The sequence below is a fragment of the Vigna umbellata genome, chromosome 9 (genome assembly GCF_029865625.1).
Source record: "Vigna umbellata cultivar VRB3 chromosome 9, Vumbellata_1.0, whole genome shotgun sequence".
In the NCBI taxonomy this organism is placed as follows: Eukaryota; Viridiplantae; Streptophyta; class Magnoliopsida; order Fabales; family Fabaceae; genus Vigna; species Vigna umbellata.
Genome location: NC_142173.1, coordinates 6,181,295 through 6,253,383, shown reverse-complemented (window position 1 = coordinate 6,253,383; position 72,089 = coordinate 6,181,295). Strand labels below are relative to the sequence as shown.

At 35.1% G+C, this 72,089-nt stretch overlaps 7 protein-coding genes across 14 annotated transcripts in view; 4 read left to right on the top strand and 3 right to left on the bottom strand.

Annotated features, from left to right (window-relative positions):
• The window catches only part of LOC124832389 (protein FAR1-RELATED SEQUENCE 3-like), a 9,171-nt gene extending 5,349 nt beyond the window's left edge, over window positions 1-3,822 (bottom strand). For 2 of the 6 annotated variants that reach the window (XR_015782235.1, XM_047306585.2), the window contains exons 1-3: window positions 3,650-3,822; window positions 112-2,439; window positions 1-22 (exon numbers count right to left, since the gene is read on the bottom strand). The exon at window positions 1-22 is cut by the window's left edge and continues 68 nt beyond it. Coding sequence is in view for 4 of the 6 variants with exons in the window: in XM_047306585.2 (XP_047162541.2) it covers window positions 1-22; window positions 112-2,325 (2,236 nt within the window). In the remaining 2 variants the exon portion in view is untranslated. The remainder of the gene's footprint in view (window positions 23-111; window positions 2,440-3,649) is intronic. The other 4 variants (XR_015782236.1, XM_047306589.2, XM_047306587.2 and 1 more) reach the window with 3 other exon arrangements.
• A 1,966-nt stretch (window positions 3,823-5,788) lies between these two features.
• LOC124832387 (uncharacterized) lies at window positions 5,789-6,718 on the top strand. The gene has a single exon (XM_047306584.2). The coding sequence runs from the start codon at window positions 5,789-5,791 to the stop codon at window positions 6,716-6,718; it is 930 nt and encodes a 309-aa protein (XP_047162540.2).
• A 150-nt stretch (window positions 6,719-6,868) lies between these two features.
• On the top strand, window positions 6,869-7,498 carry LOC148192429 (uncharacterized). Its single transcript, XM_088099195.1, has one exon. The coding sequence runs from the start codon at window positions 6,869-6,871 to the stop codon at window positions 7,496-7,498; it is 630 nt and encodes a 209-aa protein (XP_087955321.1).
• An 18,113-nt stretch (window positions 7,499-25,611) lies between these two features.
• LOC148192428 (uncharacterized) lies at window positions 25,612-28,095 on the top strand. Of its 3 annotated transcripts, none has more exons than XM_088098118.1 (2): window positions 25,612-25,750; window positions 26,376-28,095. In XM_088098118.1, the coding sequence occupies exon 2, from the start codon at window positions 26,593-26,595 to the stop codon at window positions 27,775-27,777; it is 1,185 nt and encodes a 394-aa protein (XP_087954244.1). In that variant the 5' UTR covers window positions 25,612-25,750; window positions 26,376-26,592; the 3' UTR covers window positions 27,778-28,095. The 3 variants fall into 3 exon arrangements, with proteins under 3 accessions (XP_087954244.1, XP_087954243.1, XP_087954245.1); XM_088098117.1 differs by having other exon boundaries at window positions 26,355-28,095; XM_088098119.1 differs by having other exon boundaries at window positions 26,323-28,095.
• Window positions 28,096-31,447: 3,352 nt separating this feature from the next.
• Window positions 31,448-36,646, bottom strand: LOC148192427 (uncharacterized). Its single transcript, XM_088099745.1, has 7 exons — window positions 36,059-36,646; window positions 35,881-35,963; window positions 35,681-35,689; window positions 35,366-35,454; window positions 34,777-34,901; window positions 34,534-34,610; window positions 31,448-32,403 (listed from the first exon to the last, which is right to left on the bottom strand). Exons 1-7 carry the CDS (start codon window positions 36,223-36,225, stop codon window positions 31,763-31,765), a joined length of 1,191 nt encoding a protein of 396 aa, XP_087955871.1. The 5' UTR covers window positions 36,226-36,646; the 3' UTR covers window positions 31,448-31,762.
• Window positions 36,647-55,542: 18,896 nt separating this feature from the next.
• Window positions 55,543-58,614, bottom strand: LOC148192426 (uncharacterized). Its single transcript, XM_088099194.1, has 3 exons — window positions 58,197-58,614; window positions 58,033-58,112; window positions 55,543-55,737 (listed from the first exon to the last, which is right to left on the bottom strand). Exons 1-3 carry the CDS (start codon window positions 58,612-58,614, stop codon window positions 55,543-55,545), a joined length of 693 nt encoding a protein of 230 aa, XP_087955320.1.
• Window positions 58,615-62,249: 3,635 nt separating this feature from the next.
• On the top strand, window positions 62,250-62,603 carry LOC148192425 (uncharacterized). Its single transcript, XM_088099192.1, has one exon. The coding sequence runs from the start codon at window positions 62,250-62,252 to the stop codon at window positions 62,601-62,603; it is 354 nt and encodes a 117-aa protein (XP_087955318.1).
• Window positions 62,604-72,089: the final 9,486 nt, after the last annotated feature.

Below are 72,089 nucleotides of genomic sequence, written 5' to 3'. Positions count from 1 at the left end.
ACTTGAAACACATGAGGACAACCTGCATAGATAAGTAACAGTCAAGTAAAGAAGTAATCAGCTTAAGTAGATGAAACGACTAATAAATACAAGGGTGATTCCAATCAATACAGAGTTATCTGGAGGGCCACCATCCTGGTGAATAGAAACAGGAGCCATAGTAGGATGATTCAGATCAGTAACAGGAAGCCCAAGGCCACTATGATTCAAGTGATTTGACACTGAATCTTGCCAAGGCCACAGTGATGGGATGACATCCGAAATTGATGACGGGCTCTTCTTGCTATTGTCTTCTGGACAGCATCCATTACCCTGAGTGTTTCTAGGTTTGACTTTTGCAATATTTTTCTTCATAATACCTACCCTTTTAGCACCCTCTCTCAAAGCATTCATTGCTACATTATAAGTCTCAACGGAAATTGCCCCTTCTTCAGCAAGCTTAATGGCTTCTTGACATAAACTATTAAAACGTATAGTGAGATTTTCAATGTTAAGTGGACCTGTTGTTTTTTCATCAGTTCCAAAACCAGATTTTGCATTCCTTGTCCATCGCTTTAAAATGTAGTGTGATGGAAGGGTAAGGACATTTGTTACAGTGAAAACAGTCAATACATGTCGACAAAGAATGCCAGAGTATTCAAACATCTGACAGCTGCAGTTTGCCTTCATTTCAGACATATTTAATGTGACCATGTATGCCTTGTGATCATGTTCATATTTTGCAACCCTGTATTTACTGATAACACCATCATTGTCAACATTACTTGCAGTATATGCAAAAGTTTCCACCAGTTCCTCCTGAAACTTTGCAAAAATCTTGTTAGTGTACATATTTGCTGCCTGTTGTTCCATTGGTGATGGAGTCCTCAGTACAGGCGTGTTACAAATAGTCTCATAATCTGCTTCTATTTCTTTTTCCAATGAATGTTCAAGTGATATTTCATACTGCCTAAAGAATAAAGGTATGGTTGTCTGTTGATTTACATAGCCATCAAAAAAGGAGTTTACCCCGTGGTTTGAAGTAATAGCAGCAAAGAAAGTATCACGAAAGTAAACAGGGGCCCATTGTTTACGAGCATTATATACTGCCTGAAGCCAATCATTTTTCTGGAGATCATATTTATCCAGAAGAGACTTCCATGTTGATTCAAAATCCTCAGTAGTCTCAGAAAAATTGATACAGCCATATAGATCTCCATAGAGTGAAGGATGAGCAAGGTAAATATGAGCCAATCTTTCTTGACCTTCTCTTAAAATGTGCCACTTACAAATACAGTGGCGAGTTTCCGGGAACACGTGAGAAACTGCTGCTTGTATGGCTCTATCTTGGTCTGTGGTTATGGAAACAGGTGGTCGATCATTCATAGCAGATAGCCACGTCTTGAATAGCCATGTAAAGGAAGACTCCGATTCGTCTAGAAGTAATGAACAACCAAATAAAACCATTTGGCCGTGGTGATTGAATCCGGTAAATGGAGCAAATGGGATTTGGTATTGATTTGGTCTATACATCGTGTCAAAGATTACAGCATCACCAAAGTAATTATAAGCTGTTCTTGACCTTGCATCCGCCCAGAATGCATTGGTCATACGGTTTTCATCATCTAGTTGTATTGCATAATAGAAGCCAGGGTTTTCACCCTGCATCTTCTTAAAATAATTCAGAAGATTTTGAGCATCTCTTCCAAGGGTCCTCTTTTGAGAAGATCTTGCATAGGTAAGTGAGCCAATGTTTCTCATTGGATGACATTGTTCTGCTGGAAAAGAGTTTCTAACAGAACTAATGGGCTCTGAATGATTTCCATTCAAGGAAGCACAAGACTCATTACGGGCATCAAATGTCACTATAACATTCCTAGCAGCACCTACAGAATGTCTACTGGGTTGACGGTTCTGCACCTTTCTAGAGGAAGCAAGGGAATGGTTATGGTCCTCAACAAATTTTGTCACTATCCAGTTTGCATCTTTTCTCTCTACCCTAAGCATTGCATTGCAACTTACTATGTTCTTCCTTTTAAATACCTCTCTGGAACAAGCAAAGTCCCAAGTTATAATTGGACCATCAGGCTTAGCACGGCTGAATTGACCAACATGTGTGCTAAATCCTACATCTCTTGCATATGCATCATAAAATGATTTTGCAAAATCTTCAGATTCAAACAGCATGCCCACAAGTGGCTTCCTATAAGCATCACCATCTTGGTTATTTACTTCTCTTTCAGCCAAGTTTACTTTCATATTTTGTTCCTCATCTTTTTCAGTTTCAACATTTCCAGAAGCAGGTCTATCACTGTTTTCCCCTTCATCTACTGCCTCAACGTTCATGATAGCTTAGCAAATGATACAAAGGATTCATTGGTTTTCCTTGAAAGGACTGGAAAACATGACTTGTGCTAATCCTTTAGAAGCAATGATGGAAATTTCCGCCATTATCTCTACCTACATAATGCATTGAATAAAAACACCAGTCAGCAAGAGTTCATAGAATATATACAAATTATGCACTTAGGAAGTAATTTTCAAATTATATAACCCAGAAGGTTTAAGGAATGTCCAAAAGTTTAAAAAGTTCATATGAACAATACTGACAACCAATTAGAGATATTAAAGATCCTACTGCATAATAATGCTAGTTTATTCTAACCCAGAAAGCAAGGTTTTAGACAGATTGGGTGATTTAATTTAAAAATAAAATTGTGAGTTTCGGTCTAAGAACCATAACATCCCAATTTTGATTAACTTTGGAGAAAAATTATATCTGTGTTCAGAAAACCCTTAATTGAAACTAGGGAATTATTTTTCAAGGAGAATCAAATTGAAATTGGTATAAAATGAAACTAAATTTAATTTTCATGTGAAAAGATAAAAGCACTTAAAATAAGTCACATTTTAATGTTAGAGGTTTCTACAAATGTAAACTTATTCTATATAAAGAACAGGCATCAAGTTGAGATGTTGAATATTAAAGAATACAATAATATAAAAGTTTAGCAAACGAAAGTTTTAAACCAAATTTAAAAAAATCACAACATAAAGCCAGAAAAAAAGTTCCTGTAGGATTATTGAAGCTTAAATTAACAACTGCGAGATCCTTTGGAAATTTTCCATGACAGTAATTTTATTAAACCATGAGGGACTATCTGCTACAGTGTTGAAATTGGGCTAGAAAATAAGCTGCACTACCTTTGCCTGGTCTAAAGAAATATAAATCACATAAAATAAAAACCTAAATTTGCAAGGAAATACTTAATCCTATGATTAGAGATAGTTTTTAGAACACCTATCCATTATTGTTCCAAAAAAAAATGCACCAAACTCTTCAATCCAATAACCTTTTTTCCTCACCTCAGACGACCATTGAATCACATTAAAATTAAAAATGTGCAAAGTAAATACTCCCACATATGATAAGAATAATTTACCTGACCACCTACTCAATTTTGCTTCAAATTTTTTACATAAACCATTTAATTCAATAACATGTTTTCTCTCTTTCTTCAGAAAAAAAAAACTACACATTGAGAATACATCATCTCCAACAAATACAATAACTTCCACTACCATAAAAATAGATAAATAAATTCATTTAAAAATCCAAACTTGTTCGCATTATATGCTGTAAATGAACAAGAAAGCAGAATTCACTCACCTGAGGACCAAAAGAAGAAACTGGTTTGAGCCGGAGATTGTGAATGAAATGAAAACGCAGCGTTTTATGTCCACAAACCCTTGTCGTTGGATATTAGCGATTTTGAGGAGAGGAAGAAGAGCTTGAGTCACACCGTGGAAGAGTGGGAGTGTCCAAAAACAAGAAACAAAAATTTGTAATTCCAAATCTCATTGTACTTTCACACATCATACTCAAAATTTCCCATTTTTTTTAAATTTTAAATCATACTAGATATTATTATTTATATAAATAAAGTGAATGAAGTCTTTAACTCACCAACATTTATCTGTATTTATTTATATAAATATAGATATTATAGAATAGGAAATTCTGAAAGAACATTCAGTAAAATAAGAAAAAAAATTATTTTATAAAAAATAAGTAAATTATTTTTATAAGTTAAAAATAGTTTGTATTATTAGTAATTATATTCTGAAATCACTTTTACAAATTAACTTATAACTACATTTGAACAAAATTTAATTATTCTAATATAAGATTCATAACAATATTCCTTAAAACATAGATTACTTCAATATATGATTGAATTTAGTCTCCGTCATTAAAAACATATTTAAAATGCTAATAACATGTATAAATTGATATATATGGAGTGAAAATAATATTTGGAATATTTTATATTTTGAGGTAGAAACTGTACATTTTAAATTAAAAGAATAAGAACATTTATAAGAAAGTAGATTTAATTGATATTTTGATTCCTATATTTATATAATTATTCAATATGATTTCTTAATTGTTTTTTCTTAATTGTTTTTTCTTAATTAAGTCTTTATTTTATTCAAAAGATTCTAAATAGTTTCTTATGTTGAATGAGTATTAACATTATTTGGAAGATGATTATATATTAGTCTAAATAGTAACATTTCAAATTTTAATACTATTAATATTTTATAGGCATCAATCATATATTTATTAAACTAGAAAAGAATAGTAAAAAAATTGCATAAGACTGTTACAGTTTTCCAAATATAACATAATAGTAAAATATATATAAGAGAAAGAAGTTTAACAAATTCTCATACTTAAGAACTAAAGTACAAGAATATATATATATATATATATATATATATATATATATATATATATATATATTGTATGGTAAGACATCTGTATCGATCGACTGACAACTTGAACGATCGTCAAGGATAAAATAACGAGCTGTCATGTGACTGTTCCCGAACGATCGTTCACCCGATATAAAGAATGATCGTTATATCCTTTTCACCGATCATCTTGTAGCGGTCGTCCGTTAAACCCAGTCAAAGGTAAAAGTCAACAAATGTTCGGTCAATTTTAGTCAAAATGGATCTTTTAATCCTAACAAATTAAAAGATAAACGGTTAGAAATAGGTGGCCAAGATATCGCGAATCACGGAACCAACTAACCCAATATCAAGTACGACCAAGTGGTTGTATTTTCCAAGTAGTTAAGTCTTCCAACCAACCGGATTTTCAGGTAAACGGATTTATCTTACTGCTAGGTTAAATATGAAAAATCAGAAGGAAAAAACGGTACGTTTTTCTGAATTAGAAGAGAGGAGAAAAATATTATTTCTTCTATTATTGAACTGAAAGAGTTCTACGATTCCCCTTTTCTGACTTTAGCATCGGAGTGCCTTCGCAGGTACCCACCCCATTCTCCCTAGAGCGTGCTGAGTAGGAAGAGGACGTGAAGATAACGACATTCTAGGAGGAAAGGACGTGACTCTTTGGATTCGCATCTCGGCCTCAACTATTGTACTGAAACATTTTGGCGCCCACCGTGGGGCCGAGATTTGATATCCCAAAGAAGACCACAACAGCTATGGAAGACAACAACACCCGAGATTTGATCAAGCAGCTGCAAGCACAGATCGAAGCACAAGCGCAAACCATACAAGAACAACAGGAAATTCAACGCAAACAAACAGAGGAGCTTGCGGCGCTGAGGGCGCCGCATCCCCCACCAGAAATATCGACCTCCAACAGCCAGGACGATAATTAAGGCAGCCATCATGGAGGACCCTCCGAACCAGTCGGAGGGGGAGGAAGGGACCCACCTCTCTACGGCTCACTAATCTGCTTCCATTTACGGAAGCCATCATGCAAGCCCATATGCCGGAAAAGCCCCCTCCGACGTTAGAAAGATACGACGGTTCAGCAGACCCCGACAATCATCTCCGCAACTTCATCGATGCCATGGCGTTCTACACGGATAACGATCCCGTCATATGCCGAGCTTTTTCGTTATCCCTGAAAGATGAGGCCCTTGAGTGGTACCACACTCTACCTCAAAATTCGGTGGATTGCTTCGCTACCGTAGAAGCTCTATTTCGAAAACAGTATGCTACCAACCGGAGGCCCGAGATGACTCCTGCTGAGCTCGTAAACACCAAGCAGGAGAAAGATGAGACCCTGAAGGCCTTCATGCAAAGGTACAACGAGGAGGTCCGACGTGTGAAGGATGTAAACCACACGTTTATAATCAGCAATCTACCCTCCTGTTTACGGCCAAGGTATTTCGCCGAACTACTGTACTCAGATCCTCCCAAGTCTATGGAGGAACTCCAGGCAACGATCGCAAAATTCATCTGCATCGAGGACCTCAGGAACTCAAGGAAAAAGCAACAACATGAAAGTCCGAACAATAGTATTAAGAAGGACATGAAATGGTCGTCTAACGACTATAAAACTGATCGACCCCCTCGAAAAGAGTCGGGGTGGAAGCCCAAGTACGAACGTTATACATCCCTCAACATACCTAGGGCGAAGGTGCTCGAAGAGGCACTGCACGCAAAACTCCTCACCGTTCGGCAGAAGGCTACTCCCAAGAACGCTGATGGCAGTAAAGCGTGTCGACTTCATCTTAACCATGGTCATGATACCGAAGATTGTACCATGGTGAAAGATGAGTTAGAAAGACTCATTCGCGCGGAGTATCTCCAAAAGTACATCAAGGAGAGAACATCTACCAGATCCGCAACTCCTAACCGGAAGGAAACCTCTCGGCGAAGTCCTGAACGATTACCACCCCGGGACGACTGACGAAGACGACGATCCCGGAGCCAACCCCGACACTCGGTGAGGGAGAGGTCGGTCCAAGGGCGAATCGACATCATCTCCGACAGCTTCGCAGGGGGAGGAGCATCAGCCTCCGCCCGGAAGCGACATTTGAGAAATTTAAAGACGGTTCACATGGTAGATCGCCAACCTCGATCCATGCCCAGCATCACTTTTACCGATGCAGATTTCCATGCTCCCGACCCTGACCACGATGATTCAATGGTCATCACGGCCAAAATAGCCCGTTACGATGTCAGTAAAGTGATCGTCGATCAAGGCAGCTCGGTTAATATCTTATACTTGACTACCTTCCAGAAAATGGATTTATCCGAAGACCTGATAGCCCCTTTCAACGAGCAAATTGTAGGCTTCGCAGGCGAAAGAGTTGACACTCGGGGATACCTCGACTTACGAACTCGACTCGGAATAGACAGGGAGGCGCGAGACATCAGAGTCAGGTTCCTACTAGTAGAGGCGAATACCTCGTATAACGCCTTACTAGGACGACCTTGCTTGAACGCTTTCGGTGCCATCGTCTCCACCCCCCATTTGGCCATGAAATTCCCGACAGAAAGAGGTACCATCTGTACCGTGAGGGCTGATCAGCGAACGACTCGACAGTGTTACGTCGCCGGCTTAAAGGTCACCCCTTTCATGCCACCTAGGAGAGCCAAAGGGTGCGAAACAACAGTGATCGACTTGGATCCGAGAACCAATGTAGACGAACGTCTCCATCCACAAGGAGACGTCAAAACATTCTAGTTGGAAGCAGATGCGTCAAAAACCACGACCATCGAGGGTAGCTTGGCTCTGCATGATGAGGAGGATCTGACGAAAATACTAAAGACCAACGCCGACTTGTTTGCATGGGTGGCCACAAACATGCCGGGAATCCATCCAGGGGTGATGGCGCATAAACTGTCAATCTTCAAAGAAGCACGTCCGGTTGCACAGAAGAAACGCCGATTCGGGGAAGAAAAACGACAGGCTATCCAAGTAGAAGTCAACAATTTGATGAACACCCAGTTTATCAGAGAAGTAACTTACACCACGTGGTTATCAAATGTGGTCATGGTCAAGAAGTCGAATGGTCAATGGCGAATGTGTGTTGACTTCACCGACCTCAACAAAGCATGCCCTAAAGATTCATATCCCCTTCCCAACATCGATCGGTTGGTAGATGGGGCTTCAGGACATACTGTACTCAGTTTTCTTGATGCATACTCGGGGTACAACCAAATCCCCATGTACGCGCCCAATCAGAATAAAACAGCCTTCATTACCGAATGTGTAAATTACTGTTATGAAGTAATGCCGTTCGGTCTGAAGAATGCGGGCGCCACTTATCAACGCCTGATGGATAAAGTCTTCCACCATCAAATCGGCAGATGCATGGATGTCTATGTAGACGACATGGTCATCCGCAGTCAATCGGTGGAACAACATCTCAAGGATTTGGCAGAAGTTTTTCTCCAAATACGACGGTACAACATGCGACTTAATCCCTCTAAATGCACATTCAGAATCCCCGCCGGCAAGTTCTTGGGCTTCATGCTAATATGTCGGGGCATCGAGGCCAACCCAGACAAATGTAAAGCTGTGCTGGAAATGCAAAGTCCGAAAACCCTAAAAGAGATACAACGTCTGGTTGGTCGAATGACAGCATTATCACGCTTCATTCCGAAGTTAGCCGAACACATCCGGCCTATCCTGAAAAACATGAGAAAAGTTACCACCCAACACTGGGACGATGAATGTGAACAAGCCTTCAGTGCTGTGAAACACATTCTCACCAGCCCTCCAATCTTGGCACGACCGGTCGCAGGATCTGATTTGCAGCAGTACATCGCAACATCCCATCATGCTGTAAGTGCCGCTTTAGTACAGGAGACCCCCGCCCTTAAGCTGATATATTTTGTCAGTAGAATACTACAAGGGGCGGAGGAACGATACTCCCAGATCGAGAAGGTAGCTTTGGCCTTGCTCACAGCTTCACGACTACTTGGGCCGTATTTCCAAAGTCATCAGGTGGTCGTCCGCATTAATCACCATGTCGCCAAGATCCTTAGGAAACCCGACTTGGCAGGGAGGATGGTATCATGGTCGGTAGAACTATCTGAGTTCGGACTCCGTTTTGAACCTCGGGGATCCATCAAAGGTCAACACCTGGCAGACTTCGCGGCCGAGCTAACTCCAATATCTGACGACTTAGAGCCAAAATGGCTCCTTAATGTGGACGGATCCTCGGACAAAAGAGGGGGGGGGGGAGAGCTGGTATTGTGCTGGAAGGATCAAATGGCTTAGTCGTCGAACAAGCCATCACATTTCGGTTTCAAACCAGCAACAGTCAAGCAGAGTATGAAGCTTTGATTGCTGGTTCAACCTTGGCCAAGGAGTTAACGGTCGTTCGGTTAGAATGCAGGATGGATTCACAGTTGGTGGTCAGCCATATGAACGGAACCTACCAGGTAAAAGACAATCAATTATTACGCTACTTTCACAAAGCGAGCGCCCTCCTCAAAGATTTTGTCGATGTCAGCATCATTCATGTACCTAGGGAGCAAAACGCAAGGGCGGATCTCCTGTCTAAATTAACTCACTCAAAGGAGAGGGCACAATTATCTTCAATCATTAAGATGACACTCAACCACCCAGTCGTGGAAACTTTAGCGACCGATGTCTCAACACAGGAAGCTGATTGGAGACAGAACATACAGGACTTGATGACGAAGTAGGAGCATGGAGAAAAGGTCACCTCAAGCGACTCAAAGCGCATCGCGCGCTTTCTATACATAGGCGACGACCTATACCGGCATGGCCACAGTACACCCCTCTTAAAATGTATATCAGCGGAAGAGGCAAACTACGTCCTACGTGAGCTTCACACTGGGATCTGTGGCTTTCACTCGGGCAAACGTACGCTCAGAGCGTGCGTACTACGCGCAGGATATTACTGGCCAACGATCGACCAAGATTGCGAGGCCTTTGTCAAGAAATGTCTCTCATGCCAGGCACATGGTCATGACTTTCGCGTCCCTCTTGAAGAATTGCATGGCATCATCTCCCCATGGCCGTTCGCCCAATGGGGAATCGACATCGTCGGACTGCTGCCAATCGCTAAGGCTCAAAACAAATTCCTCCTGGTGGTAGTGGACTGCTTCACTAAGTGGTTAGAAGCCGAACCACTGTGTATAATCAACGCCCAGCGAGTACAGAAATTCATCTGGCAGTTAATATGCCGGTTCGGTCTGCCACAGAAGATCATCACTGACAACGGCCGACAGTTCATCGAGAAAAAATTAGAAGATTTCCTCAGAAGCTTGGGGATCAAACATGTGACCAGCTCGGTAGAGCATCCACAAACTAATGGACAAACAGAGGCCGTAAACAAAGCTCTACTTACAAAATTGGAAAAACGACTAGGCGAAGCTAAAGGCTTATGGGTGGAGGAACTACCCGAAGTCCTATGGGCGTACAGGTGCACCCCACACGGATCCACCGGGGATACTCCATTCAATTTGACGTACGACACTGACGCCATGCTCCCGGTCGATGTCGGGGAACCTTCGCTAAGACGCAACATCACTAACATGGCCCTCAATGATGAACAACTATAGATGAATCTCGACATATTGCCCGAGCGGCGAGAGGTCGCCACCGTTCATGTGGCCGCACAAAAAAGAATGCTCTTTCGCCGTTATAACACTAAAGTCAAGCCTAGAGCCTTCAAAAATGGCGACCTGGTGCGGAGGAAACGGGGAGAAGTGCAAAAAAACCGAGCACATGGAAAACTAGCAACCAATTGGGAAGGACCGTTCCGCATTACTAAGGACCTGATGAATGAGGCATATCGCCTTGAACTCCTCAATGTCCAAACCATCCTCAACACTTGGAACGCCATTCACCTTAATTATTATTTCAGTTGAAGTTTATTATTTTTCATGTTCATGACACATTATTTTTCTTTCTTCGTTTACAATAAAGCTTTACTTTCCTATTCTTCACTTATTTCATTCTCACATGTCGCGCGCTAGGGTCAAATGTACCAAAACCATTTGACATTATAAAGGTTCATCCCAACCACTGCACATACACTCCCTCTAGCGGATGTTCACCTTAGGACATCCACACCATGGTATATCGGGAGGGATACACTCCCTTGGTAGATGTTCTCTCCCGAACACCCAGCACATGTAATCTAAACGCTCACAGACCTAACCAACATCTACCTCACATCAATATGAAGACACTATGCCGTTTACACAATAAAGAACACGATAGCAAATATCTATTACAAAGGTAATTAGTGTCTACAAAACAGAAATTTCAAGCAAAGCAAATAAGAGTTCAAGGCCACATCAAAATTCTACAACCTAATCTATTACAATATCTGGAGATCCATGGGCCTCTCCAGCAGCTTCACCTGTAGGCTCCTCAATGGCAGCCACTCCATCATCACCATCTGCTTCCGCCTCCAAGAAAGCATCTTCCGGAATCTCAGCTAGGTGCAACATTTGACCCTCATATACATCCTTCCTCGGGTCAAATGCCACTCCCTCAGTAGACACTTCCAAGAGATGCTCGACTTGTCTCAGAGCTTTCTTGAAACCCCTAGTGTGTTCCACGACTATGTCTCCGTGCATTTCCTCTATTACTTCTCGCTCCTCGGCGGCCGCAGCAAGTAGGTCGTCCCTCTCTTTGGTCACCTCGTCCTTTTCTTGCATCAATGCAGCCATAGTCTTCTTTGACTGCTCTAACTTGGACGCCATCTGGTCCTTCGCTATTTGGAGCTCATCCCTTTCTTTCTTTTAAGGCAAGGCCGGCCGACCGAGTAGTATTCAATAATACTTGTGCTTCGCACATCAACTATTCCGATTGTCTCTGCCTCTGCTCACAGTTAGCATGGACGTCGGCCAGCTCCTTCAGTTGAGTTCGCACCTTCTCTAGCTCAACCCTCAGTACTCCCCTGTCAGAAGCGTATGCCATGTGCCAGGCAGCCATAGTTGTTCGACTCGTCCATTCCAACATGGCATCAGCCATTTGTTGTTTCGTCATGTTTTCCACCATCTTCTTCTCAGAATTGTCCAAATTAAACTCAATTTTGTGACTAAGGGTGAAGGATGAATCCCACTCGACGCCGGGAGCAGGACGACTCGTCCCTCCTTCAGTTTCCTTCATTCTCTTGGGCACGACACCTGCGGAGTCGACAGCCTTGCCTCTCCATTTTCTTACCAACGGCCGCTCCTCAACGATCGCCACTTCGTCAGAAGAGGCCGACCGCACATTAGGGGGAGGTGGCAGAGTTGGGGTAATTCCGGAGGAGGGGCTTGGATGTCCGACATCCTCCTTACCAATGTCGATAGTCCTGAACCAATTACGAACTGGACCCTTTCTCCCCATTATCTCTACAAGTACAAATGCATCCAACATTGTCAGCAACAGTCAGGAAACACACAAAAACAACAATAAGAGAAACATACCAAATACCCTCGATTCGAAATCATCATGTTCGAGACAATTAATGAGTTGACGAGAAGAAAAGGGGCGAGGCAATGCCGTCAACACACTCAGAGCTTCCAATTCTTCATTAGTCATTTTATCCTCAGACCACGAGGTGAATCTTAGCGGATTTTGCGTCCAGTACAGCGGAAATTTCGACCTCCCATCTTCATTAAAGAAAAACGTCTGCCCCGAGTCGAGAATTGACACTTTAAAGAACTTCTCTTTAAAGCCCATGTACGACTGCGAGTATAGCTCTAAGAGGGCGTCACCCGGCTCAGAAATTAAGGACACCCAACCCTTCCTAGCGACAGGTCAACATCTAAAAAAACACAAAAATAGCGGCACAGTAGGCCTAATAGCCAAAGCCTGAGAAATAACAGCGAACGCCTGGATATACCCCCAGCTATTAGGATGCAATTGGGTTGGCGCAACGTTTAGGGTTCTCAGAACTTCCATTTGAAAACTATTGAAAGGCAACCTAATATACAGATCGTAAAACGGCACAAAATAGCAATAGAAAAAATCGTTGGTGATGTTCTCTCTTCCATGAAAAACTATTTCATTCTCACGGCAAGCCACCAACTTGACGTAAGATCTGTAACCTAGGGTTCTCAAGACACAAATATTCTCTACTCAATCTGTTAGTACTACTCTACTTCTAAATAAGCTACGAAAATCACTTACTTCACGCGAAGCCCAATCGTAGCTGATACCAGAAATAGAGGGAGTAGCACAGTCCTCCGGACCTTCAGTCAACACATTTCCATACAGAAAAGCACTTTCGCCGTTAAGAACAGTAGAGATTTCATGGCGTTCCGCCGGCGAAGAAGCTTCCGGTGTATCGACACATGCATTCTGCCCCTTTTCTTCCATTATCAATGATGAATACACTATAGCCGGAGAAAGGGTTGAGGTTTACCTGGTGGGTTCGTGAAGAAGAAGAAGCAAATTGTAGCGAGGCAAGAAAACCGTCAATGGAGTGGAAATGATGCTTTGGTAGTACTGCAAAATGTTACGCCTCTTCACCTTTCTTTTCCTGTTATTAAACGCACAACTGAAGACAGAACGTCGCGCACCGTAGGATCAGCTTAATCCAACGGCTCTATCAGCGTGCCGTTACGTATACCTCCAAAGGCGGGAAACCCTAAAGCTTTTTGATGAAATAGTGCGTAGCAATTACCCTACCCCCTAACTACACCATCAGCGTCCTACAGTAAACTCGCATGCTTAAACCACGTTCGTTTACTCGGACTCGGGGGGCATTATGTATGGTAAGACATCTGGATCGATCGACTGACAACTTGAACGATCGCCAAGGATAAAATCACGAGCTGTCATGTGACTGTTCCCGAACGATCGTTCACCCGATAGAAAGAATGATCGTTATATCCTATTCACCGATCGTCTTGTAGCGGTCGTCCGTTAAACCCAGTCAAAGGTAAAAGTCAACAAATGTTCGGTCAATTTTAGTCAAAATGGATCTTTTAATCCTGACAAATTAAAAGATAAACGGTTAGAAATAGGTGGCCATGATATCGCGAGTCACGGGACCAACTAATCCAATATTAAGTACGACCAAGCGGTTGATAAATATGATCATTGCAAATAGAATAATAAGCAAACACAAAACACAAAGAAAATGATAACTAACTTTATCAAAGAATACACATATAACTATTTACAAATAGCAAATTATAATTATTCTTCAAGAACTAACAATTCATAAACATCTAACTATCTACTCTAAACTTCACAATTCAGATATATGTATTGATATCGAACTATAAGGGTCTCGCACCTGGTGGTGGCGAAACAACTCGCCCACATATACTACCACACACCAATCCGTCAAACATCAATGGTCAATACATGATCATCAAGCTAAGTAGGTCATGTTACTCTTCACAATATAACCATCATTCTTTACTTGAGATTGGAAGTTATTAAGAGTGTCTGAATAACCCTTAATATAAAGCGCCTATATCAATACATACACTATACATAATCATCTCAAGGACTTCTCCTTGAAATCCTTATAACATCATATACAGTTCAAAATCACAATTCCATCAAATGCCATTTGAAATCTTATCTATATGTATCATCCATCAAACATAAACAAAATTTCCAATATAGACAAGGGTGAAATTTCATATAACATATTTTAAACAAATATAAGTTAAAGATTAGATAAAACAATCACAATGTTGTTAAGACAGGGGTCGCTTAACGAGCAAGATCCATCGCCTAACAAATTATTGGGAAAAACAAGATCTAGACCTGGAGGAAGTAGTGGCACTAAGCGCCTTAAACCACACTTCAATGCCCAAAAGTCAGAGAACTCATTGACTTCGTGACGCTCAGCACCCAAAGTGGTGTTTAGCATCTTGGAGCCTTGTGGTTCTCAGGTTTAACAACGCTCAACGCTATACCAGAAGACAAAAAAACTTAGAAACTTGATCTAGATGCACTCAAGACCTATCCAAATCACCAAATTGGTATTCTTAGCACAATAACTTATTTGAAAATATGTTTATAACTCAGATTGAATACAAATTTGCTCAATTGTTCAGAAATTTACTCCAAAACCGCTTTTCCCAAAACCACTTGTAACTACATGTCTCTAAACTTTTCCACCAGCTTAAGTTCTTTGACCATCATATAAGACACACGCACTTCCTTACTGCTTAAAGTATCTACAACCACATTAGCTTTCCTCAGATGGTATATAAGTCAATTTAAAAAATTTAACCATCGTCTCTGCCTCATGTTTAAGACCTTTTGATCAAACAAGTATCTCAAACTTTTATTATCACTAAAGACCTGAAACTAAGCACCATACAAGTAGTGTCTCCATATCTCAAGGCGAACACCACAACTACCAACTCCATATCATGAGTGGAGTAATTCTTCCTATGAATCTTTAATTGCCTTGAAACGTATGCCACTACTTTCTTTTCTTGCATAAGCATACAACCCAAACCCTGATATAATGCATCACAAAAGACCTCAAAAGATCTACTTGTGTTAGGAATTACCAACATAGCATCAATCAACCTTTTCTTTAACTCCTGGAAACTTTCCTCACATCTATATGTCCATGCAAAAGACTGATCTTTACGAGTTAACTATATCAAAGGCGCTACTAACTTAAAAAATTGTTCAATGAACCTTATATAATAGCCAACCAAACCAACGACACTCCTTATTTTGGTCACAAACTTTGGACGCTCCCCAGCCAACACTGCATCCACTTTTGCAGGATCTAAGATATACCATGAGTTGATATAACATGGCCTAAGAATTACACTTCTTTCATCCAGAATTCACACTTAGACAACTTAACATACAATTGTTTCTCCCTCAAAATGCCAAGCACTTCCATTAGATGTTCCTCATGCTCTTCATAAGATTTGAAGTAGATAAAAATGTCGTCGATGAAGACCACCACAAACTTACCTAGAAATGGCTTGAAAATCCTGTTCATATACAAGGTAGGAGCGTTAGTCACACAAATGACATAACCACATACTCATAATGCCCGTATATTGGAATCTAAAGGCGGTTTTCTATACATCTTTAAATTTGTCTAATATCCGATGATACCCTGATCTCAAGTCGATCTTAGAAAATGCCACTACTCCATGCAACTAATCTATTAGATAATCTATTTGCGACAAAGGATATTTATTCTAGATGGTCAACTTATTGAATTGCCTATAGCCTACACATGACTTTGAACTACCGTCATTTTTCTTCACCAGCAAAACTAGTGCTCCCCAATGCGACACACTAGGACTAATAGAGTGTTTCTCCAATAATTCCTCTATCTACTTCTTTAACTCAGCTAGATTAGCTAGAGCCATACGATAAGGAACTATGGATATTGTTCCTACTCTAGGTACCAAATCAATTGAAAATTCCACCTCTCTCTTAGGAGGCAAACCAGACACTTTATCAAGAAAAACATCTGCAAATTTCTTCACATAATGAATCTTTGTATTCTTTTCATCTTCCTCCACCACCAAATGAGAGATTAGAAATCATAAAGACCCTTCCTTAACCTTCTTAACAATCTATGCGAAGACATCAACTCAACATCTCCTAGGCTTGAAAAAAACAACTTCTTCTAGTTGCAATCAATAAGAATATGATTAACAAATAACGAATCCATCCATAAGATTACATATAACCCTTGTAGGGCTAGACATATCAGATTAACTTTGAAGATACGACCCTCTATCATCACCGAACATGTAGCACATATTGTAGATGTCTTCACCAAACCCGAAGCTGGGGTAGATACCAACAAATCATACCTCAAGTCCACCACATGCAAACCCAAATCTTTAACACAAGATTCTGACACAAATGAGTTTGTCACTCAAGAATCAAACAACACGCATAAACTTCTACTAGACATAACATAACTTCCAATAATCAAATTACACGAATCTATCACCTTTGTACCCGTCATAACATAAACTCGACCTAAAGCTTGAGGTTTTTCACCCCTCTTTTGCTGTTGATCAACCTGTTGAGATTAAACTCCAACTACTTGGCTAGAACTATAGTTTCTAACAACATGTTCATCCTTTCCACAATTGTAACACCTAATGGCTACTCTCTGCCCTTCTCAATTAAGGGCATACATTCCTAGTAAGTGGTCCACCACACTAGAAACACTACACTATACCACTCTGATTCTGCTATTGAGAAAAGCCACCCCTAAACCCATGAGAGGGAGGCATGGAGTAAGGCTTTTTCCTATCCACATAACCTGGTTTGGTCCTAGATGGTCTTCTAACTCTCTACAATTGTCGTTGTTGTTTTTCCACCTCATTCTTCATTTTCTCCAATAATTTTGATCTCTCTACCTTGATACAAATTAATTTAATATCTCCCCTCAGACCATTCTCAAATTTTCTACATTGTCACTCCTCGTCCATCTTTAGGGTATGAAACCTAATCAGATATATAAACCTTTATGCATACTTAGCCACAAACATCCTTCCCTGAACCAACTGCAAAAACTCTACCTCTTCAGCAACCTTAACACTATAACGAAAGTATTCTGCATATAACTTCTTCTTAAATATCTCCCACATGATAGTCTTTCCACCGTTCTCCAACAACATCTTCATACTAGCCCACCAATGGTTGACTTCCCTAGTAAGCACGTATTCAAAATAAGCCAACTTGTTGTCAGCTGAGCATCTCTTTGCATAAAAACTTCCTTCTATATCCCTCATCCACTGATCTGCCTCATTGGGATTGGTCTTACCATTAAACTTAGTTGGGCAATGTTGTAGAAAACTTTTCAAACTCCATGATCGAGGTCGTTCCTGAATCAAATTAATATGCAATTAAGTGCAGTATAATACTAGGAGAATGACCCATATGTCGTCTCTCAAGGACCAAATATGGTTCAAATAATAGGTCAAACACATGGTGGGGGGGATTGAAGGTGGTTTTCTGCAAAGAAATGCACTAATTAACACATAAATTAAACCCTAATTAAGGATAGTTTGGTCATTATCTCAGTTACAACACTTCTAATCCTCAATTAATAATCAATTAATCATTGCTCTTACCCCATTCCAACATCAATCAATCAACTAAGCGAAGATTAATTGGGTTTTTCTAAAATCGAATTAAGCAAACGAATTCCACAAATTTAATCAATCTTGCACTGAATAGATTAATTAACTATGCGATAATTAACCCAAATTAGAACACTAAGTGTGTTCTAATCTCCACTGCACAACAGATTCAATGAAATGCAAGGTCAATGCAGCAAATTTACATTTAATACGTAGAAATGTCAAGGAAACGCTGCATCATCGCTATTGACCAAACCAAACCGATTAAACTTCAATTAACATGAATTCGATTAGCAAAACGCAAACACAACAGTGTTGGAATGAAATGTTACCCAGAAACGAAAACCCAATGCACAAAAATGCAACCCAATCTAGAAATGGAAGCACAAAACAAAATGATATTGCAATTGGAAATAAAAAACGCAAACAGGAACCTAAAAATTTATGGTAACAAACTCAAAACGAAATTGCATTGCGAGAATGAGAATGAAATTAAATGGACAGAATCTAAATTGCAAGCATAAGAGAAGAAAACAGAATTGTAAAATCAAAATTATATTCTGGAATTGAAATTGCATCAAAATGTAAATCAAAACCTAAAACCCCAAAATGGGGGAGTTCTCCCTTGCTGTCCAAAAGTGCAGAAAATGTAATTGAGAGAGTGAGGGATGTTTTTCCCCCTTTAGGTCTTAAAATCCTAGTCCAAGGTCAACCCACAAATTGGGCTTTTAGTATTTTGACCCAAAACGATCCAATGGTCCAAATATGTCCAAAAATACACTAAAATCGAATTTACAATTGAATTAAATCCAAACCGCCTATGAGGAGAGTGATTGTTGACGTTCTTGCCCTCTTGAAGTCCCAAAATAATATTCCAAACAATTCACTGCAATTAATAATGAAATAATTAGCCTCAGATAATTCAAATTAACTTAAATAAGAATTACTTGTCAAATAAGCCTAAATATCAAAACTGAGGAAATATTGGACAATTAAGCACAATTTCCTAATCAAATGTAGTGCAATAAGCTAAGTGAATAGTAGAAAATATTGATTTGTCACTCTATTCTTGAGTTTGAGCAGGTGGAACGTGAGATGATCCAACCACTACCCTTGTTTCACCTAACTGATGCATAGCCGTCATGTACTACACTGTGATGTCTCCAATGATACCCTACCAGCCTCCAACTGTTGCAAAGCCACGGTATTTTGTTGAACTAGAGAAGTATTCTATTGTTGCATTGTTGCCATAAATGATTCCATCACTCTAACCAAATTAGGCACATCTTAATTCATGGGAGGAGGAGGTAGCCTAGGTTCCATAACTTTGTTCACATCGAGAAAGAAATCATCAGTCTACTCATAAGATAATCTCACTACTACTGACTGTTAATACTCCGGCAAGTGTACCGAATCGTATCAAGTAATAATAAATGGTAAGACCAAGTATCGTTTCCCAAGAGACTCACGACCTAGACATTCATGTGGGTTCTTGATTAATTAAGATATGTAAACAAGATCATGGTGTTTATAATGCAAAAAATAAATATGAATGCAAGTGTTGATCAATTGACTTGAAGAATGCACAGGTGATTGATGTATAAAATATGGAATGATTATGTTGTTGGGGTTTCCGATTTATCCTATCCACTCTCATGTATTTATGAATTCATCTTCTTCATTAATTTTAATGTCACTTTCTAATTTACCTTCAACCCGATGTCTCGGTGAAGAAAGTCTACTCTAAATTACTAGATCAAATGTCTTGTATCCCCAACATTTAATTATGCATTACATTCGCACAAAAGCTTAAAGGCAACCAACCCTCCTATCCTTATGTCTAGGTAATATTGCTTTTGGGAGAATTTCCCCAGTTCTAGATTTCCCCATATGTTTCCATATCGACAACATCAGTAATCGTGCAATTGAATGAGTTAAACAAAGCATGCATAGAGCGTAGAGGAAAAACCCTAACAATTAATGAAGTAAAGCATTTATAATATAAATCAATTCAATACATGAGAGTTTCAAAGGATTACATTGTTTCCCCAACAATAATGGAGGTTTAGTTCACCATAGACATGGTGAAACTAGATGAAAATATGGAAAAGAATGAAAGATAAAACCCTAAAAGTTGAAGATCGGAGCTTTCGCATCAAAAATCCACCTCCGGGAGATGAAATGAGTGTTTCTGTGTCTCTTTCTGTCAAAAGATACAGTCTCTAGGTTGTCTAAAACCTTAAATAATTCATAAAAATAACATAAAACAGGTCCAAGCCCACGTCATCGGCGCTCAGCGCCCTAAAAGGGCGCCCAGCAGTGGTTGCGGCACTAAACTAACGCTTAGTGGTGGTGCTTAGGCGTGAGACAGTGGTGATGACACTAAACTGACGCTCAGCGGTGGCGCTCAGCGCCCCAAAATGACGCTCATCGCTATCTGCGATTCTTCTATGTGCTACTTTTCCAGCCTTTCCTGACTCCAAATCCTTGCTACTTCAACTTCTTCATCCAATTCATCTTAATTCCTGTCAAATCAAGGAAAACCAAGCATAAAACCAATAATACCACCTTCAACTCTCTTATTCTCACAACTTAAGCAGAAGCATGATTTCAAGCTAGTTTCTAAGTCATAAAGGGTGTTTTTAATATCAAAATTTAGTATAAAAATAACTGTATTTCAACCGTTATCACTAACACACCGAGTACACACAACAAAAGCTAAGCAAATATATACCCACAGATCTTCTATGGAACTACTACTCTCATACAAAAATTTTAACATTCCATTTAATAGAATAAATCTACTAAACAAAACATTATACAATCTGATAAAACATAATAGAAAGATAGGGAAAACATATAAAATATTGTTATAGTTATCCAAAATTATAACTATATCAATAAACCATATGTACAAAAAACTCCTGCTTACTAACTAACTAATGAACAAAACATATATATAGATATAGATAGATATATAGATAGATATATAGATAGATATAAATATATATATATATATATATATATATCTATATATATATATATATATATATATATATATAGATATATATATATATACACACATATATATATATACACACATATATATACACACACATATACACACACACTCACACACACACACACACACACACACATATATATATATATATATATGTATGTATGTATATGTGTGTAATAACATCCCGCATGTCACTCAACTGCATCATCCGACTCCATCAAGTGGTCACCTATGTTATCATCTACTCACACCAAATGTGAATCACTTCCAAAGGTTTAAATAAAACACATATAGGAAAGAAACACAACAAACAGGGTAAACTAGTATATAAAGAAATTAACATTTCATAACTTAATATATCAAATCTTGCATCAACACTTTACAACATTTTATAAAAAATTTAATCATACAACAAATGACCTCTAGACTCAATTATCCGAATAAGATGCTTTGACATAGATTTCAATGAAGATTTGCACCCATGGTAGTATTTGCACTCTGTAGAGTTATAAATAAGGGTAACTCGACCTACTACACATGAGGTTAATCTTCCACTCCTAAGATCCAAAGGGCTAAGGTAAAGATCTTATGCCATTCTCTCTATCACCTCATACATTTCTACATGAGTTGAATGCTTGGTAAAATATCAGGATACCTCCTTTTTGAACTTTCATTATCAATCATTCACTACAATTTACTTGAATATATAATCTTTCCTTGAGATTCTTCTCACAACACATATCTTTCATTCTTACAACATATTTATACCATTCCAAAATCATTACTAGCTATCAAAATATATGCACAGTAAACCAATTCATACAATACATCCTTTAGAAAACTTTTAAAATGAAACAACAAGCTAGGAGAATGCCATCCCAAAGTCAGGTTTTGGCACCCAACAACTAGTCACCATGGAAAAGTGGCGCTCAACACCAAATTCCATCGTTCAATGCTCACTAGTTAGAGAACTCTCTAACTTCCTAGCGCTTAGCATCCAAAGTGGCGCTCAACGTCCTCAAACTCAGTAGCTGCTAAACTGAATTTTGGTCGCACAAAATCAGAACAAACTAAGTTTCCCCACTAATGAAGTATAGGGACAACCTAGGTATTAATCCTTGGACTTGGTACAATTAATTTTAAAGTGTAAAGTTTATTCTTTCTTTTATTTTCTATTTACTAACTAAAAGACAAGGTGGGGAAATTAAAAATAATGAAATGAAAAATAAAAGACAAAATCTGTTTAAGGAAAGAATATGAAATAAAAGGAAAATAAAAGAAAGTAGAAATCTAAACTTCCTAAGATAGAAACAACAACATGTCCTAAGCTAATATGAAAATCTAAATGCAACTAAAATGATCCTAAAATAATGAACATTGTTATACAACATATTAATAGAACCTAAAAACTATAAATGCAAAATCTAAATGATGCAACTAAACCTACAAATGAACAGTATGCATATGCTACACTACAATATGAATCTGAAATACATTGAACTATGCTAAACTCTTAAGAAATCAGAAATAAAATCAATCAGAATAAAGCAGTACCAAAAATTATATCTAACCTAGTTCAACTATCATCAGAAAGCAAATGAGAACAAAATTTAGAATTGAAACAAAGCAAAAACAATACCTAAATCCTAACTAATCAAAAGCAAAATAACACTCAAAAACAGAATTGATTTCATAGGTGAAATGCACATTGGAGTGAATAAAAGAGTGCTTAGAGTTCTTAGGAAGACATCTTATGAAGTTGAATCCCAATACAGGGTATTCTAGGTCATATTTCAGAACATAATTTGACTCTTTCCATTAATTTGTCCAACCAATGTTCATTTGCCTATTCATCAATCTAAAATTCACAAACAAAATTTAAATGTGCAAATGATTGAGGATAAAGTTTCAATTACACTCAGAAAGACATTCTGACTAAAGTAAGTCCATCACAGGGTCTTATAGTTCATATTTCAGAACTTACAGTGGTAATTTCTACTCATTCTCAATCAATGCAAATCTAAAATCTGATAAAAGAAACACAAATTTGAATCAATCTTTATGCATTGGACTCATCTCTGACTCGAGAAGACATCTCGATAAATAATGAAGAGTTCTAGAGTCATTTAATTCCAAAAAGAAATTACATAATGCAGAGTTCTAGAGTCCAAATCAATTTCCAAAGCAAAAACACTTACAAAATTCATGAAAAGAATAAGAACAAAATTGAAAAAAACAAAAAAGTAGAAATCGAACAAGAATATGAAAGTAACATCAACGATTTATTCAAAATAAAAAACTAACACTACAAGCATACCAGGAACCACATAGGAAGCTCACTTATGTCACTCTCGTGAATTCCTCCGTGAAATCCAGTAACAAAATCCCTACTCTACAAAAGCGAGTAAAACCCTAATCTAAAGAATGGAGAAGTGTAGCGAAAAGTTGTATGTGTATCTTTACATGGTGAAAGCCATTTATATAAGGTCGAATAAAGAATGAAAGAAAAAGAAAAGAAAAGGGGAACCTAGACGACTCATCAATCTTCTCTTCGATGCTTCCTCTTCTCAATCGGACGACCCTCTTCATCTTTCTTTCCAAGCCCTCCAATCAACTTCAATCTCTTTTTCACCGGTCAGGTCCAGTCAGGGTCAGTTAGGGTCGTGAGCTTTGCTCTTCTTCCTCTCTTCTCTCACGAACCCTAGAGGAGGGTTGTTTTCTGCCAAATGACTTGCTTGAGTGTTTTACAATTGAGAATGAGGGTACAAAGGCAGTTGCTGCCAAGACTCCAATACATTGTGTTTCACTTAAGATGTGGCCCAATTATAATAGCAGCAGCGGCCAAACCCAAAGCTTCCAAATGAGATGCACAGTCATGACCCTTTCAAAAAGAAAAACAACAGCCCAAAAAAATTCAATCAGCAATCAAAGAAAAACTTTTCAGAAATTAAGGAAAATAAAAGCCTATCTAAACAAAAATAAAGAAAAAAATTCTTATAAAAAAAATACTAATTTTCTATTTATGAACAAACACTAAAAAAAATACTCCTAAAAACCTAATTTTAACTACAATTATGCAAAACTAAAGAATTTAAAGAAAAACCTAAAACTAATCTAATTCTACAAAATTAAAGAAAAAAATACACTATCCTAGACTCCTAAGCACAGAAAAATATGCAAAATTGGAGAGTTATCATTAGCTCTCTTATTTTATAGCGCTTAACGCCTTCTAGAGCTGCTCAACGTTATACCAGATGACAACAACCCCTAAACTTGATTTAGATGCACTATAAACACATTCAAAAGACCAAATTGGTATCTTTAGCATTGTATTTGATTAGTAGACATGTTGATAACTTAGTTTGGATACAAATTTGATCAATTAAATATGAATTCAATGCATTTAGACCAAATCAAGCATCCAAACACTCATGTGACAGTTATTGCTCTATAAAAACCATATTTGTTCTGCAAAATAAAAGGCCAACTAAGTCCTAAAAGGCCCAAAAACAGTTTCTAAAGCTGTTGAATTTCCCCAAAACAATTACTGTAGAATTTGACCTGTCAAAACCCCATTTTTTGCCAAAAAAAACTCATCATTCTTTTAACTTATTCCCAATCAAAGTTCTAGAACAATTCATTAATTGAGAATAACCAATCTACATTCTCAAATTCATTAAGAAACAACTTTCACATCAACAAACCAACTACACATGAGCATTCATAAGTTTTCAGTTCTATATACCACTTTTACAAGCAACTCAACATACCAAATTTCATAATTCAATTAAATTTTACTAATCAACCACCATCTCATCATACAAACATTAAATATAACATGTTTATCAATCAAAATCAAATAAACTAGTTTTCTTTACCTGGTTTATGCTAGATGGTTCTAAGAACTCTATAATTCCTCCTGTGACTACAAGAACTCTATTTGCTCCTACAATTCATAATAATTTGATCAAAACATACCCTTAGTACCATCGATCAACATAGAGTCTTAGAGAAGACTCAGACCCTAAAAGAGTGGAGAAAACACCTACTTGCAAAGTCACCTAATTTCAAGGAAAAAAACATAAATCAACTTACTATTTAGTTGAAATCAATCGGCTATAAACGAAGATCTCGCCTCAAGGATCCTTCAGGCAGTCTCTGATATTCAGATAGATGAGTAGGGAGTTAAAATTTCTATAAATAAGATAGAGAAATAGAATTTCTATAAGAAAGACTATGAGTTTTAAAGAAAGGAGTTTTAGAGAATAAGTGTGTGTTTTTTTTCTCCAATTTATTATAGGAAAGTTGTATTTTGTTTTTAAACTAATTTATAAAATATGTAATCTTTAGTAAATGATATGGAAAATGTTTTGCATATAAAAAAAGAAGTTTCATTTGATATAATCTTCACAATGAAGATATTTCATATGAAATTTTATAACATAGAGAGAGAAAATATTTTATAATTTAATTTAAAAATAAAATAAATTTTTTATAATAGTTTAAAAGAATATATTTAACTATTTTATTGCTAATTGATGCATAGTAATTTTAATAATGGAGAAGTTAACTGAATCTTTGTAAATAAATAAATGAATTATATAATTAAAACTATTGTGAAACTTTTTATTACCCGTGAAAAAAAAACCGATTCAAATAAATAAATAATATGATTAAAAACATTTAATTTACAGTTTACAAAAGTAATGTTTAAAAGGGGTTTCCAAATAAGAAAAATCAAAAGGGTTCATCTTGTTGGTCCATTCGTGCCGTAAGTGGAGAAAAAGAGCGTCTCCGTGACTTACACAGCTCAGAACTTCAGTATCGTTATCCGTCACAATTCAACATTCTTGCCCAAAACCAACTTCAGATTTTTCTTTTCGCTGGGTACTATTTCTTTACGCTTTCTTTGTCGTTTTTAACGTTATCTGATTTAAGTTTGGACTCTTTCGTTGAATGAGGAGTTTTTGTGTGCACCATCTGTTTGATCATTTGCCCAAGGGAGTTAGACGCTGGAATATGTGCTTTTGGTTTATGTTTTACATGGACCTTATTGTTTGGGCTTTGACTAGGCTGGCGGGGTTCCAATTTTATGAGCTGAGTTGTCGATAGCAGCTTTGGAATTGGTGGAGGGTTTGTTTAGTTTGTTTTTGGAGGGTTTAAAAGGAGCGGTTGTAGTCAGAAGCTGGGTAGTGTCTATTCACTTTATGGTGGATAAAACTTAGATACAGTTCCTTAAGTACTTTTGGTTTTTGTTTTCCATTTGAAATTGTTTTATCTCAGTAATCTGTGTTCACTTTTTGTGCAATCCTTTATTGCATGAATTTACAAGATGAAACTACAATTTTGACAGGAAAACATCACCCAAAAGACCTAAACAACTGCTTATAATTTTTTTCATTTTACGTTTTGATGGTGGTTTGTTGGTAATGTGTTTTCGTGCTTATATTGCTGTTTAGAGAATGAATGGAGTTGGATTTTAATGCTGTAGAGGTTGCTGGATGAATTGCAGAAGGAGAGCACTGAAGATACTGAGTGTGTTTGTTGCCACTGCATCTTGCCTGTGTTGGATTCCTGTTTACATCAACGGGTTATTGTTGCTGTCGTTGTGATTCCTAGTAACTCACCGTATCAAAGGATATGGAACTGCTTTCATCCAGTGCATCTTTGGTTTTGTGATATTTGTGTACTTTTCTCAAAATTTGATTATTATTTTCCCTCAAACAATAATGGAAGCAACAAAGGTTCTTTCACACTCCAAAATTGCCCCCTTTGGTTTCTCTATTGTGAGCAACAAAGTGTCTCTGAGACCTTTCAGCAAACATTTTCGTGTCGATGTACTTGCTAACCGACCCAAGAGCATTAGTTTTCAATTGAATTGTACCCATGGAAACCCTTTTTCCTCTGTGCCTAAATCAGCAAGAAAAAGGGCTGATTTGTTACCTCCTCTCAGTTGCTCGATTTCTAGCAATGCCAGCACTGAATCTGAAAATCCAGTCCTAGAGTTATTCGGAAGTCTATCATTTGATTCAATAAAAGCTACTCTTCTGCACTTGACTCCAATTAAAGTTGTGAAGTGGTCTGGGTTATTGTGCATCATAATTGCAGCCACAAAATGGACAATGAATATGCTTTTCAGTCCCTTCTTTTGGATGTATTTTAGCTGGACTTGGTTGTTCTGGCCATGGTGGGTGGCCATAGCGCTTGCAGTTTATGGGTTATATTGTTTTCGGAGACATCTGCTTGGTGAGGCAAACATATTTGAGCAACTGGCAATTGTTACATCTGTTTTTACATGGCTCACTCTTGTTCCTCCTGGTCACTTCAATGGCTACCTTGAAGGCTGGCCTTTTGTTTTCTTTTTTGTGTATCATTATTTCTTTTTCTTCAATGTTAGCATTAGAAAGCGGTTATATGGAGATTTTTATGCTCGGCCTCATGACCCAAAATGGGACATTAATGTGTCAACCATGTCTCGCCTACTGTTCAGTGCAGGGGTCATGGTTGGCCATTGGCTTGCAGCATTTGAAGGGCCGGAGCTTCACCTCATTCCCGGTGGGTGGAGCAATCTTGGAATCTGGGCTTTAATCATCACAACCTTACTAATGCAATATAATGCAACGTTGTATCTTGCCAAGTATTCAGAAAATGTGGTGGAGCCAAGTGCCGTGGTGCAATTTGGACCTTATCGTTGGGTTCGTCATCCGATATATTCATCAACAATGCTTTTGTTTGTAACATACTGCATTGCGCTACGAGCACCTCTTAGTCTTCTATTTATTGTAGCAGTATGCTTGTTGTATTATAAGCAGAAGGCAGAGATGGAAGAGGCTTTGATGGTTGAGACTTTTGGCCAGAGTTACACAGACTATGCAAGCAAAGTAAAGTTCAAGCTTATACCCTTTATTTATTAGTTGATCTCCCGAAGTTTAGTCAGTCATCAAAATCTGATTATAGTGGCAGGTTTAGGCAAAAGAGTGTCAATTCTCAAAATCCAAGTGTATTTTGTCTCCTCTTTTCTTTTTTATCTTGGTGTTTTTAACTTGCCTTAGGTTTCCATTGATGTTCTGTTCAGCACGTTGCAAACTTTGGCTGTATATTTGTCTATCTTGAGCTATTTGCCTTGATTGGTGCTAAACTATACATTGCCTATTTTTAGAAGCTAAGGTTTCGACCATACAGCTCCTTTCTGCCTCCGGTTTTTACTTGAAATGAAAGGATTTTCTCGTGGATTTTGCTGTTGTACGCAGACTTAACAATCAATCATGTTTTCCTGTTATAATATGAGCAGTGATGAAAGTCTCATTTAAATATTTGAATACTTGGCATGCAGATATGGGGGGTTTCCAGTACAGGTGTTAGCACATTACCTTCCTCTAACCTGTGTTAGTTAATTTTGTTGAGTTTTTGTTTTAAAGATTAGTTATGATGTAATTTGAGAATGATTTCAGGTTATATGGAGTTATCTTAGTCTATAGCCTAATCTCTTGTATTCTTTAAAAAATTAAACATTTTTTCTGACAATTCTGTATTTCTCGACTTAATAACTTTTTATATATTATCATATTCTATCTATATTGCTAATACTTACTTAAAACTATATATACACACACACACATTATAAAGTAGCAATTTTAGTTCTATACTTTTTTAATTTTATGATTTATAATTTCAACCATTACTTTTTAATTAATGCTATAATTCTTTACCTTTACAGTCAATACACACACACAAGTCAACCGCTTACAGGACCTAAATACATGCGTTTTAATTGGTAAATGAACTGCACTCGGGAGTGCGAAGAATGAAATCATGGTTTGCACCTACCATTGCAAATGGTGTATACATAATTAAATTTACCTTTAGTCCTATATTTATCAACTTAGATTTTCTGTGACCCTTTATCTTAAAAAAATGTTCAATTTAGTATTTTATATTTATAGCAAGTTATAGTGGTTCTTTCTATTAGAATGTTAAATTTATCATTAAAAAGTAATACCAAAGGATGTGATGGAGGAAGAAGGAGGTGAGGGGGAAGAAAAATGAAGACAAATTTTTATTTTTAATTGTAGTTGTAATATTTCATACAACTATTAAAAGAGACATTACCTACAAAGGAATGAGAGAAAAAATTTCTCAAAGAAAATACATACAAAAGCCTATTAAAGTTATATCTCACATAACTATAAGAATAATTGAATATATTCATACAAAGATTCTATATTTCTAAGAGTACAGTTGTACCAAATCAAAAGCCTACCACTATTTTACAAAATTTAATAAGACAAAAAATCTAATAATCTAACTTTAAACTTCAACATCAGTACCGATCCTGCACTAGATCAATTAGAATATCTTCATTTATTCACTCCATTAAGGTGATCATTGCAAATAAGAAGAAATACACAAAAAAAAAGGACACGCTAATGTTCCAAAAATAATCATATATCCATTTATAGAAGTAGGCATATAACAAATAAAACAATCAATCCTAAGTCATACAATCTTTCCCTCTAGACTTGACCATTCAAATACATGAATTGATATCAAACTTAGGGGTCTTGCACCTAGTGGTGGTAAAACAACTTGCCTACACATACTATCACATACTGAGGTTAATTTGTCAAACATTTATGGTCAAGAAACAACCACTAGACTAAAGACCTCCTACTACTCTTCACGACGTAATCATCCTTCTCTACTTGAGATTGAAAGCTATTAAGAGTGTCGAGATAACCCCTAATATACAGCTCCTATATCAACATGTACACTATACATAACCAACTTAAGAACTTCTCCTTGAAATTCTTCTCATACCATATACCATCCACACTCACCATATTATCACATACCACTTATAATCATATTCATATAACATCCATTAAACATAAACATATAATTCAAAATAACTCAATTTAAATAGATTTAAGATCAAAACAACACAAAATATGAAATATCATTTGAAGCAGGGAACACTCAACGCCCATTCTTGACGCTTATTGCTAGTGCTCACGCAAACAAGCTCACTCAATGAATTAAGAGAAACATATGTACAAACCTGATACAAAGAAGTGGCACTCAACCCCACTCCATACCGCTCAATGCCCAACAAACAAAGAGCACAACGCTCAATGACCCAAAGTGCCCCCTTAGTTCCCAAAACACAAAGAACTCATTATCTTCACAGTTCTCAACATCATTCCAAGCCCCTTAACGCCATACCAAAAACTAGCAACTCTGATTCTTGATCTTTGTGTACTCAAGTCTTATCCAAATAACCATATTGGTATCTTAATACTTATAATTTTTTGGAAAGCATGTTTGAACCTTTGTTTGGATATCAATTTGCTCAATTAGTTAATGACTCAGTCCATTAGATCAAACCAACATTCACCACAACCCAATTACAACTTAACATACTTAAATATCAGATTTCAACAAAACAAGAAGGTAACCAAGTCTTATATACCACAAACACAGACCTTTAACCTCAAACTCAGTCAATAAATAATCCTCACAAAATTTCACATGTCAAGCCACTAATTATAGACCAATTTCCAATCACCTCTCCAATATATTATTAAACCAAATTTCATCAACCAAAAGACCAATCAAAACAAAAACTCTATCATCCACAATTCATCAAAAACTGATACAATTTACCAAGCGGTCTACAACAAGAATTTCACCATACCAAACCACCAATATCAACATATCACACAGCCCCATTATCATATAATTCAAAACAGATTTCAGAAAATTATTCCATACAATTACCACGTACAAATTTAGGTTATTCAACTACAAAAATTTAGAAACAAGATATTTAGCTTTATTTCCTTATAGATGACCAAATCGCACAAAAAAACCTAAAACATATCAGCTCCTACGAACAATATGAACACGATCAGGGTATACTATTAGAACCACTTATCAGTATAGAGTTTTATAGAAGACACAAATGTCACATGCATCCACATCAGATTTGCATGCAAAGAAAAACAAACCAGACCAAAAAGAGGAGCAAAAAACAAACATGCTCTATTTGAATAACTGATCGTTCCAAACTGAAGAGTTTGCCGCAATGATCAGTTCTACCGTATCGGTTCTTCAATCAGACGAACAGAAGACAAGAAATCCTAGAGAGAAGTCAAAGAACTGTAACAAAGTAATTTTTAGAGAGATAATGTGTTTTTAAATTATGAAACTCATTCATAATGAAACTATTTATATTAACACCATTTAATATTAAAATAATCAAGTCTCACTATTTTAAACTATCACTTTTAAAATAATGTAATTTTCTAGGTCTTTACAAGAGTGGTAATCAAAAGGTATCACTACAATTTAGCATAATATATTCAATACACAAAATGATATAAAAATAATTTTTGTTCACTTTAAAAACACACAGACTCAATTTATTTTTAATATATATGATTATTTTCTACTTAGACAAATATTTTAATGCATACTAGGGTTAGGCGACATGTAGAACAAAGCCAACCAGAGATCAGATTTCAGATCTCAACACCAACTATTATGCCACAATAAAATAAGAAGGAAAAGGAAAAGAAAGCCAGATTATTTAAACAAAGGAAACTTTGTTTTGCATTTTGCACCCCAAATGCTAAAAAGGTTTTGATCTTAACATATACTGCATTTTCTCCTAAGATGAGGATTAGTTTAATTTCCCCTCTCCATCTACTCCCCCCACCCTCCAAATCAGATTTTTGGTTTTTGCACCTTTAAACTAAAATCCATTCTAAAATGAAAAGAGAGTGTTTGAAGAAAGTAAATCCTAAAACCAATGAACACTTTCACAAGTCATCTATTGTTCACACCCATCCACCACCTATCACAACAAATCCCAACAACATACATAACAAACCCAATAATCTAAGCATAGTTACAAGAAACTGAAGTTGTTGTAGATGATGGAGAAGAAGATGCAAAAGATAGTATCTCCTTCTGCTTGTTATCCCCATGCACCATGTTTCCACCACCCTCACCACATTCAATGCTATCAAAAACTGCTCTCATATTGACATCACTCCCAGTCTCACAACAAGGCTCTGTGCTCAACAGAAAATCAATGTCTTCCTCAAACCCTGAACCACCTCCAAACATGGCTACTAAATCCTCAGCTTTGCTGAAAGCAAAGTCTTGATCTTGAAACTCAGACACCCCAGTGTACATGAAGCTCCATGGCAGATCCTGTTCAAGCACATGATCCATAATAGTGACCAGTGATGATGACTCTTCCTTAAGGGGTGTGTGTGGAACTTGGTTGTGCTGCACTGCTGCCATGTGCAGATTCTCAGAAGGGGTTGGCGTAGTTGTGTTCTGTTGTTGTTCTACTTCTGCTTCTTCTGAGTCTGAGGAGTTGGGAACTGTTTCTCTTTGTGCTACTGTTTCTTGAGTTTGGTCCTTTTTCCTTTTGTCAATGTAGTTGCTTATGTCAAAATTGGTCACTGCATTCAGTCCTCTGTACTCTATTGCTGCTAAGTCATATGCCACAGCTGCCTCCTCTTGAGTTTCTTTGCAGTTCAAATCAAGCAAAAGAAAAAATAAATACCCCTAAATGATTAGCACTTAAAACAGAAGAAATGATTCTTACACAGGGAAAATATATGATCATATGATGTTTTAAAGACAAAATTCTATATGATCTTATGATGTTATCTTAACACATTTGAAGTGATAATTGTAGACAGTTTATTTGATGACATTATCAGATTCAGAATCTGATCACTGGATTAAAAGACAATCAAAATTGTTAAGAAACACAGCAGTGTTAACTAAAAGTAGTTGGTGATTATTTAATTAAGAAAGAATAAGGTTTGAAAAAAAGACAACTTTATGACATACATAGAATCTCACAAAGTTAAAAGCTTTTGAAGTATGAGGACAGGATTAGTGTTCACGTGCTTACTGAATTTGGGGGGTGTTTGTGTCCTGCTTCCTGATCTACTTCTCTTTTTAATTCTTAGCATATCTTTTCAGCTATCTATATAACTATTCAAACAAGCCTTTTATTTTATTCTGCCCTCAAGATTGACAATTTTTAAATTCATACTTTTGACCGACATGCTGGCAAGAGATTGTGGACACTGCATATGAACAAAGTACAAAGTCAAGCATATGCTGTACCCTCCAACATGCTTGTCTATGAGGTTTAGGGTTCTATTGTCAAATGTTAGATTCAACTTGGCCAACTAAATTCTCTTCAAACTAACCTAATTATCACAAATCACATTGCTTAAACTTTCAAAAACTTCTTAATTAGAACAAAATATTTCAATAGAAGAAATGGCATAATGTTTTTACTTGCTTACACTTGTCATTTTATGAATTTGATCTCTGTAAAATTTTTGACATGATAAAAAATCAGCAGAAGAATTAAAATTTTACCATGAATAAAAGTTAAAAAGTTAACTAGTATAAAAGTTATATAAAATTGCAACTGAATTATGGTTATGATAACCCCACAGAGAAGGGTGTGGTGGTGACTTTGAATAAAGTGGACCCATGAAGAAAGGAAGAGGGGGGTAATGCACGTGCCATGTTGGTGAGTGTTTGCAGCTGTAACTTTCCTATGCTGCTATTTTTATGTGATCCACAGCCACATATTGTAATGTCAGACCAGAAATTGATGCATACTGCAACTACTGGACAACACTACTGCAGCTACAGTTCAAGCAATGAGAACAACTCACACACATGATGCATCCTAGAACTCAACCTTTTCTCTTTTTTTCTTTTTTTCACTGTCATTAATTATGAGAACTGCAGGTTTACAACCTGTACTTGTCAAATATTTTCTTAAAAATTAAGGAAACATTTGTTTGTTCTTTTATTTTCACCTTTCATTATAAAATACCATGTTCTTTTACATGTCACACACAACAAGAGATTTTATGTCAAACACACCTTCTCTTCAACTCAACAAAAAAAATTCTTTAAAAACTATTCTTTCAGAATAAAAATGAAGCTAAAACAATTCTTTTACTGGTGTTTTATTTCTTGAACAATTTTTTTTTGTCAAAATTATTTTTCAATTACAAAAATAAATAGAGTCAGACAAAGAGAATAGAAATTTTGTAATCAGCCGTGACATGTACTTGGAATTTGTGAGCGAATTTTTGTCTTATATAACGTGAAAATGTGATTTTGAAGAAGATTATAACCAAATACTATTTTGTTTAACTAGAGGGAGGTTGAGTATAAAGAGAAGATTTTGAAATTTGAATTGAAAATTAAAAGAAAGAAAACTAAAATTTTGTAAATTTTCTGTGTCTCTTCTATTTACACATATTTTCTTCAGCTGAATACAAATACTGTTTAACTCTAACTTTTATCATTCAATTATTAGTATTTTGTGGATGTTATCTTTAAATAAAAAAAGAGGGTATAAATCTGATTGAAAGTTTGACTTATTTTTGTGCAACATATGGATAAGAAAGAAGCCGAAAAATAGCAAGTTTCTAAATTGTAACCAAGATATGAGTATTCATAGCTTTGGGGTCTACAAAGTGTACTTTCTCCCACTTTATCAATTGCCACATGTGAAATTATCTGTATTTTTATTTAGCTTTGGAATTTCACAAAAAAAAAATATACAGTAAAATTTAATGATTGAAAAATAGAAAATAAATGTGACTACTTACTATATGTTCCCAAGTAAAGGTACTTGTTTCCACACACTCTTCCTATGCGCGCTTCCCAACGCCCATTATGATGATGCCTGTGCAAATATAAACATAAATATATTAATATCAGAATAACAATATTTACAGAAAAAAGAAATTTAATTTTACCTTTAATTTATTAGGAAAATTACAATTACAATTGTAAAATACAGTGAAAAAAAAAGTAAAAAAAGAAATGATTTTAATCACAATTCAACTAACCTAGCAACCCCACGATACTTAGATATGCCTCTAGAAAAACCACTGCTTTGGCGCCGCAAAGAAGCTAAATATTCTTCTTTTGAAACTTTGTCAATTTCCTCAAGATCCTTTGTGTAATTTCCTATCTGAACAAAACAAAAACACTATATTGTCACAATTTTTTACATTACACAAGAAAATAAACTTTTTAATCATATGATTATATTTTTTTTAGGTTAAATATTTCTTCTAAACTATTATAAAAAAATATTTTTCCCCTAAATTAAATTCTAAAAATTCAGTCTCAATATTTTATAAAATTAATATAAAACATTGATTCTAATGAACAACATCTGAAATATTTTTTATATTATAATTAATTTATCAAGGAACTGTAATATATTATTTGTCAAAAAAATGATTTACTTTATTTTTATAAAGAATAAAGATTAACTATTATATAATACATTATAAAGATGAAATACAACTTTTTATAATTTAAAAAATTATATATTTAATATACTTTAGAGAAGAGAATTTTACACCATATTGTAAACTTTTAAAAGATTACATTTTTATCTGTGGGATATATTGAAAAAAATTGATATACCGGAAAATTCAAAACTGCATCTTTTCCCCAGTACTTCAGGGCTGCAAGATCATAGGTACGGGCTGCAGCTTCTTCAGTATCGTATGCTCCTGCAGAAAAAAAAAAGGAAAATATTAAAAAATAAAATTAAAAAAAGCAGAGAATTGGGTCCAAACAACAGCATCATGATCAGAATCTTTCTTGACATTAAAAAAAACAATAACAATCCAGAAAAAGAAATACTGCAGTTCAATTAATAATTAAGAATTCAGAAAAAAAAAATGAAAAAGTTGACTAGGATTTTGTGAGATCCAAGTGCATGAGAAAATGACTTACCCAAATAAACTAAACAGCCCCAAAAGCGTGTAAACGTTGCAATCAGAAAGATTAGCAGAAACAAAACAAGGTCAGAAACTGATAATAACAGTAATAATAATATTAATTAAGAAAACATAAAGAAAAGATGTTAAATTAGATTAGATCTCCTTGATTTTCTCTCTTGTTAATTGGATAATTGAAGAGAGAAAAGCAATTACCTTGTTTACCCTTCTTGCTTTGAATGTTGTTCCAAGAGGTCTTATCCCATAGGTGAGCTTCAAACCTACCTGTCCACCTATGTCTGATGATCAAAGAGAAATGAGAGACATGCAAATGCAGAAGAAGAATCACTGAGAAGAATTCAAAATTTACAATTGAAAAGTGAAATTCATTAACCTTGTAACTCCTCTATAGACAGAACTTCTTCTGCAAGTGGTTTGATTCTGCTTGCATTTCTGTGACTTCAAGTTGTTCCTCCTTGGATAATTAGGTCTTCTTTTTCCTTGCTCAGCAATGGGAGTTTCAGAAGATGATGAACAAGAAGATGATGGAGACCTCTTCATTGGTGTCTCAATCTGAACACCCTTTTGCCCCAAAAGAACAAAAATGGAAGAAAAACTCAAATGGGGTATGTGAATGGAGATAAAAAATGGATTTTTAAATGTTTTGCCTTGCCAAGTTTCTCTCTTTTTCCCTTCTATGATGTTCTATGATGGCATATTTATATGTACAGTTGTGGGAGCAATCTGGTTACCTAAAGTGGTTCACCAAAATAGAGAGAAAGAAGGAAAAAAAGGAAGAAATTTGGATGTATAAAAAGAAGGGGAAAATAGTTATATAGACAATTGAATCTGCAATTGTAAGAAGGGTGGAAGTGGAAAAAAGGAACTGAAAGTAAATGGAAGAAGAGAAAAGGAAGTGATGATGGTTGGTTTAACCTTGGGTTGGAATTTAACTTGATGAATTAACCATGGCTAATTATGTGGCTTGAACTTGAGGAACACTTGGCAGGGTGGTGCAGCCATGCTACCAATGGGATTATGTATTCTAAGCTGGCTTTCTTTTGTTTAGGAATCTCAACCTTATTTTTTAACCATTTTTAAATTGGTTCTCAGTCATTAAAATAATGAAAAAAGATGAAAAAGAAGAGAACTTTACCTGACTTAATTGGGTAGTGTCAAGAGTCCACGTCAGATACTGTGATTTTAGACTGTGTTTTTTCTTTTTTGTGTGTCTGTAATATTAGTTGTTGGCACAAACATGTGAGATATGAGAGAATGTACCTTAATCAGAAATTAGTTGAGAATGTTTATGTGCAAGAAACAAAGAAAATTCAGAAGTTATGAAAGGATGGAAACACTCTCAATCTTTGTTCTGTTTGTTAGCTATATATGTTTTAATCTTTTTATCTCATTCTCATCATAATTCTTGTGTGTGCAATTTACAAGATGAATAGTGCCACTTTGAAAGTTGAATCACATTAAGCAATGCTTCCTTTAAGTTATTTTCATATATGTATAAGTTTAGATTGTCTATTTTATCACTAACAACTCTTTGATCATTAAAAAAATCAATTTTTGTATTTGTAGAAAAAAGTTAAAAATTAAAATAATGAATTTAAAGTTATAAAAATTTATTGGGTATTAAAATAATAGTACCATTATTTTTAAGTTTAGTATTTGTTTCTTTTGTTATATTATCTGTGTGTTAAATTTTTAAAATATATGATATTGATATACTAAAAAGTTTTAAATATATTTTAAAAATTAAAAATCAACATCGATTCATATATTTTGAAAATACAAGAAAAATAACACACAAAAATAAATATGAAATTCAAAATTTTTATATATCAAATAAAGGAAATTCAAAATATATTACTTTATTGAAAGCAAAAAGAAAAAATAATACATATATTTAATCATTTTCATTCATTTATTATTTTGACGCATCATCTCAATTTGAATAGAGTTATGAATGTTTGAAACAATATTGTGTTATAGACCAAACATTAATGTGGTATTTTTTCCTTCCGTGGTGTTGTTGAAGATGAACTCAGTTATTCTTAATTATGCATGAATCACGTTTTCTCTCTTATTAATTACTTTGCAGTGATTCTCTTAACATCTCAGATATTGATTTACTGAACAAAATAACGTATAAAACTGTCTATAAAAGAATATTGAAACACCCAAATTCATTAATTAAAAAACATTTAAGACGTTGTTGTCTGAAAAACTATACATATTTAATAGTTAGCATTAATTTTTTACTATTTAAATGATTTGATTACATATCAATTCATACCATTTCAAATACCAACTCTGAATATTATTCATGAATAAAAAATAATCATCTTTCAACTCTTACAATTATATTTTCAATTAAAAAACTGGCTTGAAATTTGTCATTTCACAATTTCACAATGTTTATGCTTTAAAATTATTGTTAAGATATCTCATTCTTTTAATAAACTATGCTAATACGTATACAATTTCTACAAATTAATTTGGTTAATGAACAACGTTAGGCAAAGTGTTTGAATTTTTGGCACTCAATATATTATATTAATCTTACTACTTTTTAATCAAATATAAATAAGAATATTTAGTTTCCATAAAAAAAATGTTCAAACTTAAATATGAAAATATTTTAAAAATAATAACATCAAACATATTTAACTTGGTAAGAATTTACTTATAACTAAGTTCACTGAGCATGAATTTATATTGGTTAATTTCAGATAAAGTATCCTGAAAAACAAAATAACAGATGAATAACTGTAAGGTTAATTTTATAAAATAAGTGTTCTGATCTTATAATTATTTATTTTATTTTTATGCATAAAAAAATGGCAAACTATGAGAGAGAGTTTTCGGTTGACAACTTTAGATATTGATACTTTAGAAATTAAATATTTACTTTATAAAGTTCCTATTAAGGCATGTAGCATACATATAAAATTATTTTAGGAATTGATACTTTAGTAATTAAATATTTACATCTTAAAGTTCCTATTAAGGCACACATAAAATTAATCTATTAAATGACGTAAAACTAATTATTTGCATAACTTCTAAAATTAAATTTTAATTGATGAATTATTATTATCAAAATATATATATATATATATATATATATATATATATATATATATATATATATATATATATATATATGTGTGTGTGTGTGTGTGTGTGTGGACAGTCTTTGATTTTGGCCAAATAGTTTGAATTTGTCTCTCTAAATTAATTGTTGATAGGTAATGAGTAGCACGTTTCATAGGCATTATGAAATTGAAAATAATATTATGAAAAAATAAAAAAAAATGTTAATATATTAAACACAATAACATATATATAATGGCTTTCATTCATTTATGATACGACATATATATGACAGTAACTCACTCACCTCTCAAATTTGAATGGAGGTTCTCCTAATCATGTATCACATTTTCTCTCTTATTTATTACTTTGCAATGATTTAAAAACCCAAATTTTGATTAAACAGTCTGTAAAGGTATATGTAGTTTTTCATAACTTCATAGTAGTGATTTAAATTTATTTTTTTATCAAAATTAAGATTTTTCTTATGTAATTTTGAGTGATATCTATTATATTCTTTATGTTCTATATATTATTTCTATAATTATGATTTTGTATTGAAAATGTTAGTTCTATATTTCTCATATTAAATGAGAATATGATAATATTTTATGTTTAATTTTCCAAGTGACATGTCTAGTATTATGAACAAACAAAACAAGAAGAGTAGGCTACTTCTTAAAAACTTTTAAAAATAAATTTAGTTAAATGGATAAGGATTTTGAACTTTTGTACTATTAAGACATTTTCTTTATCATATAATAACTCATGCAAGTACAAATAACTGTTTTTTTTGTTCTTTTTCATTCTAATATTAATTATTTTTTTATTTATACTAATAATAGACAAAAAAAACTAAAACTGAATGGATAATGATATAAATAATTTCATAAATCTTCCACCTATTTTACGTATAATATATATATATATATATATATATATATATATATATATATATATATATATATATATACATATCAAAATACATTTAATTATATAATTATTTTCTATGTTTTAAACTGATTAATTAATTAATACATTTAAATAATTTGTAATGATTCTATTTTTTTTACATTAAATTAAATTTTAATTGATAAATAGTTTATTTTAGTAGGTTAAATTACTCTATTTAAATTAATAACATTAATTTATACGTGTTAGTTATTTAAGTTACATTATTATTAAAAAATATAATAAAAAAATATTATTTTCTAAATTATAATTTTTATTTTAATTATATAAATTTAATTTTAATTAATAGGTTAAAAATATCAACAAGTGAGTTACTTTAAGTTAGTTCACTTGAAGGACAAGATAGAAATATCAATTATTTTTACTAAAGTTCTATTGAGTTAGTTTGTCTCCCTTAGTTAATTCATCATGTCAGACTAACAAGTTGAAATACCACATATAATTACAACATTCGTATAGTAAGCTATGTCATAATATAATAAAAAAAGTTATTATTCTCTAAATTATAGCTTTTATTTTAATTATATAAATTTATTTTTAATTAATAAGTTAATATATTTGATTAATGACAGACTGACACAATCAATTATGTTATTTCGATAATGACAAATGTCACATAATCAATTATATCATTTTATTAAAATACAAAAATAAAGTTAATTATCATTTGAACAAATTTGAATGATCATATATATATATTTAACACTATTTTTAAAAGAAACAATTTTTTCTAACTATATATACTAAAAGGGTCAATTTTAGAATAGGAGGATAAAATCAAATTTACACCAAGCCTAAATATGTAATTATATTCAAATTTAATTTTGTTTTACATAAATGTGTGTAGAAAATATAAATCAAGGAGTAATAATAAACTAAAACCATTTAAAGTATATAGATGTTAGGAATTAAAGTTAATTTTCAAATATTCTTATTTGAAACATATCATGATCTAACATAGTTGTAAAAAAAATATAAATAATAATTGAGTTGTGTGATTTATACGCATATTTGGGGATATTTTGATTTTAGCAAAAATTTGGATTCACTCCATTCAACTTGATTGTCACTGTGCAATGATTTGCACGTTTCGAAGTGATTTATTTTACGAACACGTCAACTCCAGAGTTTCATTGGTGCGGGTTTCTTGATGCAAAGCCACTTCGTTTCTCATGAGGCTTATTTATTTTTTCTCCTGTTTTTTTCTTCAAAATTTAACAGGAAATATGGGACCCTGGAAAATTAATTCTGATAAACACGTTGTCAAATCAAAATTTATGAATGGAAAACCCTTCTGCAGTGCATTAAAAACGCACTTTCATAACTCTGCCACTCACTGCCAAGTGTCACCGAGAAAGAATGGAAGTCAGAAATGGGGATACAGGTGTCACCGGGAGAAACGCACGTTCGTGCGGATGTGGGAAGAAACAAAAAAGAATTTTCTGGAAAAACCCTTCCTCTCTCCTGCACTCATCTTCTTCCTCCAAACTCAGACCCCATTCTCTCCTCCTTCTCTCTAGAACCCTTTCATCTTCTCTCTACCGTAACTCACCACCATCTCCTCCGATCCCATTTCAGAAACCGTAGGACCGTTCACGGCGTCGTGAGCTTTCACTGGAACCGAACGCTTTAGAGTTCTGTGACCGGTAAGTTCTCAAACTCTAAACACCCTCTTCTGAGTTGCATGCGAACCCTGGTACAACTGCATGTTAGAGTATGAGCTAAGTTCTCCTACGTTTCTTTTGGTTAGATTTAGTGAAGCACTTGAGAAGCACGTTGAGGATAGAAAAACCATAGTTGGACGAGTCAAAAATCCTTTGTATTTGGAAGTTCACTGCTGAACCAGGTAAGGGAAGCTTTAGTAATCTAATTGATACTTGTATGATGTGTGTGAAAGCATGAAGTGTACTGGATGTATGAAATGTATGATGTTTAAGTATGCATGAACGAGCCCTGTTGTACTGGTTGTGTATGAGTGATATTGTATGAACTGTATGTTGAGGATGAAACGTATGAATTTGAAAATGGATAATTTCTGTAAAGTATGAGATGATAATATGAATTCTGTAATGTATGAGATTTATGGTGGAGATAAGTTATAAAATGTGAATCGTATGAAAAATGTGAAGTTATTGTAGATGAAAAATCTGGAAAATATAATAGTCCTTACTTTGATAATGCACGCTCGTCATCGAACGGTCTTCTACCGTTCGGTTTTCCCCTGAAAATGACTTAGAATAGGAGTTCTTTCATTTGGAAAGGATTCTGCTTAAGAACGAGCGTCCTCTTGTGAAAGGCTAGGTTTGAGCGTTCGGCTCAGCCTAGTGGTATCCAACGAGCGAAATTAATTGAAGTTATATTAGTAACGCTCGGTTCTATAATCCGGCGTTCGTTATAGGTAGCGCTTAGTCTTATATTAAGCGTTCGTCCAAATGAGCTCTCGATCTTATATCGAGCGTTCGTTCTAATTAGTGCTCGGTCATCTACCTAGCGTTCGTCCTAAGTAGTGTTCGGTTTTATACTGAACGCTCGTCCTTATATTTGATTCCCGAACGAACGTAAATAGCGTTCGTCCAAAATTATTAGTTGACGTTCGGTCATTGACTGGCGGTGGTGTATCCTGAATTAAATCACGCTCGGTTCATTTATCTAAATAATTTGTGATGTATCTATCCATTTGATTCGATCTAGAGTCATTGTACTTAAATTTTTCTAAGTATTATTCAGAGTTTCTAGAGTCAGTTCCTTTGACTGAGTTTAAGTATTCGTAACGTCCGTCAGTGGACAGGAGTTCGTTTCTTTTGCTCAGAAACGAGGATTTCTCCGTACTATAATAACGTTCCTCCTTATTATGAAAAGGATGAACGCTCGTCATTTTATGGAAGTGGAACAAATAACAGAAATGTGAATAAGAGGAAGTATTATAACGTGCGAACAGTGTAATAGATGAAACTATGATTATGGAATTTGAACGAGCGTTCCAAGGAGGAACGTCTCTATGATTTGAATATGAGAAGTTATGTAGTATGACCATGGTAAAGCTGCTGATGGCTGTTCATCCTGATATTCCGTGAGTGCTCGTCCTCATGTAGAGGGGAGTAGGTCATGTGTGGGAATGGCAGGAGGTCCTAGTCCTACTGAGTACTTTGGACTGATAGGGCTAACCTCGAGTGGCAGCTGTTTGAGTGTTTGCAGTTATCACATCACCTGAGTGCACGAACGCCTGTAGATACATGGATTCATACAGTCCGGACGGTCGGTCTTGTGAGAGTTTGAATGATTTATTATATGCTTTGATATATTGTTATATGTCTTGTATGTTAAATTTTATATTGATTGTATGAATTAAATTACCTAAGCTTACCCTTGCAATTCCTTGTGTTGTCTACTGGTTATGTACGTCCGTCTTGTCAATGCAATGATCATCCGTGTGGATGTGAGCAGACGGAGAGGCTTTGCTTGAGGAAGCGCTGGAAGAAGAAAATTTGGACGACGCCAATCTGGTTGATGTAGAGGTTAAAGCCGAGCCATAGAGCGCTCGTTAAGTGCTAGTCCGTAGTATATTCTGTTTAGCTTTTTGAACGTTCGGTTAATGTTTGTAAAACCGTTCGTCTCTGAATATTGAGATATCGCTGTGTTGTATTTAACTCTGTACTTAAGCCGTTCGGCTTTATTAAGTTTTATTAGTGTAAGAACTGCACTGTCTTACTGTTAAATGTAATTAAATTCTGATTATGGTTATTACTGTATTTTGGGATGTTACATCTGACAATAGATTCCATTTTATTTTTCCAAAATAATATTTAATTTTTTCCATAATATTTAATTTGTAATATTTTTCATTAAATCTTTAAGACTAAAATAGTTTTAATTAAAAGAAAAAAATGTTGTAAAAAATATCTTTATTTTAAATAATATTTCAAGATATTTTATGTTTATTTTAAAATAATAATTCTTTTTATAATATTTCACTTACTTTTTAAGATATTAGTAAACTTTGGACAGTAAAATTAATGCCACACAAATTTTATTTTCCCTAAAGAATTTGTTGAGAAAACATATTTAATTAACTCTAAGAGAGTATAAAATTATATTGTATTAAGTTAGTTTAGATTCACTTCCCGTGCCGTTTTATTTACTTTTTATAAATAAAAGGAGTCATTTCTTTTTTATTGTGATAAGGAAAAAAAATTCAATACCAAACATATTTGTTCTATTTTATAATAATCTTTAAGAGTAATTAATAATTAATACAATATTATTAATTTTTACAGAGGATATAAAATTAATTAAAAGTTATGAATGATTTTGGTGAAGTTTTTCTTAATTGAGTATTCCTTAACAAGTGTATTATTATTACTCCTTTAGTTATTTATATTTTAACGTGTATTTATTCAAAATTAAAATTCTTGTGATTTGTGTGCGTCTTTTTTTTTTTTTTTTTTTTATTTAAGTGCAATCTCGTGTAGTGGAAACTATTCAATACAATGTGTTTTTCATTTTTTATTATTTAGAAGAATGATTTGGTATATTGTAATTAGTTAAAGAAAATTTTCTAGCGATCCACTAGATACATAATGTTCATTTCTACTTATGTAAGTTTAATAATAAAATGTTTCAACGGGTTGTGTATTTTGTCTTTAATTTACTAAGTATAATGATTAATTTAGATACTAATTTATAAATAATTATTATAATGATTAATTTAGATACTAATTTATAAATTAAAATTTATTAATATTTAAAATACTTTTTATTTTAAATAAAATATTACAATTAATATTTGAATTATATTTTAAATTGATTTTTAACATTAAATTGACTGATAAAATAATTAGTATTTAAATTAATCTCTAATTAAATAATGACTGTGACATTCCTAAAATATACATCATGTATATATAATAAAGACGTCATTTTGGATTATAATAATAGAAAGCAGTTGGATACATAAGACAAGATATAAGGAGTTCCAATCATCCTTAATAAGCTGGGAATTCAAACATAAGGTACTAAAGTCTTCCAAAATGGCGTAGGTTCAACAGATACAGTTTCAAAACTCATAATTCAAAGTATAATTTCCTAAAGATGCTAGGATTCAACATTCTCTTCCTCCAAGGCTTGCTCCAAGGGTTCCTCTTCGGCATCTACTCTCATCCAAGTGGATGATCATCACAAGAAGAAACATACGCAAACAACACAAACATGCAAGGGTGAGCTAATTATATAAAAAGCATACAATAAGACAAGATGTGCATGCAAGAATTAAATTGAATTAAGCAAGGTAAGCACACATCCTAACATGTTACATTCTAGACTTGACTCGTCCGGACTTTAGAATGATAGTCGAGCTATGGTGGGTCTTGCACTCATGGTGGCTTATGAAACTTGGGCTCCTCCGCCCTACCACACTCACAAGGTTAGCCTGTTCCGGGCCTTGAGGCATACTGGAAGCCCCCAAGACTAAGACCTCTTACTACTCCTCACCACATGGTTTAGTCCTCTATACATGAGAAGAAAGACCATTGGAGTTTCAGGATGACCCCCAAGACTGAGCTCCTACTTTCATCCTAAACACTAAGAATCTTACCAAGAGATCCTACAACGATGGAACTTGGATTACAACTTTGATCATCTTACCACCACTTATAACCATACACTTTTGATACCAACCATATACTTGTTTGAACATCACATTACAGTACTATTGATGCAAGGAGATACTTCACCAATCAACCACAGAACACATCAGAAGTTTCAATTAAAGAACTAAACTCAACACTTGTCGCACAGCGCACCACTCTCGCATGGCGAGACTGACACAATTCGCATAGCGCACCCACCCAGGTCACCTTGCGAATTAAGTCTGAATAAGCATCAGACTTTGGGTCTCTCGCATAACGCACTCAGGTCGTTATGCGAGAGTCCAGACAGATACCAACCCTCCCTACACTCTCGCTATGCGCCCCACTCACCCTTCGAATTAAATGGGCAGTGGTCCCAGACCACTACCAGTCGCATAGCGACAGGACTCGCTAGGCGAGTCCACAAACAGAGAGTAACACCCTCTGGTAATTCGCACAACGCACCAGCTCGCACAGCGAATTACCCAAACAGTGAACACCCTCTACAAGGTCTCGCTATGCGAGATAGCTCGCATAAAGACTCTGTATCATCTGCAGAACGCGAATTCTGCAGAATCACACACTCACACCAACCCTTACCATTTCTAGACCTCTTTGTGGTGATTTCTGGTGGCACGATTAGATATTTTTCTTAGGGCTTCCATATGTGCATATTGACAGCTCAAGGAGATGGTTGAAGAGACTCCAATTTGTAGTGGCGTGACAGCGTGGAAGAGCCCATGATGGCTGCTTAGGGTTTCTAGGTGGGTTGGGAAGAAGATGAGATGTCATGGTGGGTCACATGGGAAAAAATAGAACAACGTGGACAATGTGTCGTTAACTATCTAGACAACATCAAGCAAAATGATTAAATTGAACAAAATTTATAAAAATTGAGACCACCGTTCATAAAAGTTGAGTCCCAGATTAAACAAACTAGATGAAAATAAAGATAAAAAGTGATATTAAGCCTAAAAAAAATCAAAGGGAAAATGGAACTAAGATTCCTAGTATTGATGAATTATGAGCAGCGGATTAAAGTAAGGACTTTTGTATGGGAATATTTGAGAAGATTCAAGAATCTTGTGTTAGGAAGAGAGAGGATGCGCCTCAACGCGATTTTCGTCGTCCTCGTCATGTTATGGCAGCGATAGCGTCGCTTTGCGATTGAGTTGTGAGGCAACGACATCGTTTATAATAGAGATGTCAGTGATGAAGTTAGAATTACAAAGCCACTAAGGAGGATTCAAAGAAGTGGTGGTGGTTTGGAGAGACGAAGAGGCTAGGAACAAAGGGAATAAAGAAGGGTTAGATAGATGAAATCCTAGATTATGGGAGTGCATGAGAAGGGAAGAAAGAAAGGTTAGATAGATGAAACCCTAGATTATGAGGTGGGAATGGGAGGAAAGGTTGGTGCCTGAAAACCTTAGAGATCTTCTGTGTGATTAAGCTGAAAGAGAGGGTGGAAGGGTAAGAGTGATCATCAGAAAATGTATTTTTTTTTACCATTAATTTTTAATAATTAATTATTTCAAAATCCATATGTAAACGTAAATTTTGTGCCCTCTTTAGGATGATCGCACGAGTACTCATACGACTTTCTGTTTCATTTTATTGTTTTGCGTAATAAGTACTAGGCTGATCGCAGGAGTACTTATACGACTTTTTGGTTTATTTTATTGTTTTTTGTATTGAGTACTAGGAAGATGATGGCACGAGTACTCATACGGTTTTTTTGATTTATTTTATTGTTTTGCATATTGAGTACTAGGCGAATGATGACACAAGTACTCATACAACTATTTATATTATTATGTACTTTTTAAATTTTTATATATTTTATCATTTTTATTTTTTTAATTATTTTTTTTAAGAAGAGATGAGTTGAAAGATCTATTACACACAAATGTAAAAAGCATAAAATAAAATAAATGTGGTAGAAAACAAAGATAAATTTACATACATAAAAAAATTATTAAAATGCATACATAAAGGGAATGAGAAGAATATGTGTACCTTGTTGAGGATTTGAATGATGGAGTAAAACCTTACTTGCAATAAGTTGTGAGGAAAAGGTAGATGAAAGGGGAAGAAGATGACCTTGGAGCAGAAATGTGGTATGAGTTTTAATGTGTATAGAGGGATTAGGAAATGGTAAAGTGTGAGAGGAAAATGAAGTAAAGTTTTGGGATGAAATGAAGAGATTTTAAGAGAAAGAGATGAATATTATGTAACTGTGTGTGTAAAAATGGAGTGAAGAATGGATGGGTATTTATAGAGTTAAGGATGGAGAAAGTGTTAAATAAAATATAATTTATTTAAAAAATGAGTGGAAAAATAGAAAAAGTTAAGGTGAAAAATAAGTAAAAGAAATAACATAAAAAGTTGGTGGAGAAATTAGGTGAAATAAAATATAGTAAATAAGAAAAGTTAATGTGGAAATTAAGTGAAAGAAATAATATAAAAGTGGGTGGAGAAAGTAGATGAAATAAAATATAGTGAATAATAAAAGTTAATGTGGAAAATAAGTGAAAGAAACAATATAAAAAGTGGGTGGAGAAAGTAGGTGAAATAAAATATAGTAAATAGTAAAAGTTAATGTAGAAAATAAGTGAAAGAAATAATTTAAAAAGTTGGTGGAGAAAGTAGGTGAAATAAAATATAGTAAATAGTAAAAGTTAATGTGAAAAATAAGTGAAAGAAATAATATAAAAAATGGGTGAAAAAATAAGGTGAAGTAAATATAATAAAGAAAGGTAAGTGGAAAAATTAGAAAAGTTAGAAAAAAATTAAATAAATATATAAAAAATGTAATAGTAAATGAAAAATGTATGTGATGTGGAGGGTGATGTGGAAGGTGATGTGGAGAGTGGGTGTTATAAGAAAAAAGATGTGCTGAGGAAGTAAAAAAATGTAGGATTATTTTTGGCCATTGGGTTAAGAGTTAAAAATTCAATTTGGGGTGCCAACAGTAAAACAAATAGTATTTTTTTATTTTTTTTTCTTTTTGTATTTTTTTTCTTTTTTTATTTATTTATTTTTGTGATGAATTTTATTTACTGGGCAAAATTGGGTGTTGACACATATACATATCAAACATGAAACTAGATATTAATGAGAGGTCCACTAATGTCTTGATAACGAGTGAAATTATAGAACCAAAAAACAATAAATTTTGGTAGGTTAGACTTTAATCCATAACTCTAATATCCTAAGTGATATAGTCCAACAAGACTCATTCAGATTTAGTGACCAAAAGTGGTTGAAAGATATTCTGAAATATATTTTTTAGAACAAATATTCATATATTGATAGTACATGTAACTAAATCTCGGTATTTTAGTTACATCATGATATTCATTGATAACATATAGTTACAAAATATTTGATATATCAAACCAAGTATCACATTATTATTATTATGCCATTAATTATCATATATATGGTAAATTATTATATTTATTGATATTATTTGATATTCTCCTGATATTATCAGTTTTTACAACAATCCTCATATGGCCCATAAACCCTATAAAAATACATGGCATTGCACCAACATAATTCTATTATACTCTCTTTTATTCATAAAGATCTAAAACTCTCTTATTGACTTGAGCGCCAAAGAGTAGTTTGCAAGTGGATCTTCCCCTTCTAAATAATGAAAGAGTCAATTTCAACAATCAAAAGCATCCAAGTCAATAATAGGGTCTTGCCACCTATTTAAAGGTTCACACACCGAATTTGGTAAAAACATTTGGCACCTATCGTGGGGCCTTAGTAAAACTTTTCCTTGACCTCACTCTTTCTTTATAGTACCGTGAAGTCCTGCTTTTAGTGTGATAAACCCCCAAGATTGAAAGTTTGATTAACATATGAGGAATCCTTGTTATGAATGTAACTTATCCTTTGGTAGAGTTGATAAACAAATTTTTAATCCCCGAAAACAGAATAAAAAACTAGTTAAGACCTCAGCAAGTGTACCGAATCGTATCAAGTAATAATAAATGGTAAGACCAAGTCTCGTTTCCCAAGAGACTCACGACACTAAACAGTTATGTGATTACTCAACTAATTAAGACTCTAAAGAACAAATTTTGGGGGTGTTGAATGCAAATTCAATAAAATAAACATGAATGCAATTTGATCAATTGAGGTTAAACACAAGAATGAATGAATGAAGTTGATGATATTGTTGTTGGAGTTTAAATTTCACCTAATTTACTCTCATGCATATATGAATTCATCTTTCTTCATTAATGTTAATATCACTTTCTAATTTACCTTAAACCCGATGTCTCGGTGAAGAAAGCCTACTCCTAATCACTAGTTTAAATGTCTTGTCTCCCTAACAATTGTTCATGCATTACATTCGCATAGAAGCTTAAAGGCAACCAACCCTCATATCCCTATGTCTAGGCAATACTACTTTTGGGAGAGATTCCCCAGATCTAGATTTCCCCGTATGTGTCCATATCGACAAAATCAATAATCATGCAATTGAATGAGTTAAACAAAGCATGTATAGAGCAAAAAGGAAAAACCCTAACAATTAATGAAGTAAAGCATATATAATTAAGAATCAATCCAATACATGAGAGTTTAAAAAGGTTACATCTTTCCCAACAACAATAAGGTTTAGCCCTCCATTATTATGGAGAAACTAGATGAACAATGGAATGAAAGAATGGAAGAGATAGAAAAAACCCTAGAGTGAAGAGAAGAGTAGAGAAGAGTTGCCACAATCCCCAAATCTACCCCCAAGGGGTGAAATGTGTGTTTATGTGCTTACGCCATCAAAAGATACAAAAACCTAGGACGTGCAAGTTCTTAAATAGAACATAAAAAAACAGAAAATAGGTCCAAGCCCATAAAAATGGCGCTAGCGGCACTTTTGCCGCTTAACGGTAAGTGCAACTCTTCAGAATGAAGCTCAGCTACATTTTTAGCCCTCATCGGTGATTTTGGCACTTCAAAACTGCCTCTCAGCGGTAATTACCGCTTAGCGCAACTTTTTCTGCACTCTGGTTGACTTTTCTGCATTCTGGTTGACTGATTTACTTTTCTGGTTGACTAGTTGCTTTTTTGGTGGACTGGTTGACTTTTTTGCATTCCAACCATTTGGTACTTTAACTCTTCTTTCAAATCATTCCAATAGCCTACAAAATCAAGGGATTCTAGCACAAAACCATTAAATTCACCTTCAACCCTCTTATTCACAAAACTAAAGCAAAAATATGAATTCGAGCAAGCTTCTAAGTCAAAAAGGGTGTTTTTAATATCAAAATTAAGTATAAAAATAACGGTTTTTCAATCGTTATCACAACCCCAAACTTGAAACTTTGCTTGTCCTCAAGCAAAACAAAACCTGGCTTAAATAAAATAATGATACTACAATGGTCTAGCATACTAAAAGCATTTTTCTCTTAGGACAAGTAAATCACTCATGAATGCTCATCATAAAAAGATTAGTCAAGATATAATGATTCTTTAGCCAATCAAGCTTTAACTATGGTGCTCACATAATCAAGACATACACAACAGATGCAAACCTCATGAATAATCAACCAACCAAGCACGAATGTTATCATATAATGCATGGAATAATTCCTCACCAAAGACAGTGTTTCACTCAAGCACTCAAAAGTGTTTCACTCAAACTCAAAGGTGTATGGTGAGGTGACACTCTTACATAATACCATCACAATGTCACATTAATCAACTTTGCCTTACATGTAACCACATATCAAACACACTCACAAGCAAGTTATCATCACAAGGACTTTTCAAGGCTTGTATTGAAGCTGGGCTAAGAAGAAAATTGGTTTTTCTAGACAACAAAATCCTTGAGTTAAGAGAGTGCACAATTCATTTATTCTCATTAAATCTGAACTCTCTTTCTTCTTTTATGTGAGAAACCAATATTCAACTCATTCCCAAACTTTAATTGCATTGAGCTTAACCTTTTCTTTTCTTTCTTTTCTTCTCCTTTACTTTTTGCTTTCGCTTTTTGCTTTTGCCCAATGCTTTTTAATGAATTTCACAAAGTTCTTTCCGGTTTCTCACCACCCCAAGCTTGAACCATTCTCCATTACTACAAAACATACTCTACTTCACTCAAGGTAAGGATTTCAAAAAGGGTTTTTCCACTTTTCAAATTTAGGTTCAAGGTGCAAAGGTTAGAGAAAACATTGATGCTTATTGGGTTCAGCTATAAACATTGGCTCTAAGGGAGAAGAAAAAACATGGCCTTGATCATTTGTAACAAGCAAGCAAGTGGTCCAATCATTGAAAATTAGGCAAAATCAATCATGCTTCCAAAGCAATAGCACTCAATCAATCAAAAACTCTAGTGCCCAATCTCTCACAGGTTAACTCAAGTTCCAACATTTAGATAAATATCATGTTCAGTATCATAATCACAATCACAATTCATCATGCATCTGTTTCACAAAATTATGAGCAACCACCTGTGTTATTAGCATCATGCATCATCTCAACATCAATCAATATAATTAGCATCATAAAGTAACACTCATCACAAACATAACATCATCATCAAACCATTGCATCAAAGATTAAATTTTAAGCCAAGTAAATCATAACCTATTCTAGAAACAGAAGCAAATTAAAGTTCACAAAAATAAAAAGACAAGTTTAGAAAACTGGGGTGCCTCCTAGGTAGCGCTTGTTTAACGTCACGAGCCTGACCCAAAATCCTTCAGCATCCTTTAGTAGATGCATATCTTTATCACCAATACCCATCAGTAGGTGTATACAAACATAGTATCCTTCAGTAGATACTTCTCCACTAACATCCATTAGTAGATGCAAATCCTTTTCATCAACACTCATCAATAATTGTCTGATAACATAGTATCCTTCAGTAGATACTCAATCACCTAGCATCTATCAGTAAATGCAAATGCTTTTCATCAACACTCATCAGTAAGTGTCTGATAGCATATTATCCTTCAGTAGATACTCAATCACCTAACATTCACAGTAGATGTTGTGCTTCTTCTCTTGATGATCTTTTGCTCCTAGTACAAATTTTCGAATTTTATCCTACAAACACTAAAGAACACTGCACTAGAGCACCCAATTAGCACAAACAGATAAAAAATTAAAAAGGAAAAAAATGAAGAGATAGAAAGGTAAAAAGATAAAAGGATAGAAAGATAGAAAGAAAAAAAATAAAAAGGTCAAAAGATAAAAAGATAAAAAGATAAAAAGATGAAACAATAAAAAGATGAAAAAATAAAAAGATGAAAAAATAAAAAGATGAAAAATAAAAAGATAAACAGATAAAAAGAAAAGGATAAAAAACTAAAAAGATAAAAAGATAAAAAGAGAAAAAGATAAAAAGAGAAAAAAAATAAAAGAGAAAAAAATAAAAAAGATAAGAAGATAAAAAGAAAATAAAAAGATAAAAAAAATAAAAAGAGAAAAAGATAAGATAATAGGATGAAAAAATAAAAAGAGAAAAAGATAAAAAGATAAAAAGATAAAAAAAAATCAAAAGGATGAAAAGATAGAAAAATAAAAAGATAAAAGGATAAAAAGTTAAAGATAAAAAATAAAAAGATAAGACGATAGAAAGATGAAAAGATAGAAAGATGAAAAGATAGAAAGATGAAAAGATATAAAGATGAAAAGATAGAAAGATGAAAAGATAGAAAGATATAAAGATAGAAAGATGAAAAGATAGAAAGATATAAAGAAATAAAACGATGAAAATTAAAGATAAAGTCTAATCGGTTAAGAATCACACAAATAGAATAGTTATACCACGAGTCCCCGACAACGGCGCCAAAAACTTGATAAACAAATTTTTAATCCCCGAAAACGGAGTCAAAAACTTGTTAAGACCTCGCCAAAAACTTGTTAAATTTCACCTAATTTACTCTCATGCATATATGAATTCATCTTTCTTCATTAATGTTAATATCACTTTCTAATTTACCTTAAACCCGATGTCTCGGTGAAGAAAGCCTACTCCTAATCACTAGTTTACAATGTCTTGTCTCCGTAACAATTATTCATGCATTACATTCGCATAAAAGCTTAAAGGTAACCAACCCTCATATCCCTATGTCTAGGCAATACTACTTTTGGGAGAGATTCCCCAGATCTAGTTTTCCCCATATGTGTCCATATCGACAAAATCAATAATCATGCAATTGAATGAGTTAAACAAAGCATGCATAAAGCAAAGAGGAAAAACCCTAACAATTAATAAAGTAAAGCATATATAATCAAGAATCAATTCAATATATGAGAGTTTAAAAATGTTACATCTTTCCCAACAACAATAAGGTTTAACCCTCCACTATTATGGAGAAACTAGATGAACAATGGAATGAAAAAATGGAAGAGATAGAAAAAACCCTAGAGAGAAGAGAAGAACTGCCACAATCCCCATATCTACCTCCAAGGGGTGAAAAGTGTGTTTCTATGCTTAAGCCATCAAAAGATACAAAACCTAGGACGTGCAAGTCGTTAAATAGAACATAAAAATAACAGAAAACAGATCCAAGCCCATAAAAATAACAAAAAACAGATCCAAGCCCATAAAAATGGCGCTCAGCGGCACTTTTGCCGCTCAGCGGTAAGTGCGGCTCTTTAGAATGAAGCTCAGCTGCATTTTTAGCCCTCAGCGGTGATTTCGGCACTTCAAAACTATCGCTCAACAGTAATTACCACTCAGCGCAACTTTTTCTACACTCTGGTTGACTTTTCTGCATTCCAACCATTTGGTACTTTAACTCTTCTTTCAAATCATTCCAATAGCCTAAAAAATCCAGGGATTCTAGCACAAAACCATTAAATTCACCTTCAACGCTCTTATTTACAAAACTAAAGCAAAAACATGAGTTCAAGTAAGCTTCGAAGTCAAAAAGGGTGTTTTTAATATCAAAATTAAGTATAAAAATTAACGGTTTTTGAACCGTTATCAAGAGTCGTATTCGACTTTATGTTTGTAGGTGAATTGACTGTTTGGTCAGACTGTATGTGGTCGTCTTTGACCGTGCTGAGCTTGCTGTTAACTTAGGTCGTTCTTGACTGAGTTATAGGTGGTTATCTTTGATTTTGTAGATGGATTGGTTGTTTGGTAGAGTTATGGGTGGTTATATTTGACCTTGGATGTTGTCTTAAGCATTTTGAATTATTGACTTGGACGAGATCTAATGTCGCTTATTTGAGTAAGCTTTGTGTTGTCGACTTATGCAAGCTTAGGTGTCATTAAGCTAGTTTAATTTGATGCTACCCTATAGGTAGACTAAGGTGTTGCCTAAATGGGCTTAACATGTGTTATTGTCTAGGAAACTCAAGTACCGCATTTGTGAACTTTCCTTAGGTTTAAGTTACTCGGTGTCTCGTTTGATGCCTTTCATTTATGTAACCCTTTAAATAACTCAGTGTCGCATTTGAGGGATTTTTTCTATTAGATTTAATAGCCAATTTTGTCCCTAGTTTCGTTGACAAATCTCAATTTAGTCCCTCATTTTAAAAGTGTTTGAAATGGATTCTCACTTTTAAAATTTTGAGTCAAATTAGTCCCTTCCGTTAAATAGAAACAAACAACGTTAAGGATTTGATGATTTGGCAGAAGACATGGTATTTTATAGATATATTTATGCTGACGTGTTAGTGGATGGGTGCATAGATGAAATTTAGAGGTGCACTTTATACTTTTTAGGCGAGGCCCAAGCCCTCAAGGGTTTTTTTTTTCTTTTTCAGGTCTCTTCTCCACCTTCATTAGCGGCAGCTCTGTCCTCCACTTGACCAACACCAACGTGCCTTCCTCTAGATGACCAAAACTGTCGTTGGCGGCACCAATCGTTGCCAGAGACACCACCAGCCACTATAGTGTTCCTCCCTCCGTGCAAACTTGATGACGTCGTTGCCGCTGCCATTAGGTTCCGATTCTGAGCAAAACGCCGTTGGTGACAACGCCGCCATCCTGTGGAGCAAATCGCGTGTTTCTCCTCTTCCAATCCCAAACACAAATCGCAACTCGTCCTGAGCCCTAATTCCTCTACTTCAATTCAGCCTCCGATAGAATTGCCGTCAAAGTGAAAGGCATAAAGGTAAGGGATTTCGCCCCTTCTGTCCCCCATTTTCTACGCCATCCACCACAACTTGAACCAAAAGCATGCCATGAACCTCACATCCCTCAGGTTCCCAACGAAACCATGTGTTTGCTATCTTCCTTCTCCATATCCACTCCCAGTAACATTCCTTCTATCGTGGATGTCTCCATATTCTCTTGTATTCCTGTCAGAATAGTTCGCTCCTTCACCACCAACTTCCCCTCCGAAACGCGAACAACATGTTTTATCGTCATCTCTTCAGCTCCCTCTACGCTCCTCTGCAATTAAATCAAACCAATTTTTCATTTGTCCAATGGAACTGAAATGAAATTTTGAATTTAGGGATTTTATTAATCAATACCTTGAATGACACCACTGGAAACACTCGATTAAAAAAATGTCTGCGAATTCAAAAACATGGAGATGGAAACCATTGTCGTTAGCAACATAAAAAAACGACTGGATAAATAAAATGGAACAAAAAAGACAATATTAAGATGATGATGAGGGGTCTTTACTCTTTCACAGTCAACTTCTAATTCAGTAACATGTCAGCACAAATATATTTATACAATAACATGTTAGCACTGTTTTCTGCCAAATCATCAAACCCTTAACGCCATTTGTTTATATTTAACGGAAGGGACTAATTTGACTCAAAATTTTAAAAATTAGGATCTATTTCAAACACTTTTAAAACGAGGACTAAATTGAGATTTGTCAACGAAATTGGGGACAAAATTGACTATTTAATATTTCTATTACTATTTAAGTAACTTAATGTCTTATTTGAGGGCTTTGCTTATGTTATTGTCTAAGTAACCTGGTGTCTCATTTGAGGGCTTTCCTTAGGTTATTGTCTGAGTAACTCATTCCCTCATTTCAGGGCTTTCTTTTGTTATTGTCTAAGTAACTTTGTGTCTCATCCGAGGGCTTTCGTTTATGTTACCCTATAGATAACTCGATGTCTCATTTGAGGGTTTTTCTTATGTTATTATCTTGATAACTTGGTGCCTCTTTTTAGAGCTTTACTTATATTATTATCTAAGTAACTCGGTGTCTCGTTTGAAAATTTTCTTTTGTTACTGTCTAAGTAAGTTAATGCCTTACCTGAGGGCTTTCTCAACTTGTAGGTTTTTCTCATTTTGCATTTCTTCATAGTATTTTTGGCACCGAGAAGTTTCAACGGACTCTACTAGTATCATGGAATCAGTGTTATACACTAGCAGAAATTTCCTTCGTGGATGACTAGGGAATGCAATGGTAACCCTATAGTATGGTTAGTATCTCCTTACTCCAAAACCTTTTAGCCTTCCCTAGCTTCTTCTTCAACTCAGTAAGGATGACTTTGTCGGCAGCCTCGATTTGCCCATTGGTTTTGGGGATGTCAAACTGAAAAGGGTTGCTGCTTTATGCCAGTTGGCTCAATACCTGTTTGAAGCCGCTATCGATGAATTTTCTACCGTTATTAGTGACTGCAAAATGGGGCAATGTATGTCGGCATATGATGTTTTTTCAACGAAACTTTTGAGCTTGTTGGGATGAGATTCTGGTTAGTGTGGTTCTACCTCCATCCACTTAGTGAAATAGTCTACGACAATGCTGAGAAACTTGACTTATCTATTTACTAGTTCAAAGGGGTCGAGTATGTCCATTCCCCATGTAGCCACAAAGCGATTATCGTGTGTAGCTTCTCAAGTAACACCCGATGTAAGGGGCCAAACTTTTGACATTCTTAGCACTTCGTGATGTACTCATGGGCATCTTTTTTCAATGTAGGCCAGTAATATCCTACCCTGAGTATTTGTGCAGCCATGCATCAGGCTCCTAAATGCATGCCACATATGCCTCGATACGTCTCAATAACTGTGTACTAAAGTTGTTCTTGATTCAAGCATTTGAGGAGTGGGACGGTGAACCCTCTTCTAAAGAGTTCCCTGTTCTGCATGGTTTTGAATGTTGCTTCCTTATGTATGGACTTTGCATCTCTTGGGTCGGTGAGCAACTTATTTGAAGTCATATAATTTAGTATAGGGTCTTCTAGCTTAGCGAGCTTTAGGAGATCTAAAGCATGTCTCTCTAGCCCCAACTTGGTGTTAAGAGGGTCTATTGGATAAGAGTTTTGAGTAGGGATGACAACGGGTCGGGTCGAGCACGAATATTGTCTACCTGCAACCCGACCCACCGGATAAAACTGTATCCGAAATCCGACCCGCTACCCGCTGGATATCCACCTTGAAAAAATCCTCGGATTTTTTTCAACCCGCGAATACAAATTAAATTTCAAAAAAAATACAAATAATATTTAAAATATATATCCAAATAAAGTCAATGGATAAGTAAGTAAAAGTTAAAATATAAATTCAAATTAATACAAATTAATAATACAACATATATCCAAATATAAGTAATTTTAAAAATAATTGTTCTAAAAATAACATTCCAAGATTTATGTTTCTTCTCCCATATCTTCATTTTGACCACTTAATTCCTGAAACAAATAAATACAAATAAAGTCATCAATCAATGAAAAAGTGACACTATTAATAAAACTAGATTAAAATATTATAAACAAAACTACTAACATCATCGTCAATTATCTCCTCTAATATTGTATTAAGCTTTATGTTATCCACTTTCAATTTTGAAGAACCTACAAAAGAAAAATAAATTCATTTGTCATAGCCAATCATTTGAATGAAAATAAAAATGTAATTTGAATTGTTCATTTAATTACCTTGTATGTCACTCCATAGCCAATCTTGAACACACATCAATGACTCTAAAGTGTTTGGGTGTAATCTACTCCGATGTGAAGTAAGAAATCGACTACCAGTACTAAAAGAAGACTCCAAAGCAACTGTTGAGATAGGAATGGCTAGAAAATCTCTTGCAATCATTTGTAAGATTGGATATTTTAATCCATTAGTCTTCCACCAAATTAAAATGTCAAATTCTTCATCTGAATCAGGTAGTGTCGGTTCCTCCAAGTAATAATCAAGTTTTAACTTATAATGTGATGGTTCATTTTTCTTTGCAATCTGGTGTTTTGCAAAATCTCTCCTCCAAGCATCTTTTCTTCCATCAACATTTTGGCCTACATTTATGTTCGGATTTTGACATGAAGAAACTAACTTCTTACCTTTCATGTACATTTCATACTCTCTCACCAAGTCCTTAAAAAGAATTTTCACCTTTTCAACTTCAAAGTCAGATTCATTACCATATATCTGAGGGAAAAAATAATCCAACAAATCAATTTTGTACCTGGGATCTAAGACAATACCTATAGCCATCACTCCACGGATCACACTTCAATACTTGTTAAACTTTATAACCATAGATGCAGCCATTTGGTGAATAATAGAATTGGGAGAGTTAAGTCATTCCATCAAAGCCAACTTAATTTCACATACCTTTGGAAAGAAAATGTTGGCAGTTGGATAAGAGGTACTAGAAAACAAGAGTGTCACATCATAAAATATTTCCAACTATTGACAAATTTCATGTGCCATTTGTCAATCATATGTGCTGATAAGTGTGAAAAAAGAGTTGTTCTTACACTTATAAATGATCTCAATCTTCTAATTATTTATGTTATTACTCGGTGAAATGTTGTAATAGGTAGTAGAATGTTTTTATAAATTATTGTACAGGAAAGGATGTATAGTTGGGAGTCTGTCAGCCAATTCTCGCATAGCGCAAGCCAAAACTCGCACTGCCAGGAAACATAAATTCGCATAGCGCATCATTACTTGTGCGCTGTGCGAATAACATTAGTTGAGAGGCAGCAGTTACATGAAATTCGCATAGCGCACACACACCTGTGCGCTGTGCGAATTAAGGAAGTTATTGGTTTTAAAAGACGTGACAGAAAGGCAAAAACCATCTTCTGACACACGAACATAGCCAGAAAAATACTGGAGAATACAAGACGATCAGGAGACCTGTCAAGACATCAAGACTTCACTTTCTGCAAGGAATTGCTGTAAAGAGTACGTTTGAGATGTCTAGGATAGGCTAAATTTTCTGTTCATTGGAATTGGTTGTATGACGAATTATTAATGTAAATACTGAAGTTCCCCTTATACTTGGAAGACCTTTTATGAAGACTGCTAGGGTGATAATTGATGTTGATGATGGTCATCTGAAGGTGAGGTTACATGATGAAACAGTTACCTTTAATGTAGTAGAAGCTATGCAACACTCTAAAGATAGAGGAAACTGTTTCAGAGTTGAAGTTTTGGATGATGTTGTTGAAAAAGTAAGAAGTCAGATGTTTGTGAAATCTCCCTTAGAGTGTGTCTTGATAAATTCATGTGAGGAACTTACTTTAGAAGAAGAATCTGAAGTAGAGGAGATTTCACAACATCTGGAAAAATTGAAAGAAGAGAAATCCACTGATGTGAAAGTGGAAAAATTAGAAAAGGCTCACTTAGATGATCAGGAAAAGATGGAATTAAAAATGCTTCCTGATCATCTTAAGTATGTGTTTTTAGAGGAAAATGCCAAGAAGCATGTGATAATAAGCAATTCTCTGTCAAAGAATGATGAAGCAAAATTGGTTGAAATCTTAAAAGAAAATAAAAAGGCAATAGGTTGGCACATCTCTGATATGAAAGGTATAAGTCCAACGTATTGCATGCATAAGATTATGATGGAAGAGGACTACAAACCCATAGCACAACCACAGAGGAGATTGAATCCAAATTTGAAAGAGGTGGTGAGAAAGGAAGTACTTAAATTGCTTGAAGCAGGAATGATATATCCTATCTCTGATAGTGCTTGGGTAAGTCCTGTACATGTTGTTCCTAAGAAAGGGGGTATGACTGTTGTTCAAAATGATAAGAATGAATTAATTCCTACAAGAACAGTCACAGGGTGGAGAATGTGTATTGATTACAGAAAATTAAATCAATCCACCAGGAAAGATCATTTTCCTCTCCCTTTTATGGATCAAATGTTGGAAAGGCTGGCAGGGCAAGCCTATTATTGTTTCCTGGATGGCTATTCCGGGTACAATCAAATAATAGTAAATCCTGAGGACCAAGAAAAGACTGCTTTCACTTGTCCCTTTGGTGTGTTTGCATACCGAAGGATGCCATTTGGTCTATGTAATGCTCTTGCCACATTTCAACGTTGCATGTTAGCCATTTTTGCTGATCTTGTTGAGAATTGCATAGAAGTTTTCATGGATGATTTCTCGGTCTTTGGCAAATCATATGATTTATGCTTGCAGAACCTGGATGTAGTCTTGAAAAGATGCATTGCCACGAACCTTGTGTTGAATTGGGAAAAATGTCATTTTATGGTTCGTGAGGGGATTGTCTTAGGACATAAGATCTCATCCAGGGGGATAGGTGTAGATCAAGCTAAGGTTGATGTGATTCAAAAGCTACCACCTCCTACAAATGTAAAAGGGGTAAGAAGCTTTCTTGGACATGTTGGATTTTACAGAAGATTCATAAAAGATTTTTCCAAGATTGCTAAACCCCTTTGCAACTTGCTTGTGAAAGACATTCAGTTTGAGTTTGATGATGAGTGTCTGAAAGCTTTTGAGATATTGAAAGAGAAGCTAGTCACAGCCCCTGTTGTAGTTGCACCAAATTGGACTCAAGAATTTGAGATAATGTGCGATGCTAGTGACTATGCCATTGGGGCTGTATTGGGACAGAGACGTGGCAAAGTTTTTCACGTTATTCATTATGGCAGTAAAGTTCTGAATGATGCACAATTAAATTATGCCACAACTGAAAAAGAATTTTTGGCAATTGTGTATGCTCTTGAAAAGTTTAGACCTTATTTGATAGGATCTAAAGTGATCATTTACACTGACCATTCAGCCATAAAATACTTACTGGCAAAGTCTGATTCAAAGCCACATCTCATAAGATGGGTTTTACTGTTACAGGAATTTGATCTTGAGATAAAAGACAAAAAGGGGAGCGAGAATGTCATTGCTGATCATTTGTCTCGCCTCCTTAACACTGAGGTGACTAAGAAAGAAGGAGAAATTAAGGGAGAATTTATTGATGAGCGTCTGATGCTCATACAACAGAGGCCATGGTTTGCAGATATGGCTAATTTTAAAGCTGCAGGAATTCTCCCTGATGACTTGACTTGGCAGCAAAAGAATAAGTTCTTACATGATTCCAAAGAATATCTTTGGGATGATCCTTATCTCTTCAAGTTGGGTGCTGATCACTTACTGAGGCGGTGTGTCACAGCAGAGGAAGCTACTGGTATCCTATGGCATTGTCATAATTCGCCATATGGAGGACACTATAATGGAGAAAGGACAGCCGCTAAAGTGCTTCAATCTGGGTTCTTTTGGCCAACCTTATTCAAAGACGCACATGTTCACGCAAAAAGGTTGTGACAAATGCCAAAGAACTGGAAGCATTTCAAGAAGACATGAGATGCCACTGCAGGCTATTTTAGAAGTTGAAGTGTTTGATTGTTGGGGAATGGACTTTATGGGACCATTACCTTCTTCCTACAACAATGAATACATATTAGTAGCAGTGGATTATGTCAGTAAGTGGGTGGAAGCAACAGCATGCCAAAAGAATGATGCCAAGACAGTGGTCAAATTTCTTAAAAGACAAATCTTCTCAAGATTTGGAGTACCTAGGATCCTCATAAGTGATGGAGGATCACATTTCTGTAACGCTCAATTGGCTAAGGTCTTGACACACTATGATGTGAGGCACAAGATTGCCTCACTTATCATCCTCAAACCAATGGCCAAGCTGAAGTTTCTAACAGGGAAATCAAAAGAATTCTTGGAATGACTATTTCATCATCAAGAAAGGATTGGGCTGCAAAATTAGATGATGTCCTTTGGGCATATAGGACTGCCTTAAAGACTCCTGTGGGGCTAACACCCTTCCAGTTAGTCTATGGCAAGTCATGTCATCTCCCAGTTGAGATGGAACATAAAGCATACTGGGCACTAAAATTCCTTAACTTTGATTCTTCTCTTTGTGTAGGAAAAAGAAAGCTTCAGTTGCAAGAGTTGGAGGAAATGAGGATGACTGCTTATGATTCTTCAAGAAAATATAAAGAAAGGGTCAAGATGTACCATGATAAAAAGCTGATGAAGTTCTATGTCAATTCTACTGTCAGGAGGACAAACACTTGAGTGTGAGTAATGAAATGCTGATCTGGTTGTTCATATTCTATGCACAGATGATTTTGTGAGTGATGTACCATGTCATACTTGTTGAAATCTTTGGGAATACATGTGATTTTTCTGATGTGCCAAGTCATTTTATCAAAGTGTCAAATGTCTGTTGTGTTGTTCAGTTCTTTCTGTGATTTCCTGAGGGCATGAAATAGTTCAAGTTTGGGGGAGTTGATAAGTGTGAAAAGAGAGTTGTTTTTACACTTATAAATGATCTCAATCTTCTAATTATTCATGTTATTACTCAGTGAAATGTTGTAACAGGTAGTAGAATGTTTTTATAAATTATTGTACAGGAAATGATGTATAGTTGGGAGTCTGTCAGCCAATTCTCGCATAGCGCAAGCCAAAACTCGCACTGCCAGGAAACATAAATTCGCATAGCGCATCATTACTTGTGCGCTGTGCGAATAACATCAGTTGAGAGGCAGCAGTTACATGAAATTCGCATAGCGCACACACACCTGTGCGTTGTGCGAATTAGGGAAGTTATTGGTTTTAAAAGACGTGACAGAAAGGCAAAAACCATCTTCTGACACACGAACATAGCCAGAAAAATACTGGAGAATACAGGACGATCAGGAGACCTGTCAAGACATCAAGACTTCACTTTCCGCAAGGAATTGCTGTAAAGAGTACGTTTGAGATGTCTAGGATAGGCTAAATTTTCTGTTCATTGGAATTGGTTGTATGACGAATTATTAATGTAAATTTCCTGTGCAATATATGTTTTTGTTCTTGTTCTTTTCTTGACTTAGTCTTGATTATACGGAAGTATTAATCTTCTTAAAGGTTCTTTTGTACTGGGAAGTATTTTTAGAACCAGAAACGTAAGAAAAGAAACTAAAAGTAACTACGCTAGGAATGACTTCTGTGCTTTTGGTCATTCTCAACATCTGATGTTAATGCAAAGTTATTTGATGAATTAATTAAGGAATTAATAATTCAACAGATAATTTTAGAACTTGTTTTAAGGAATTAAACCAAGATACTTTAATGTGAATGCTTGAACAGAGAATATATGTTGTCCAAGATTTTACTCTAATATTAGTCAAAGACCAATTCCAGTGATCGTTTGTCGCATTGTTCAATCTTAATTTTCGTCTACTTGATTAATTTCATGTTTAAGTCCAAAATCATAAATATTTTCATCAGTAATTGACCTTGACAAACAATTATAATTGATTAACGTAACTCAAATTCCCTTGGGAGAACGATACTCTTTAACTTATTCACTGTATTACTTGGAACGATTTGGTATACTTGCCAAAAAGATATCATGTGCTAGGCAAAACTTTATATTGACTCTCTCGTTGTGATAAACGATCAAATACATCTTTGTATTGTATGGCTACTTGAAGCATTAAAAATGTAGAATTCCACCTAGTTCTACAATCAACAACCAATTTTCTTCTGAATGAAATATTCAATTGAGCACATGCCTCTATAAATTTCTCTTCTAGTAGCTATCCAAAAATTAACACTTTCTCTGACCTTTTCAATGACATTAGCAATTATGGACAAACCATCCTTCACAATCAAATTCAGTATATGTGCACAACATCGTATGTGAAACAATTGGCCACCCAAAATAAGAGACCTAGGTGAAATCTTGTCTAAAATGCGATCAATCATAACATCATTTGTAGTGCAATTATCAACTTTTCTATCTAGATTCCAATTCATTAAACATTCAACCAACAATTCAGCAAGACTTGACTAGTATGAGGAGCAGGCACATTCGTAAACCTAAAATTGAAATTCATGTTTTATTAATTTAGTGAAGAACAATGTTAATATAAAAATTACACTTAAAATAGAGTATAGTGTTATTACATCACAAGTCGACTTTATAGCCTCCATAAATCATCGATAAAGTGTGTTGTTATAGTCATGTAGCCTCTATTTTTATTACTAGCAGTCCATATATAAGTTGTAATTGCAACTCGACTTTGAATCTTTGACAACAATAATCTTAGTTTCTCTTTTTCAGCATTGTAATCCTGCATAATATCCTTTTTTAAGGTGTTTCGAGAACCACTTTAAATAGAGGTTGTACAACAGCACAAAATTCTTTAAAGCCTATGTGATCAACCATTGACATTAGATACTCATATAGAATTATCATCTTACGAAGTGCATCTTTAGCTATTTGTTGATTAAACACATAATTTCCAACAACTACGGTTTCACCCACTTCTTTATGAGTTTTTAAAAATGATTGCCTGATGTCCCGAGATGTTCGAAACTTGCAACTCTTGAAATGGTTTCTCAAATATGATGTACCTTGCTTTGTATCACCTACAAGACTTTTGGAACAATAATTGCACATCACTTTCCATTTTCCATCTACCTTTTGTCTCTTAAAGTGATTCCAAACTTCTGACAATAATCTTCTGACAATAAGCATAATTTCATAAATAATTGGATAAATAAAAAATTATGCTATTTATATAATTAATCAAAAAAGATCTTGCATAGTTATCTGATCCACCAGTTATGTAAAAAAAACTAATGATTCATCACAAACAATTCAGAATAATATATGCCTTTATTCATAATAACCATTCAATAATAAAAGTTATTAAACTACTAACGTTTCCCTGTTCAAGGAATCAAAAATTAGTCTAAATTTATGTAGAATCAAAAATCACAGTAGGAAACAATGTTAGACAGATTGGCAACACCTGATCTGAAACAGGATTTTAAAAGCTGATGTTGTCTGCTATATTAGTGCACTTCTGCGACGCAAATGTAAAACTAATCTAAATGGAGATGCAATGATTCAAACCTACAATATTAAGATAATACTGCAGATGTATGAATGCAGATGCAGCTTTTATTTATGCAGTAAGATGACTTACCAATTCAATGCAGCGTGAATTCATCCTAAAAAACAACTAATTAAACTAAAAGATTAGTGAAACGAAAAATCCCCTATTGGGTAAAATGCTAAAACAGAACCAATGAACTGGATTGCTAAATTATATTATGCAGAAACTAGAATTTCCAATGAATGCTCAAATGTCAAATGTAAAGATTTAACAACTGGGCAATGTAAACAATTGGTAGTGAGAAACAGGAAGGAAGTTAGAGAATGGAAGAAACTGGAAATTGTAGTTGTCAGGCAAGACAGGATGGAACCAAACATAAATATAAGGCCAACAGTTAGATGAATTTAAAAGATATATCAGGATCAATCAGTTTCCATCCCATATACCGAAAACCCTATCATACCCAAAACTCCAAAACCCTATTTCGGTTCTAAGGTGACTTTCGATTTTGCTTCTGCCCTGCATTTAGGTCCTAGAAACGGAGGAGGGAGGTATATGCATGTAGATTTTCTAAAACCAATAACAGAACTCACAGGCAAAAAGAAATTAAAGAAAACAAAAGACAATTGTTGTTGGTCGGCAAAAAGAAATTAGAGAAAACGAAAAGAGGTAGATAGAAGAAATATTGTTATTGGTCGGCAAAGTGCGACTCTGACATTGAACGATGGTACAATATGAAAATATGGTAGTTGGCAGAACTCTGATGGTGGCACAAATGTTAGCACAGGCAGAAAGGGAGCTTGTTTGTTGCACAGATGAAAGAGGAAAGGGGTAGATAAAAACCTAGCTTAAACATAACATAAGGATAAAAATGTATTTTCAACTTTTTTAGCGGGTAATAGGTATCCGCGGGTCGGATAGTGTAGTACCCGAACCCGACCCGATTATAAGCGGGTATTAAAATATCCGCTACCCGCGGGTTGCGGGTAATAAATATCCGCGGGTACCAACTATCCATTGCAAATTTTATCCACGGGCGCAGATTTTTTTGCCATCCCTAGTTTTGAGTGAGCTAGGCTTCTTAGTACTAGCCAGTTTGGACAACACGTCGGCCTTGTCGTTTTCTTCTCTTAGCACATGATTGATCTCAAACTTGTCAAAACATTCTGGTGTCCTATTACAAGCTGGGAATCGCTTTAGGAACATAACTTTTGAATTCTAAGCTCACGGGATAGTTATAACCCGATGATCAAGACCTCATACTTTGTTTGTTTAACGCACTAAAGTTAAACCAAATGGCTTGATCTATAATGAGATCGTCAAGTCCTTCTAGAATAATGCCAACGTCACTGCCTTTCTTATTGGAAGACCCATCAACACTTAAAGACCACCATGTGAATTGTTCTCCTTTGGTTTAGAGCTTGATGAGGAAATCTGCTAGGAATTGCAACTCCATTGGTTCTCTATTTTAATATATGAGCTCAAACTCATAGAGTTCCACCGTCTAGGTGATAATGAATGAAAATACCGTTATCTGTGATGTAATTTTAATACTAAATGCACCCTTTTCTGCTTTGAAACTTGCTTGGAATCATATTTTTCTGTTAAGTTGTGTGAATAAGAGAGTTGAGGTTGAATTTGATGATTTTATGACTAATTCCATTTGTTTTGATAGAAAATGAGTAAATATGGAAAGCAGGGATAAAATCCTATGGAGATAGAGCTCAGAAAGGTCTAGAAAAAGCACCAGAAGGAAAGAAGCTCGAGGCTTGGGTACCCTTTTTGGAGGCTTAAGCGCAGGAAGTGTCGCTCACCGCCCGGGCGCCCCTTTTTGGGGCGCTTAAGCGCCGAATGTAGAAGGCTTGAGCGTCCTCTAGAAGGCTTAAGCGCAGGAAGTGTTACTCACCGCTCGGGCGCCACTTTTGGGGGCGCTTGAGCGCCGGATGTTGAAGGCTTAGGCGACCTCTGGGAGGCATGAGCGTGGAAGACTATCGCTCGCCGCTCGGGCGCCCTAAGTGGTGCGCTTGAGCGCCGGCGACTCAGGCTTGTGCTTTGTTTTTGTTATGCTTCTGTTCTATTTAAAGGACCCAGGCGTCCTAGGTTTTGTATCTCTGGCTGGAGCAACACAATAGCATACTCTTCTACTCTCTAAAGGCAGATCTGGAGGCGGGAGCATCCATCCTCTACTTTTAGGGTTTACTATCTCATGCTTTTCCATTATTAATCTAGTTCCTCCATGTCTATGGGGAACTAAACTCTACTTGTTGGGGTATGATGTAACCTTGTGAACTCTCATGTATTTGAATTGATTCTTAATCATATATGCTTTTTCATTAATTGTTAGAGTAATTCATTTGTGCTTATTACATGCTTTGTTTAACTCATTCATCACATGATCTATGAATTGCATGAGTGTCGGGAGGCTCCTTACAATTCAGGTTCTTGTTGAATTCTCCCAAGAGTAATATTTCTCAGGGATGAGGGTATGAGTCTTGGTCATCTTAAGCTCTTGATCTTCAAATTTAATTACTAGGGATGCTAGGAATTGTATGAACTTGTGATTAAGGACAGACTTATTCGCCGAAAAATCGGTTTAGGTAATTTAGTGAGTGACGTTAACATTAATGCATAAAGAAGAATTCTTACATACATGAGAGGGAACTTAGTGAAATATAACCCCAACAACATACTCATCTCATTATAAACAACATTCGTTCATCTTTGTATTACTCTAGTATTAGAGCCGTCAAAATGGGTTGAAACCCGTGAGCCAACCCGGCTCACCACGGGTTTGAGCCGGGTTGGGTTGGAAAAAAATGTCAAATTTTTTATGCGAGCCAATTTTGACCCGACTCACTAAGAACCCGGCTCACATGGGTTGAACCCGTGGTGGGTCGGGTTGGCTCACCAACCCACATATTTTTTTTTAATTAAATTAATTATTTAAATTCTATTTTTTTTATTAAAATTAAATTAATTAAATTAAGTATTCAAAATGTATAACTTTTACTTAGTAATATATAATCTTTTCACAAATTAAATTAATTCAGGAATATATCATTTGTTTTATCTTGTTTTTAGACCTATCTACAAGCATGACAGGTTTTTCTTGTGCTATATATTTTTGTTAACGACTATATGTAATTACGTATGTCTCATTAAACTAAATTGGCAAAATTTTATACTTGATAGCTTAAAATATATATAACAATATATTTGTTTTGTTTCATTTTCTTTTATATTAATTGATCCAATTATTACTGTTTCAATTTGATCGATCAAAGTAACATGTTATAAGAATCTCGGAAGAAGAGAGTGAAAAAGAAGTTAATTAAGTGAGCCAATGAGCCAACCCGTTTAACCCACCAACCCGTGGTGGGTCGGGTCGGGTTCGAATTTTTTCGGCTCGCTAATAAATGAGCCGGGTTGGGTTGGCTCACTAAGTGACCAACCCGTGGTGGGTCGGGTTGGGTCGGGCCGGGTTACCCGTTTTGACAGCTCTATCTAGTATTGATCAAACTGAATTCATATTTAATTTTTTGTCTTTGCATCTCAAACCAATGATCTCATTTTATTTAAGTCTTAATTAATCGAGTCATCACACAATTGTTTAGTGCTGAGAGTCTTTTGGGATACGATACTTGGTCTTACCATTTTATATTACTTATGCAATTTGGTACACTTGCCAATCCATCAACACTAGGCCATCATGAGTCCTGCCATTTTTAGCTTCTGTAAGATCTACTTGATAGGATAATCTATGTGGACACTTATATTGAAACTACGAAAGAAGTGTCTCAACCATCGAGCTAAGAAAACACTACCAAAACTCTATGCTTTGGTACCATCCTTGGATGGGCTAGAGAGTCCAGCATGTGAAGTACACCAGGTACTACTTCTTGTCTTCCTTCATTATAAGGATCGAGTTGATTGTTAAGTGTGACATGTCTATGTATATTTCCAAACGTTGGTTTTGTTGAGGATTTCTAAGAAAGAGGAAGGTAGTGACTTTCCTAATTTGTTGGAACATAGTATTACATTCTTTAGTCCAAACATAGGTATGAACTACCTTTAGCATCTTAAAGAGGGACCTTTCCTTTTGTGCTGAACGTGGTAGAAAGAAGTGAAAAGTAGGAAAAAGTTGGAATCAGAAAAGGAAGTGAAAAATGCACAAAAAGAGAAGACATGAGTACCGCTCAGCAGAAATTACCGTTGAGCGGTGTTCTTGAGGTCCCGTAGTCACCGCTGAGGGGCAAAACTGCAGTTGAGCGTCAATTTGAAGTACCGCACTTACCGCTGAGAGCCATTTCTATGGGCCTTGAGCCACTTTTCTGTAATTTTTAGAATAATATATAAGGTTTTAGTCCACCTAGGTCAGTCATCTTTGGCTGGAACGAACCAGAATATACTTTCTTCACCCCTTGGAGGAGGATTTTGGATGCTCAGGCTCCACTCTTCAAATTCTAGGGTTCTATCTTTCATTCTTTCATTGTTTTTCATCTAGTTTAAACATGTCCATGGTGAACTAAACCTTCATTGTTGTTGGGGAACCATTGTAATCTTTTGAAACTCTCATGTATTGAATTGGTTATTTAATTCATGTGCTTTCTTTCATTAACTGTTAGGATTTTTCTTCTATACTCTATACATGCTTTGTTTTACTCATTCAATTGCATGATCATTGATATTATTTGTATGGACACATATAAGTAAATCTAGACATGAAGAAATTCTCCCAATAGTAGTATTGCCTAGACATAGGGATATGATGGTTGGTTGCCTTTAAGTTTTTGTGCGAATGTAATGCATGAATAATTGCTAGGGAGACAAGACATTGTAAACTAGTGATTAGGAGTAGGCTTTCTTCACCAAGACATTGGCTTTAAGGTAATTTAGAAAGTGGCATTAACATTAATGAAGAAAGATGAATTCTTGAATACATGTGACTGGATAGGATGAATTGGTAAACCCTAACAACATAATCATCATATATTTCAATCACGTTTTGCATTGTTCTAGTCCATTGATCAAAACCTTGCATTCATGTTTATTTTTGCATAATTCAACAACAATATTTTCGGTTACAAGTCTAAGATAATCAACAAATCATATAATTGTTTAGGTCGTGAGTCCTTTGGGAAACGATACTTGGTCTTACCATTTTTTATTACTTGATACGATTCGGTTACACTTGTCGAGGGTTAACAAGTTTTTGGCGCCGTTGCAGGGGACTCGTGGTTTAACTATTCTATTTGTGTGATTATTGATTACCTTTGACTTGATTTTTTTAATTTGTTATCTTACTATCTTTTTGTATTTATCTTTATCTTTTTATCTTTTTAGTTTATCTTTTAATTTTTTAATTTTTTATTTTTATCCTTTTGTCTTTTGTTCTTAATTTTTATATTTCTATCTTTTTATTCTATCTTTTCTATCTTTTTGTGCTGACAATTGTTTCTAGGAACTTGTTTTCATGTGTATGCAGGATACAGTTCGAACTAGGAGCAAAATCACTTCAGAACCTCTTCTTGAAGGCTTGGACGAAAGTAGAAGGAGGAGGAGAGTTCGATCTTCAAGAGAATTATTCCCTCCTCCAGAGATACTTTTACAACCTTCACCACAAAGGTCAAATCAAAGCATTGAAGATATGGCCGAGGAGAATAATGGTAGACACATTCTTTGGATTACACTACTGTGGTTGGCCCTCAACATTTTAACAATATAGCAGACCGAGGGTCAATGCCGCAAACATGGAGGTGAAGCCGACGTTGATACAATTGGTGAAGAGCAACCAATTTAATGGGCTATCACATGAAAGTTCATATGAACATCTCACCACATTCAATGAGATTTGCAACACTATGAAGATTAATGGGGTGCTGGATGAAGCAATAAAGCTTAGTTTGTTTCCTTTCTCATTGGGAGGCAATGTTAAGTTATGGTTGAACTCTTTTCCAGAGGGTAGCTTTATTGAGTGGGAAGTTGTGGTTGCAAAGTTTTTAAACAAGTACTTCCCACAATCTAAAGTCAACAGAGGGAAGCAAGAGATATCTTCTTTCAGACAAGGCATGGAGGAGACATTAGGTCAAGCATGGGACTAGTATAAAATTTTGTTGAGAAAGACTCCCACGCATGGCTTTAATGAAGCAGCAGTAGTCCTTCTTTTCCTTGGAGGTCTTGGTTCACAAACCAAGTTGATGTTAGATGCCTCAGCTGGAGGTAATATCAAATGGAAGACTCCAGAGGAAGCAACTGAGTTGATAGAGAATATGGCTACTAATGATAACGAGTTGCACAGTGAAAGAGGAACTCCAATTCAACCGAAAGGGGTTCTACAATTGCAATCAAATGATGCCTTGCTTGCTCAGAATAAGATCATAACTCAATAGTTGGAGAATTTAACAAAGACACTTGCTCAATTGCCAAAGGAGCTAAAGGGAGTTGCACAGGTTCAACAACAACAGATGTGTGAACTATGTGGTAATGACCATATCAATGGTCAATGTGCTTTTCCAGTGGAGGCCTTAGAAGATGTAAATTTCATGGCCAATCAATTTCCATACCTCTAAGGTAATTATAACCAAGGGTGGAAACCTCACCCAAGCATGGGTCAAGGTCAAGGACAAGCTGGACAAGCGGGGCAATCAGGACAATTCAACTGGCCACAACA

What these genes read in the sequence shown, in the direction of transcription:
- LOC124832387 (XM_047306584.2), top strand. Translation starts at nt 5,789, where the DNA reads ATGCCGGAAAAGCCCCCTCCGACGTTAGAAAGATACGACGGTTCAGCA.
- LOC148192429 (XM_088099195.1), top strand. Translation starts at nt 6,869, where the DNA reads ATGGTAGATCGCCAACCTCGATCCATGCCCAGCATCACTTTTACCGAT.
- LOC148192425 (XM_088099192.1), top strand. Translation starts at nt 62,250, where the DNA reads ATGACTATTTCATCATCAAGAAAGGATTGGGCTGCAAAATTAGATGAT.
- LOC148192428 (XM_088098118.1), top strand. Translation starts at nt 26,593, where the DNA reads ATGGAAGCAACAAAGGTTCTTTCACACTCCAAAATTGCCCCCTTTGGT.
- LOC148192426 (XM_088099194.1), bottom strand. Translation starts at nt 58,614, where the DNA reads ATGTACATGAAAGGTAAGAAGTTAGTTTCTTCATGTCAAAATCCGAAC. An exon ending in GCTATGGAGTGACATACAAG is followed by an intron (nt 58,113 to 58,196) that starts GTAATTAAATGA and finishes TTTCTTTTGTAG; the next exon opens with GTTCTTCAAAATTGAAAGTG. An exon ending in ACGATGATGTTAGTAGTTTT is followed by an intron (nt 55,738 to 58,032) that starts GTTTATAATATT and finishes ATTTAATTGCAG; the next exon opens with AGGAGCGTAGAGGGAGCTGA.
- LOC148192427 (XM_088099745.1), bottom strand. Translation starts at nt 36,225, where the DNA reads ATGAAGAGGTCTCCATCATCTTCTTGTTCATCATCTTCTGAAACTCCC. An exon ending in AAGTATCGTGGGGTTGCTAG is followed by an intron (nt 34,611 to 34,776) that starts GTTAGTTGAATT and finishes ATATTTGCACAG; the next exon opens with GCATCATCATAATGGGCGTT. An exon ending in CCTTTACTTGGGAACATATA is followed by an intron (nt 32,404 to 34,533) that starts GTAAGTAGTCAC and finishes TGAACTGCAAAG; the next exon opens with AAACTCAAGAGGAGGCAGCT.